Source organism: Cebus imitator, unplaced genomic scaffold, assembly GCF_001604975.1.
Source record: "Cebus imitator isolate Cc_AM_T3 unplaced genomic scaffold, Cebus_imitator-1.0 Scaffold273, whole genome shotgun sequence".
In the NCBI taxonomy this organism is placed as follows: domain Eukaryota; kingdom Metazoa; phylum Chordata; class Mammalia; order Primates; family Cebidae; genus Cebus; species Cebus imitator.
Window position 1 is genome coordinate 16,401 of NW_016107588.1, and position 70,696 is coordinate 87,096.

General features: G+C 45.4%; 3 protein-coding genes across 6 annotated transcripts; all 3 read left to right on the plus strand.

The window, feature by feature from the left end:
• Positions 1-4,841: 4,841 nt before the first annotated feature.
• Positions 4,842-38,182, plus strand: TMEM185A (transmembrane protein 185A). Of its 3 annotated transcripts, none has more exons than XM_017500866.2 (7): positions 4,842-5,166; positions 23,606-23,782; positions 26,392-26,599; positions 30,789-30,872; positions 34,269-34,445; positions 35,071-35,194; positions 36,489-38,182. In XM_017500866.2, exons 1-7 carry the CDS (start codon positions 5,129-5,131, stop codon positions 36,731-36,733), a joined length of 1,053 nt encoding a protein of 350 aa, XP_017356355.1. In that variant the 5' UTR covers positions 4,842-5,128; the 3' UTR covers positions 36,734-38,182. The 3 variants fall into 3 exon arrangements, with proteins under 3 accessions (XP_017356355.1, XP_017356357.1, XP_017356356.1); XM_017500867.2 differs by lacking the exon at positions 4,842-5,166 and adding an exon at positions 5,233-5,733; XM_017500868.2 differs by lacking the exon at positions 23,606-23,782 and having other exon boundaries at positions 4,959-5,166.
• A 390-nt stretch (positions 38,183-38,572) lies between these two features.
• LOC108284201 (heat shock transcription factor, X-linked-like) lies at positions 38,573-42,212 on the plus strand. Its single transcript, XM_017500865.2, has 2 exons — positions 38,573-40,587; positions 41,428-42,212. Exons 1-2 carry the CDS (start codon positions 40,024-40,026, stop codon positions 42,133-42,135), a joined length of 1,272 nt encoding a protein of 423 aa, XP_017356354.1. The 5' UTR covers positions 38,573-40,023; the 3' UTR covers positions 42,136-42,212.
• Positions 40,508-58,854, plus strand: MAGEA9 (MAGE family member A9). Of its 2 annotated transcripts, none has more exons than XM_037728615.1 (3): positions 40,508-40,587; positions 57,143-57,213; positions 57,289-58,854. In XM_037728615.1, the coding sequence occupies exon 3, from the start codon at positions 57,354-57,356 to the stop codon at positions 58,260-58,262; it is 909 nt and encodes a 302-aa protein (XP_037584543.1). In that variant the 5' UTR covers positions 40,508-40,587; positions 57,143-57,213; positions 57,289-57,353; the 3' UTR covers positions 58,263-58,854. The 2 variants fall into 2 exon arrangements, with proteins under 2 accessions (XP_037584543.1, XP_017356358.2); XM_017500869.2 differs by lacking the exon at positions 40,508-40,587 and adding an exon at positions 52,921-53,168.
• The last annotated feature ends 11,842 nt before the right edge of the window (positions 58,855-70,696 follow it).

The window sequence follows — 70,696 nt, forward strand, 5'->3', positions numbered from 1 at the left end:
ATTAGTCATATTGGATTAAGGGCCCACTACAATGACCTCATTTTAACTTTATTACACCTGCAAAGTCCCTATTACCAGTGAGGTCACCTTCACAGGTATTGGGGATTAGGACTTCAGCATACTGAAGGGTATATTTTAGATGGTACAATTCAACCCATAACAATGATTATAAGATGTTCCAAAGTAGGCCTTCTTATGATCAATAAGAAGGAGAAATTACTGCTGAATATCTAAGATGCACCTTCTCCTGTACATGGTAATATTTATGAAAGAGTATAGATCTTAAGATGCGTAAGTACATTGATTCATGCAGGGTTTTTCCCTTGAAAACATGTTATTAAATAGATGGTTCATCTCACATCCTAGAACTGTGCAAGCATGGTATAAGTTGTTTTATAATAAGACACAAAAAAACCTCAATATGTCAATGATTGGTAGGAAAATGGGAGTATGTGTACCCACAGAAAATGCTGGCAGCTATTAGAAACTTGGAAAGAAAGGATCATTGTTCCTGCAGACATGAGTTGCCTGGTTTGAGGCAAGGGAAGAAGAAGAACTGCTTGTTTGTTAGTACCCTGTGACTGTCCAGCATCAGCATTCATTTCATCATCTTTGCCTGAGCACCTACTGCATACCAGGATCCAAGGATGCAGGGACGTAGTGGGAAGCATGAGTCGTCAAAGTACAGAGAGCTGAGAAAGCACATGCACAGCTGCCTGTAGGTAGAGTGGGGTGGTGAAGTGGTTGCAGGCAACATTGTTCTCCAAAAGCTGCTGCTGCCTCTACTCACTGACTTCTGTGCTTTCACAACAGTTTACTCTGCCTGGAACCGCATTTCCTCTCTTCCTAGCCTGAAATGTTATTTTTCCTTTCAGATTCAGCTCAGCCATTCCCACATCCCCTATGCTTATTGTGCACTATGCTGTGTTTTCATTATTCATATATGTGTGTTCCCAGTGCCTTCCACAGTGCCCAGCACAAAGCAGACACTCTGGAAAACATATGTCAGATGAATGCGACTGAAGGAGTAAAGGTTACAGGCTACCCGCGCTGAAAGGATCCATTAGGGGAAGGCAAGGTGAGGAAGAGGGTATCTGATTAGTTAGGGCAGAGGGCCCAGGGGAATGTGTCGGAAATCCAATGTGAAAACACAAATGGAAAAAGACCAGCAGTGAGTGGAGACTCAGGAAGGAGAGCAGGTTGGGAACAGGGCGGAAAATGAATCATGTGGGCAGCTGATTGGTGACCTTTGGCAAGCATGGGCCTTTTTATCTGTCCCCTGTGCTTGGCTACATGCACTTGACCTGGGCTTTGCATACACAGCACACTGGAGGACAGTGTCACAGCTGGGAAGGCTTCCTGGAAACCCTGGCATCAGGAGAGGTCCAGAGGAGAAGCACAGGGATACCATGGTGGTTTGCAGGCCCAGGCACAGGCTCCCCATTCTGCCTTCCAACAGGAAATGGCCCCTGCTTCCCTTAGTAGGAAGCTTGCTCCATGAGGGATGGTAAACCACCTACTTCCAGGGCTTCCCTGGGTAACAGGAGGTCACTGGGGCCTTGGGACTGTCCTCCCTGCCTCTTCTCTCTCAGTAACTGTAGTTGTCTACCTGAGGGAAGCCTCCCTGAGGAAGTGGCTCCTTCGGGGCTCTGGAAGGCCATGGGGTCGCTGCAAGTGCAAGCAGAACTATAGTTACTGCCTCTGTGTTCCCTTTGGTCGCCTCCCCCAATCTCCTCCTCCAGTTCTCCAAGCCCCTAAATCTAGCTCTGCATTTAACCAATCTGGGCCTAGACTCCAGACCCACCCACCTCACAGGGAGATCTCAGATGTGTATTCAAGTCAAGCTAAAGTTGCCAGAAACAAAGGGTTCTCTCAGGAAGGAGGAGATTCCATTCTGCAAGTGGAGTAATTCCCAGCATTTTCAGCAATTCTCTAATTGGTGGCATTCAAAGTGTGGACTTTAGGTAACTTAAGGTGGAAAATTTCAGGCTGAGAAAGCCTTGCAGGCTGGCGCCTCCATGTTTCCTGGCTAAAGAAAGTGTCAATATGATTTCTCAGAAGCTCTTTATAGTCCCATAGGCCTTGTCCAGGACTGGATCCCGGCTGGCCCTCCCTCCACTGGAGCAAGGGTGAAGTTGGTGTTGAGATCAAATCTACTAATTCCACACACTCTCCATTTCACTGCTGCAGCCAGGGAAGGAGCCTTGGTTGTGTGGAGAGCTGGTCCACAGCCACTTCCTTCCCCTATGCCAGGTCTCCCCAATCCAAGTGTCTAAATGCACCATGATTCTCCTCACCAGGGCCTTGCTCTTCAGAGGCCTACCCTGTACACCATCACATTGGAGCCAATGTGAATATTGAATTGGACAAGCCACCAACTTATCAGAAGGGTGGTAAAAATACAAGTTAGCCTTTAAAACCATGGTCAGATATAAACTGATGCTTCTGGAATATTGTAACCTAAGCCCACCCCAAAGTCACAAGAATATGTTTTCTGGCTTATTTGGGGATCATGCTTTTACAATCCAGAGCCATTTCTGGCCTTTGAGTGAAGAACACTTGGAGCCCCTAGTAAGATAGCCCTGGAATTTTGTAGCAAGTCAAGGAAAAGATAAAGTCAGACTCTGCTAGTGGAGAAGATGGGGGTGTTATCTTCTCCACTAGTCATATTTAGCCTTGATGTATCTATCGCCTTTCTTCTGAGAATGTAAAAACATTTCATAAGTGGAAATTAAGCTTCCCAACACTCCTGATGCCTGCATATGGCCCAGGGTCTTTCTTTAATGTCAGGATTACTCGTGGGTCTGTCTACCCAGGTAATTGAGGCTTTGGACCTCCATGTAGGGTGAGACACTGAGTGAGGTCTCTGAGGTGAGCAGCAGGTTGTCAGTAGGGTCTTTTGCACTTGCTGAAGAGAGGACCAGGTGGACATCTGGTTTCTGGTTGTTTTCTTTTTCTTCCATGAAAGCACCAGTAGTGTACAGGGCTGGGCTTCCAGTGTAGTTGAGGCAGTCCAGGTAATCCACCTCTTGAAGACTGGGGATGTGAGGCCTTGGGATAGTCCAGTTCTTCCTGTTTTTCCTCACAGACAGGTTCATATGCTCCTGTTGGCAATTTACCTTGTCAGAACAAAAGAATACACTGACAAGTAATTTGTGTGTCGGTGCCCTGTTGCTTTTGCTAGATGGCTCCCAAGGCCTGGCCAACTCTGGGAGAACTGCTAAAATTGAACTTGTGGGCCTGCAGAGCAGTGGTTCAGCTCCAGGACTCCCTGGGAATCTCACTAAAGTAGCATCTTCCCTCAAGGCTCTGAACTCTGAGGAGCCTGCCTGGCCTCTAACTATGAAGCTCTTGAAAGGCCAATAGTGCCTGTTATTTAAGTGTCTGAACTGACAGGCCATCTCCTCATGCCTGCTTGGGGCACAGTCATGAGTAATGAAGATGGTGCTGTTCAATATGACTACTGGCAAGCACCTCTTTCTAATTGTGTGGGATGCAGGTTCAGCTAGATGCTGTGTTGCATCTGTACTCTTCCACCCTTACTTGTTGGGTGGCTCAGGGCTTATTACACAAGCTTCTCTGTGCCTTAGTTCCTCATCTGTATTTGAGTGCTCATGGAAAACCTCCTCTGGGCTACACATTGGACTTTACCCAAAGGATGGGAAAGGAAGCTGGGCCAAAAAGTCTGGGACAAGGTCCTGGTGCTTCAGCAGATGAAAAGTTGATTGGAATACTCATCCTTAAAATCGGCTTGTATAATAATATCCATTCCCCAGTGGGTGTTGGGAAGCTTAATTATCACTTATGAAATGTTTTCACATTCTAAGAAAGGTGATACATCAAGGCTAAGTATGACTATCGTAATTGTGATCCTCTCAAGCTGCCCTTGGGGCTAAACAGTATAAAATTGTCATTTGTGAAACTGCTATTGCAACAAAGGATGACTATTATCCATAATGATACTAGACTAATGTTTAAGGCATTGCTGTGCTCATGAAAACTTAAATCTGCCCTGAGTGAAGATGGTAAACTAGGTCATCTGCTGTAAGCTTGTCCTGCTCTTGGATTCCAAAAGCAAACAAAATCCTTGAGGAGGTAGGCACCTGAAAGAGTACCAGGCAGCAACAGCATTCTTTGAACACCTAGCACGTACCCGGCAGTGTGTTATGCACTCTGTCTCACTTAATCTTCCTAACATGCTTAGAAAATAGGTTTTTATCATCTCCATTCTGCAGAGAAAACTGAGACTCAAAGATGTTGACTTGCCCAAGGAAGATGAACTTGGCAGTAGGGCAGCCTGGAGTGGAGGCAGAGGCCAGGTGTGAAGTGACCACAAAGTTTAGACAGGATCCAAGGAGGCTCTGAACTGGGTTAGGAACGTCACGATGATTTCCACGTCTTCAGCTTGAATATCCCTTACGAATAGGCCTGCTGCTAAGGGAAAAAGGGAACCCAGGAGGGGAAGGCAGTCGGGAGTAAGTGATTTTGGTGCTAGGTAACTTGAGTTTGGAATAGCCGGCATATCTGGACATGCTGCCTTGGGAATTGGAAGGGAAGTTGGGACCCAAACTTTGGAGTCGCTGACAGATCTGACAGGTGAAGCCTGGGATAACATTGCCAAAATGTAACATCTCACTCGTTGTCACTACTCCCAGGGCTCAGTCATCACCAGGGAAAAGCTCCAGAAGGCAGCGCGGGCCAAGGTGACAGGTGTCTGCCAAGTCATGCCCGCCAGACTCCTGGGCGGCGCACTCCCTCCCTGCAGGCATTCAACCCGTCAGCATCATCTTCCTCGGGTCCCTGCTCACTCCCAGCCTCCATACCCTTTGGGGTCTCCTCCGCCAGCCGGGTGCTGACACAGGGCCAGTGGCCTCTCCGCCCGGGTAGCTCTGGGCGGGGCTCCGAGCGCATGCGCGGCCTCCGTACGGAAGCCCGGAAGGAGGGGCGGGGAACGGTGGTTCAGGTTTCTTGGGGCGGCGGCGGCGGCGGCTTCGGCGGCGACGGCTGCAACAGTAGCGGGAGCGGCAGTGGGGACGCGGCTGGCACTGGCGCCATGAACCCGCTGTAAGGCGCAAGCTGTGCAGCACGGGTTGCGGGGGAGAAGGACGCCGCGGTGAAGTTCTCCGCCATGAACCTGAGGGGCCTTTTCCAGGACTTCAACCCGAGGTGAGGCGGCGGCGTTGGCGACTCCAGGAGTCCGCGCTACGGGCTCAGGCGCGGGCTGGTGTTCGGCTCCAGGGAGGCACGGCGGGCGAGATGCTGCAGCCCGAAGACCCGGGCGCCTGCCTGAGCTTCCCTGCGAGTGCAAGCGACTCCCAGGCAAAACAGTCGGCCTCGGCGCCCGCCCTCTTCCTCCTCCAGTGCCAGGTGCCTTCAGCCCCTGCCCGGCCACAGCCGGAAGGGCCCCGCCGGGAGACTCGTCGTGCCCCAAGGGAACCCCATTTCTCTCCGCTTGCTCTCCCTCATTGCTGTCCCAACTTCTTATTCTCGGTTCCATCCTCTTCTGTCCCGCTGCGTGTCCTCCATTCTCCGCGTCTGGCCGTCTCACTTGACCCAATACCCCTACCCCCACCCCAGCTGTCTCTTCCAGTTCCTCGCAGCCCTTGGGGTTTTCCTTGGATTTATACCCGTCCTTTGCTTGTTGGCTTCTTTGTTGAACGGATACCTGAAACATTGTTGAATCCCTGGAGTCAGTGTCAGGGTATGGCAATACCTTATATAATGCATTTCAGGGTGAGCCTGATCATTTTCCATACGCATTTTCTCATCAGTCTTCACTACAAGTTTATTTGCAGGAAGTAGATATTGCTGTCCTTTTCCAGATGGGGAACACCCAGTGCACAGTGTGGAGAAAGCACTGGCAAAGGACTCAAGCGCCTGTCCTGCTCGACTGTTCTGTAACTGTTCTCTTTCCCCAGGCTGTGAGCTCCCTGAAGCTGAGACCATCTCCTGCACGTCTTAGTGTCCCCAGCGCCTCCCACCCACTGTATCTGGCAAATAGTAGGCACAAATAAAATGTCTGTGGAACTACACTGAGCCCAAAGACTTGGATTGGAGACCAGGCTATATGTAACTTGATGATTCTCTGCCCTTCTTTGGCCTTTCTGTAAAATAAGAAGTTGGCCTAACTGATCTCTTAAGTTTCCGTTCTTTGCTAGTTGGAAAGACATGTGCTCAGTAAACATTTGTATACTGTAACCTATGCTAGGTGCTTTAGATGCTGGTGGTCTCAGCCAAGGGGTGAAGAAGGACTTGTACACTTAAGATGTCTTACGGTACTGTGCTGTGCTGTACTATGGGGGCCGACTGTCTTGGCTGCTTGTTGAGGATGAAAGGAAGTCTTAGGGGAATGTTTGTATGTTAAGTATGCAGTCTCCCTAGGGAAGGTGACATTTTAACTTGTGAGTCATTGTGACTTTCTAGGTGCTTTTATTCCACTTTGAGTTCATGTTCTGGTCTGGAGTGCCAGTGTCCCAAACACAGTGCAGACATTATCACTGTTGGCCCTAACAGAACTAACTGCAGTACCTTCCTCTGCTGCGCCAGGGGGTTAGGATTGGTCTGCAGGGCAGTAGGGTTGTTGCTGTAGCTAGACAAGCCATGTGTGTCTTCTGTTTGGAGATGGTGATAAGAAAGATAAGTAAAAGCTGAATTGTTTTGTGCCCTTGGGCAACTCGTTTATCTATTGTTTTATCTGTAGAATGAGTATAATCTCAGAAGGATAGGGAGGCCAATTCATAATTGATTACAAACTGGTTTACAAACAGAAAGCAACGTAACTTGTTTGCAATGTGACATATAATTCAGAAGCCATAAGAAACTGCCTCAAGTGATCAAACAGGCTAACAGAGTTGCCAAAGCAAAATAGTGCTGCACTGATGCTATGTTTAACCATTTTTTCCTTTAGCCCTTTCCTCCAAAAAATTAATATATGAAATTACAATGAAATACCTGGTATCTAAACAGATTTGTAGTAATTATCAACATATTTATCAATATTTTAATTCTACCTGGATTAAAATGTATTTCTACCTGAAAAATTTAAAGGTCTTTTATACTGTGCCATTTTCCTGATTCTGTGTTGTCAGAGGTAGTGGGTTCCTTAATCTTAGATATTTCAAGAAGACATTGGCCAGGTATTGTTGGTAAATCAGATTTGGTTTTTTAGCTGGTAGTGTTTCATGTCTCCTGAGCACTCCTAGTTTTTGACATTGTGCTTTAGTCCCCTTCCATGCCGAGGAAGGCCTTCCCTATAACTAGAAAGAAAACTGAGGGGTGTACACAGGAAGATACCTTATGTGGGGATTTAAACCTTGATGCCACTGCTTTGCCCCCGCCTCTAATTTTAAACAAATTCAACATCTCCTTCCTACCCCAGGAGGTTGTCACACACTGTTCTCTTTGCCAGGAATGTTTCCTTCTCTTTTCCTCTCCTCCAGACCTAGTGAACTCCTGTTTATCCTCACTTGGTACTTGCTAAGGGAAGCTCTCCTGACTTCCCTCACAGATCTACTGCTCCCTGTTTCTGCAATTCCTGTAGTAGGCACTACTCCTCCATCATAGTGCATATTTGTACCCTTGTATTTGTGTGCTTATTTGATTAATACCCACCTCCCCTACTAAACTTAAAGCTCCATGGTGTCAAGGCCGTGACTGTGTCAGTATTATAGCCTGCATACCTGGATTAGTACCTGGCTCAATAAATATTTGTGGGATGAATAAGTGAATAACTCTCCAGATCCTATAAAAGAAATCTAGAGCTGCTGCTTTCAATCACTGCTTTCCTAGTAGTCTGTGGTCTCATTCTCTTTCTTCTTGCCCTCTTCCCACCTTCAGAGTGCAGCCATTCCATTGGAGAGATGAGAAAGAACATGGCACTAAGGTAGAATATGGCTGTCTTTACTTTGCAGATTATGTCTTTGTCACAGAAATAGTCACTCTTATGGTTTGGTGGATCCCAAAGCGTGGGCCATGGCTCCAGATCCCCTTTCCAGCCGTTTGGATCTTGGTAAATCTGAACCCACTGCTGCATTGACAAGGCTCTGGAAACTGCAGTGACAGAGAATGATTCACAAGTGTCAACAGTCAGATGTGCCGGGCTGCTAGATGACCCTCTGCCTGTTTCCATCTGGCACAGGACTGGTTGATCATGAACTTCTTTTCATAATTGCTTTTTAATTATGCAGGTTAAGACATGCTGAAACAGATGTACTGGACCCACAAAGAAGTCCTTCCTTGAACGCCTAAGGCTTCCTAACAGTGAAAGAGTCCTATTCTTAGAATAGGCAAACCGATTCCGAGGCATTCTGGGTAGTAGGGATCTGGGAGTAGGCAGCATTAGGTGGGCTCCCTGCACACACCATGGAGCCTTGAAATTTTCTGCTACTTTGATGGAGTTGCTGGTTCAGAGAAGGCCCTTCCACTCTGGCAGCCGTGTAGCACTGGAAGGCTGTGAGAAAACTCTGCTGGGCCTTCTTAGTCATCTGTGGTGAGCTCCTGATGGGAGTATGGTATATCCCTCAGGTGTGCTAGACTGGAACAAAGGCTGAGAAATGTTGTTCTGTGGGTTCCATCATGTGGCCACGGGGTACTGATGAGATCAGTAATGTTTGGAAACTTCTGTATGCTCCAGATTCAGAAGACATTCTGGAGTCTATGTAAGTTATCTTGTCTCTTGTTTGAAGTCAGGAAAAAAGGAATGTGATTGCTGGTAATATAGTTCACAAAAGGCAGTTACCTGTCTTCCAGCAGTTATTTACAAAGTATATTTAGAACATTGATTCATCAGACATCTCCTAGGTTCCTACCTCATGCCAAGTGAGGTACTAGGTGCTCTAAGTACACAAATCAATGGAATATAGTCCTCTTCTCAATGTGTAAGCCTAGTGGAAGAAGCAGAAATGAAAGGGAAATAAGAATTCAATAGAGTATGAGGCATTACAGAGACAGGAACCAAATGTCTTGGAAGTACAGTTGGCGGGGCCACTAATTCTGTCTCGAGCATGCAGGGAAGAGACTGTAGTGGAAATGACTTTTTTTTAATATATATATATTTTATTGTGTTTTAGGTTTTGGGGTACATGTGAAGAACATGCAAGATTGTTGCATAGGTACATACATGGCAGTGTGGTTTGCTGCCTTCCTCCCCATCCCCTGTATCTGGCATTTTTCCCCATGTTATCCCTCCCCAACTCCCCACCCCCTGCTGTCTCTCACCTAGTCCCCCGCTCCCCACAGACCCCAGTGTGTGATGCTCCCCTCCCTGTGTCCATGTGTTCTCATTGTTCAACACCCACCTATGAGTGAGAACATGTGGTGTTTTTCTTTTCTTGTGTCAGTTTGCTGAGAATGATGGTTTCCAGGTTTATCCATGTCCTGACAAAGGACACAAACTCATCGTTTTTTATGGCTGCATAGTATTCCGTGGTGTATATATGCCACATTTTCCCTGTCCAGTCTTCATCGATGGGCACTTGGGTTGGTTCCAAGTCTTTACTTTTGTGAACAGTGCTACAATGAACATTCGTGTGCATATGTCCTTATAATAGAACGATTTATAATCCTTTGGATATATACTCAGTAATGGAATTGCTGTGTCAAATGGAATTTCTTGAGCTAGATTTTGAATTGAGCTAGTCTTTTGAGCCAGACTTTGAGCTAGAATTGTAGGGTTGTTACCAGACCAGAGAGCAGGAAGGGTATCTCAGAAGGGACAAAGTATGCAAAGGCATGGGGTCATGATAGTACCTGGTATGTTCAAGTAGTGAAGAAGTCCATGTGGTGGGAACACTGCAGATGACATGTGTCATGTGAATTAAATATGTAATGTTAGTTACTACAAATATTCTTTACAGATTATTGTTTTTAAGAAAGCAGTATCCAATCCATAAGTGTACTGTCAGTACTGTCAGTGAACTACTCACCACTCAAGTGACTGTTTATCTGTTGTTCTGTACTCTCAAGCCACCTACAGTCAGGAAATGGTCTTGATTTTACTGATGTTAATAGCTGTGACTTCTTGAGTAACCTACCACATGCCAGGCCCAATATAGGGACTTTGCACCCATTATCCATAATCTTTACAACAACCCTGCAAAATTAGATATCAGCCTTATTTTAAAGTCTTGACAGCTTGTGACTTCCCTGAAGTCGCACAAGCAGGAAGAATCCCAAGTTAAGATTCTAATCCAGGTCAGTCCCATGAAGCTTGTACTCTTTCCTGCGTGCCATGCCATATTTCTAGTTAAGTGACAATCCCTTTCCCCCATGACATTTTAGATCCAGTATACTAAGGACCCTTCTATTTACAAATTGTAGGTGATTAAACAAAACAAACCTCTTACTGGAGCTTATATATCCAAATGAATGTTGTCATTCAAAGAAATTAATTGGGGGAAGGGAATGTATAAACCTATTCCATTTTCATACTCCTTGTTACTCATCTGGAATTCCCTTTAAAGTCAATTTACATATCACATAAGAGGATACATCTCATTGCTTTATGATCATTTAACATTTTCAACCAAAATAGTTCCATCTACTTTGATCACACATCTTATTCACTAAGCTTGGCTCTGAGTGACTATTCACCATTTCCAAAATTCGAAGCCACCCTCAATGAAAATTTAGCACCATTTGGGATAGTGAAAAGATCAGACTGCAGGTTCTCAAGGTGCTTCCAAGAAGAAAGCTTCAAAGATGGTTTGAATAATGAAGTACCATTGGAATTAGTGCATTGCCTCCCAAGGGGACTGGTTAAAGGAGAGAAATCTCATTTGCATGTGTAATTTCCAGTTTAAAAAATATCGTTCCTATGACTTGATATTTACACACACATTGTTCTTAGCTGTGTTCTCTGAGGGCTAGGATTCGGAGATGCTGAATTAGGTGCTGAATGAGTGGATGTTGAGTACAAATAGACATGTACCACTGGGTAGTCCTTGTTGCACAAGAGAGACAGTGGATTGAAGGAGTTTTAGATAGTTTCCTAGGACTCCAGAAGATAAGCTTTTTTTAAAAAAAAAACATAGAGCTTGGGGTTTCTAATTACTTTGCATGATATGTCATACTTGTACAAGGTGACTGGAATTTAAGACAAAAGCCTCCCAACTCCAGAGGTAGGTTCTTTTATAAATGGAGACACATACTTTGTCAGCTCTGACTTAATAGTGACAAAAATGATTGCTAAATGAGATCGTTACCTACAATTGGCAGAACTTTTGTCTTTCATAATACTGCTAAAGCTAGAATGGGTAAAATGTATTGTTTACACAGTGCTTTCACATACCCTTGTCTTAATGAATGAATATATGAGGAATCAGATGAGGAAACAGACTTAGGCGAAAACCACACCGCGGACGAATGGCAGTTGAGGAACTTAAATGTAGATCTTCCTACTGGCCTGGGCTCTGCTTTTATTTGGCTTTTGTGCTTTTTTATATCTACTGGTTAGATGCTCTTAAACATTTTTCGTCTAATAAAACCAGTTAAAATCTCCACTAAAAGACTTTAAATTTGGTTAATAAGGTTCTGCTGAGTGTAAGAGGGGCAGTTCCCTTGATAGTTTGTGAGTGTGTCAGGTTGTCATTTGGAGCCATTCTCTTAAGCTATAGACTGGGATATGCCATCCAGAGTTTGTGTGTGGGTGCACGTGTGTGTGTGCATGCTCCAGTGAAGCCAGCCGCTTCCAATGGAAAGAAACTGATAGGTCTAAAAAGAGTCCAGCTGCATTCTTATGAGATGCAGAAAACAGATACTAGAACGTTTACACTCAGAGTCATTATCCCTTTGCTATGTATATTCTCTCTCTTCCTCCCTTCTTCCTTTTCTCCTTACCTGTTCTCCTAACCCTGCAAAGTGGGGAGAGAGGGAATTTGAGCCTGAGCAGAAAGCTCCATATAATTCAGAGAGGACACTAGCTTTGGCTCAGATAACACTACTTACTGATTCATCATATACTAACACTACAGATTCAAATGAGAGTGGCATAAATCCATTCTAAAGGTGTAACTGGAAAAGTGAATTTTAAGTAGTGATTAATGTTAAACTGGAACCTCCCAATTCTCCCAGGTTTGTGGATAAGCAGTCTGTTTTTATACTTGGACTCTGGTCTGAATGTTTCTTGAAAAGTAACTCAAAGTAGTTCAGGCTACAACTGTGACTTATTTTTTAAGTACATTTTCTTATCACTGTATTTTTTGCCTAATATTGTATATTCTCTTGCAAATCAGGCTTGATATTTTCTTTTGGATATGCAGTCACCTTTTAGACTTTGCTTCCAAATATATTTATATAGTTAAGATACTATTCTTCCTTTCCCCAACTAGGAGTGTGTATGAATTACTTCTTTTGAACTTTCTGATTATATTAATTTGTTTTATTTGATCAACTTTGTAGTTTAATTTTTTATGAAAAAGCCAGCTGTTAGGATTACTGATAAGTTTCATTTTTTTAAATCTATATTTCTACTTTTAGTTTTACTATTTCTGTATTTTGGCTTTTTTCCCCAAATTTCTTAGAAACTCAGTTTACTAGTTTTCTTTTGCCTCTTTTTTTTTTTCTTTGTTTTCTACTTTCGTTTAAACTTTTGAAGTGAACACATTTTCTCTGAGTTTTGCTTGGCAGCTGCCTAGGTGTTTTTGTGTTTCAGTTATATTTTAGTATATATTAAATATTCTGTAATAGTGTTCTCTTTTATCCTTGACTTAATCATTATTTAAGGAAGGAAATTAACATTGATCTAGTTAACTGTTTGGTGCCAAGTCCTGCAATGAATGTTTTCTGATAGGTTATTAAATCCCTAGCACTATCTAATAGACGTATCTGCATTTTGCTCATGAGGCACATGAGACTTAAGTGCATGCAAAAAATCTCATCAACTCAACTAAACTGTTTAACAAATCAGTATTGAAAATGATCCATTTTTTGTCAGTCTCTTATAAATTGTATAGAATTTCTGCCTCTGGTCTCTACTGATTACAGTCCACCTTACACACTCATGTGTATCTTCTGTCACTCTTTTGTTGAGAAAATCTGCAGTGGCCCCATATTACCTGTTAATAAATTTCAAGGACTTTACCTTTATATTCAAATTCCCCTACCATCTTACCCCAGCCAACTTCTGGCTTATTCCCTACAATGCCCTTTCTCCTGTCTTTCCAGCATCCTACCCACTAAGATTTATAGAAAGTATTCTGTGTGTTCCAGTCTGCTGTAATTGGAGAGGGGAGGATAAAGAAGTGACGGGTAATGAATACAATAATACAGTTAGATAGAATAAATCTAGTGTTTGATAGCTCAAGAGGCAAATATAGTTAATAATGTATATTTGCAAATAACTAAATGAATGGAATTGAAATGTGCCCAACACAAATAAGTGATCAGTGCTTGAGGTGATGGATATTCCAGTTACTCTGATTTGATCATTACACATTGTATGCTTGCATCAAAATATCACATGTATCCCATAAATATATACAACTGTTTTGTATCCATAATAAATAAAAATAAAAATTTTTTAAAAGATTGGAAAACATCTTATTCCCTTTGTCTGGAATTCCTTGTTCCCAACTCATTGCCCAGACTCCACCTCTCTTCCCAGCTCTCCCAGAGAAATTAATCTTACAAGTCCCCTAGTTTACCATATGTAGTTACTTGTTGACACATCATCTCCCTCTATTCCTATTAGCCTGAGCATCTTGAGGGAAGAAATTGTTTCTCCTTTTTATATATCTCACACATTTCAGCCACTCAGATATTTTTAAAAATTGTAAATTAGATATGTGTTTATTGTGTATTGCTGCCCCAAGGTTCCTTTTTTTTCTCCCTGGAAAAGCTATATATATGTAAAGAAAGTGTGTTTTCTTGTTCTGCTACTTAATTCTCTTGATATAACCTTGCTGTTTTTTAAATCTACTCTTGTGTTCATTTCCATATTTTCCCTGGGAACTTTGTCTGTTTTATCTGTCATGATTTAATAGTAGCATGAGGAAGCCCACAATGAAAATATTTCTGTGTATTCTTAAAAAATAAAAATTGTAAAATTATTTCCATATTCCCTGGTCATGTTAGATTTTTGTTATTTAGGTTTTCCTTATTAGTCCTTTTAGCTCTTAATACTTTTTGTTTTAAAATCTAATTTATCTAATTTTAAAGATAGTAAATTGTTTCTCTTGTCTTCATCTAGGCGTGATAAACCTCTGTCCTCTGATTTCTTATAGTTGGTTCAGCTTTTAACATTGGTTCCCAGTGTGACTCTTGAATGTAACAGATTTACTTTTTTAATCTAGGAAGTAACCTTTCTTTTTATAGAGCTGTGGTAGGCAGAATAATGACCCCCCAAGTATGTCCACATCCTAATCTATGGAACCAGGGAATATGTTCTGTAGCATGGCAAAGTGGAATTAAGGTAGCAGATGGAATTAAGTTTGCTAATCAGCTGACCTTAAAATAGAGAGATTATTGTGGATTCTCTGGCTGGGCCCAATGTAATTATAGGGTCCTTAAATAATAGAAGAAGAAGACAGAAAAGGAGGTCAGAGTGATTGAGTATGAGGAGGACTGCATTCTCCATTGTTGCCTTTGAAGATGGAGGAAGGGGCCATGAGCTAAGGAATGTGGCAGCCTCTAGAGCTAGAAAATGCAAAGAAACATTCTCTCCCAGAGCATTCGGAAGCATAGTCCTGCTGACACCTTGGCTTTAGCCCAGTGAGACTCATATTGGACTCTGACCTCCAGAACTGTAAGGTAATAAGTTTGTGCTTTTTAAACCACTAGGTTTGTGGCAGTTTTGAATGGCAGCAATAGGAAATTAATAAAAGAACATTCAGCCCATGTGTATTTTTCTAACCCTAGAATTTGGATCATGAATTACATTTTTGTGATATTATTTGACCTTTTGTAAGTTTATCTTGTTTTCTGTTTTTCATGTCATAGACATAAAATTTTAAGTTTCCTTTAAATTATGTCAAAAACCACATAAAACAATCACTTTTCCAACATTTAAAACATTTTGGTACTTCTCTTTTCTTTAGTTCCACTACTCTTTCTCTCTTTTTTTTTTAATTAAATAAGGAAACTGTTTTACAGAAGATAATGAAGTTAGCTTATAGCATTTACCCTCCCCTCAATCTACTTTTTAATTGTAGTCTGAAAATCCTTTAGGATAAAAATTACCTGTCCATATTATCTAATTTACATATGAATCCTGTGTCTATCATTATCTCAGCATTTGTTAATGTTCTAATCAACTAATTTCTTTTAAATATTCTGTTTTCAAGGCCATTGTTTCTGGTAATTATATTTGTAGCCACAGGCTGTAGTTGACAAATTGGTTCTAATTTTTTTAGATTTTGGAATATTCCCCTCTGCTTTTAGAGAAAAAAATTCTGCCTCTACTAATTATGTACTGTGTTTGTGGTTATAACTCCATTTCTATTAACTTGTGAATCCTGCTCCACCCCACCTGGACACAGGCCCTTTTCTTGTCCAAAGTCTAAGTCATGGATGAAGTCATTTTTATCTTGGCTTCTTTAAATTTTAATTCTCTCTTTCTTTGTAGCAACTTGTAAAAGCCTGTTTTTGTTTTTGCGTATTAATAATATTAACTAATGTGTATTGAGTATGCTGGTTATCAAACTGTTTTCCACAGACCTTGGAGTTCCTTAAGACCCTTTCCAGGTATCTGCAAAGTCAAAATTATAATACTAAGACATTCTTTGCCTTGGTTGACATTGGCATTGGTGGAGCTAAAGTGATGGGTCAAACAGCAGGTGCCTGAGCACAAATTAGGACAGTGGCACCAACTGCACTAGTATTTTGTTGTTGGATTCTTCACCACATGCTGGACTTGCAGTTAAAAAAGAATGCCAGCTTCACTTATGAATGTCTTGATAAACCAGAAAAATATTACTGTCATTTAATCTTGACCCCTGCATGCTCATCTAGTTGAATATTCCATGTGATGAAATGTGAAGAGTGCATAAAGATCTGCCGTATGCTAAAGTGCAACAGTTGACTCAAGGAAAAACATGTGTGCCTGAGTTACAAGCTGCTGTTTTCATGGAACATCATTTTTATTTGGAAAGACAACTGACAATCAAGACTGTGGTTATTTGTGTTATGGTATTTGACAGACATTTTCTTGAAAATGCAAGAAGCAACCTTCAAGGAAAACAACTCATGGTATTTTTTGTAAATGGTAAAATTTTATCTTTCATGGGAAAATAAGAATTTTTGAAAAGTTGTATCTACCACCATGAGCTTGACAACCTCCCAGTACTTAAAATATTTCTGATGAAGTGGGTGGAGATAGTAAGTAAATAGAGTGATTTTTTTTTTTTTTTTTTTGCTATTGTATATGAAATGTGTCAACATTTGAAAGGTCTTTATAACTCAGTGAACCAATATTTTCCAGTTGACCTACATTGTATTATACAATCATGTGGGGTTAAAAGAGTCATTGAAAATTTAAGAGAGACCAGTGGATTTCAGTGTAGCAGAGTACAAAATGTTCATTGACAGGATTTCAGATTCCACATCACAGTTAACCTTTCAGAAACTACCACTTGTTGAGTTTTGGTGTCCTGTTGAAGAATATCTACCATTATCTGAAAGAGCTATTAAAATAGTTCTTTTCTAACTAATAGTTCTTTTCTAACATATCTCTGAGACCAGATTTTCTTTGTATACTTGAACGAAAACAATATATTGCAACAGAATGAATGTAAATGTAGATATTAGAATCTAGGTGTCTTCTATGAAATCATACATTTTAAATTTTGCAAAACTAGAGAAACAGTGCTGCCACTCACTAAATTTGTATTGGTTTTGGAATTTTTAAAAATAATGTTATTTATGTTTGTACTTAATGTGTTTATTGTTACCTTTAAAGAGTAGATTTTTAAAAATAACCACTGTATCAGAAATATTAAATACCAGTAGGGATAACCCATATCAACAAGAGCTCATTGGGATCCTCAGTAATTTTTAAGACTGAAAAGGATTCCTTTTTAAGAGCTAAAGAAGTGTCAAAATTTTTTATACTAAAAACTTTGAGAGCCGCTGATTAAGTGCTTTATACAAAGCACTTATCATACTCATTACCTTATATTCACTGCCAACTTATGAGGTACATATTATTGCCCTAACTTTACAGGTAAGAATACTATGACACAAAGATGCTATATGTATTTTTGTTAGCAACCCCTCTGAATCTCACGGTCTTCCCAGTGTAGTTTTCTATCTTGGGGGCTTGCTTCTGAGTTTAATTCTGTAGGTCCCATTTTCTTAGTACCCTCCTCCCTTTTTTCCAATTGAAGTTTCTTAAGTTATTTTTCATAGTACAAAAACAGTACATGTACCTTACAGAAAACTCAGATATCATAAGCAAAAGAGTAAAAAGACTATCCTTAATCTTCCCCATTGGAGACCTGTTAGCTGCTCAGCGGATATTTATTCAGATGCTTTTCTAAATATGTTCAATTATCAGTGTAAAGTCAGTATAGTATAACACTCAATTAAAAGGATTTTGGAGTCAAATGGTTTGACTCCCAACTCTGAGCTCTTAGACAAATTACTTAACATCTAAGCTTTTATTCCTTATCTGTAACTGCACTGATCTGTTTCCTGTGTCTAGAATTTTGCCCTTTCCAGAATATCAAATAAGTAGCATTGTACAGTATCTTGGGTTTTCAATCTGAATTATTTTACTTATAGTGCATTTTATATTTATCAGTGTTGTTGTTTTCATCCATAGTTTGTTCCTTTTTACTGTTGATTAGTATTCCATTGAATGGACATACCAAAATTGGGTTAACCATTCAACAGTTTATGGATATCTGGGTTGTCACCAATGGCAATTATGAATAGAGCTTCTTTGAATATTGAATACAAGTCTTTGTGTGGGCATATATTTTTCTTTTTCTTGAGTAAAACACTTAGATGTGGGATTGCTGGGCCATAGAGTAAGTATACACTTAACTGTATAAGAAACTTCTGAAAAATGTGTGCTATTTTCTAAGGTGGCTGTTCTATTTCACATTCCCACCAGCATATATAAGAGATCTAGTGTGTGTGTAATCTTATCTCATTGTGGTTTTAATTTTCATTGTCCTAACACCTGAAAATAGTATTTTTTGTGTGCTTATTTGCTTTTTGTATACCTTCCTTGATGCGATGTCTCTGAATTTTTTGGCCATTTTTAATCATGTTATTCACTTATTTTTTTAGCTGCAAAAGTCGTTTTTATATACTGGATACAGGTACTTTGTCAGAAACAAGGTTTCAGAGTATGGTCTCCCAGTTTGTGGTTTGGCTGTCATTTTCTTAATGATATGTATCTTTTAAAGAGTAAGAGTTTTTCATTTTGGTAAAGTCCAATTTCATATCCCATCTAAGAAATGTTTGCCTAACCCTAGGTTGCAAGTTATTTTTTTTCCTATGTGTTTTGGACATTTTATAGTTTTGTTTATGACATTTAGGTCTATGATCCATTTCACATAAATTTTTGTATATGTTGTGAGGTTAAGAGTCAAGGTGTACTTTCCTCATTTATCCAGTTGTTCTACCATTTATTGAAACATTTTTTCCCCATTGAATTGCCTTGGCACCTTTGTGGAAAATTAACTGACTCTATAAGCATGGGTCTGTTTTACAGAAGAACCTGCTGGCTCCCAATTTTCATTGGGATTGGATTGAGTCTTTAAAATAATTTGGTTAATTTGGCAAGTGTGATAGGCTAAATCATGGCCCTCAAAGATATGCACTTCCATGGAACCTGTTAAAGATCTTGAGATGATGGGGTTATCAAAGTGGGCAGTAAATGCAGTCAATCACAGGTCTTATAAGAGGGAGATAATATTAAGAGGAGAAGGCAGTGTGATGGAAGCAGAGAGAGATTGGAAGATTTTATGCTGCTGATTTTGATGATAGAGGAAGGGGCCATGAGCCAGGGGAATACAGCTCTAGAAACTGGACAAAAGAAGTAATAGATTCTCCCTTAAAATCTCCAGAAGGAGTAAGTACTGCTGATATCTTGATTTTAGTCCATTGAAACCCTTTTTGGACCTCTGGCCTCAGGATAATAAATGTGTGCTATTTTAAGTCACCAGTTTTGGGGTAGCTTGTTACAGCACCCATAGGAAACTAATACATGGAGGATGTAAATCTTAACAGTATTGAGTGTTCTAATCTATAAACACAGTATATTTCTCCATTTATTTAGATTTTTAATTTTTCTTGGTAGTTGTGAACTGAATGCCTCCCCTCAAAAATCACAAATTGATTATAATCCCCAATATGATGGTATTTGGAGGCGGGACATTGGGAGGTGATTAGGTTGTGAGGGTGGAGCCCTCATGATTGAAACTAGTGCCTTTATAAGAAGAGAACAGAGAGCTAGCTCACTCTCTTTTCACCATGTGAAGGGTATGAGAAGTCTGCCTTCTGCCACCCAGAAGACAACCCTTCCCAGAACCCAGCCGTGCTGGCATCCTGATCTCCAACTTCCAGCCTCTGGAACTGTGAGGAATAAATTTCTGTTGTTTATAACTTCCCCACAGTCCTACCAGTGTTTGGTAGGTTTCAGTATATAGGTTTTGCATGTATGTTGTTAGATTTATCCCTAAATGTTTTATATTTGTGATGTTATTTATAAGTGGTGGATTTTTCATAAACTTTTAATTTTTGAATAGTTTTAAATTTATAGGAAAGTTGCAGTAAATGATATATATTTTTAAATTTCTGTTTTCAGTTTGTCATACCTAATATATAGAAGAAATGCATTAATTTTTGTACTTTTATCTTGTATACTTCAATTTTATTAAATTCACGTATTAGGTCTACTAGTTCTTTTGTAAATTCCTTAGGATTCCCTACACAGAAAATCATGTTGTTTGTAGATAATGGCAGGTTTACTTCTTTCTTTCAAAACTGTATTCTTTTGATTTCTTTTTATTATGTTATTGTTGTGGCTAGGACCTTTAGTACAATGTTGAATAGATAAGTTGAAGTGGACATACTTGCTGTGTTTCCTGTCTTAAGGGGAAAGTATTGCTTCTCTCACCATTAAGCATTTTAACTATAGGTTTTTCATAGATGCTTCTCTATTCCTAATTTCTTTAGAACTTTTATCTTGAATAGGTAGCAAATTATGTCAAATGCTTTTTACACAGCTATTGAGATGATCATGTGATTTTTCTTTTTCAGCCTACTAATACCACGAAGGATGTTAACTGATTTTCAGATCTTAATCCAAGATTGTGATCTTGCAATCCTAGCTAAACCACATTTAGTCTTAATATAGTATCCCTATATATTGCTGAATTCAATTGGCTAAAGTCTTTTGAGGATTTTTACATCTCTGTTCATGAGAGATATTGGTCTGTAGTTTTCTTTCTTGGTCAGGTTTTGGTATCAGGGTAATGCTGGCTTCCTAAAATAAATTGGGAAATGTTCCCGCCTCATCTTTTTTGCAAGAGTTTGTGAAGAATTGGTGCTATTTCGTCCTTAAATGTTTGGTAGATTTTGCCAGGGCCTAACATTTTCTTTGTGAAAAGGGTTTTAACTAGAATTGCAGTTTCCTTGTCTTTGTTTCAAGAAATTTACTGGCATAAAGTTGTTTATAATATCCCCTACTTATCCCTTTAGTATTTTTAGAATTTGTAGTGATATCCATGCTGTCATTCTTGATATTAGTAATTTGAGCCTACTTTTTTTACTGATTACTCTGGCTCTAAATTTACCAATTTTCTTATTTTCTCAAAGAAATTGCTTTTAGTTGTATTGATTTTTTTTCTCTAATGCCTTTTTACTACATTTTATTGATTTATATGCTTATATTTATCATTTTCTTCCTTCTGTTTGCTTTTTAAAATTTTTCTTCCCTTTCTAGTTTCGTAAGATAGAATCTTAGAAACTTGAGATCTTTCCTAATGTAAGTATTTGATGCTATAATTTCCCTTAAGTACTGGTTTAGTGTATCTCACAAATTTTGGCATATTGTGTTTTTGCTTTTGATTAATTCAAAATATTTTTTAAATTTTCTTCGTGGTCTTTGACCTATGGATTATTTAGCAGTATGGCATTTAATTTTCAAATATTTTGAGAATTTTCTAGATATTTTTCTATTGTTGATTTCTAGTTTGACTCCATTGTGCTTATTTACTTTGTATGATTTCAGTCCTTTTAAATTTGTTAAGCCTTGTTTTATGGCCCAGAATTCAATCTGTCCTGGTAAATGTTCCACGTGTGTTTGAAAGGAATCTGTATTTTGCTTGTGTTGGGAGAAACTCATTAATATTAATTAGGTCAAGTTGGTTGATAGTGTTGCTACAATCATATATATCCTTAGTAATTTTCTGTGTATGTTCTATTACTGAGAAAGTAATGTTAATTTCCATTTATGACAGTTCGATTTTTTTATTTCTCCTTTTAGATTGATCAGTATTTTCTACATATATTGTGAAACTTTGTTATTAGGCATATAAACATTTATGAGTGTTAGATCTTCTTGACAAATTGACCCCTTTATCATTATGAACTAATTCTGTTTGTCCCTGGAAATAGCCCTTGATCAAAAACATACTGTGTCTTACGGTACGGTAGGCAGAATGCCCCACCCCCACAGATATCCAGGCCCTAAGCCCTGAAACCTGTGAATATCTTATTTTACATGGCAAAGGGGACTTTGAAGATATATTTATTAGCATGAGTTTCTGTTGTTACCATGACAAATTATTAAAACTACTGAAGCTTATTGTCTCTTAGTTCTTTAGGTCCGGGTACAGCATGACTCAAATGGGTGTTTTGCCTAATTTCACAAGATCAAAATCAAAGTGTTAGGACTGTTGTATTGCTTTCTGGAGGCTACAGGGATTAATCTGCTTTCAAGCTCATTTGGGCTCGTGTCAAAATTTAGTTCCTTGGGGTTGTAGGGCTGAGGTCTCCTTTTCCTTGCTGGCTGTCAGCTGTGAGTTATTCTCACATTCTAAAGCTTGCCTGCATTCCTTGGCTCATGGTTCCTTACCTCCATGTTCAAAGCCAGAAGTGACAGACTGAATCATTCTCAAGTCTGGAATCTCTCTGACTTCTGCTTCATCTCTTCCACCACATTTCTCCAACTTAACTCTTTTGTTTTCTTATTTTAAGGGCTCATGTGATTATACTGGGCCCACCTGGAGGGGCCTATTTGCAAGAGCCCAACAGAGGCCCCTAGTATCTAAGGTCAGCTGCCAGGTGACAGCAAGCAAAGAAATAGGTACTCTAGTCCTACAACCACAAGAAACTGGATCCTGCCAACAACATGAATGAGCTTAGAAGTGGATTTTGCCAGAGTCCCCTGATAAGCATTCTACCAACAGACACCTTGATTTCAGCCTTGTGAGATTCCAAATAGAGAAACCAACCAAACCCATCTGGCCTTCTGTTATATAGAACTGTGAGATAATAAATTTACATTGTTTTAAGCTGCTAAGCTTGTGGTAATTTGTTACAGCAGCAATGGAAGACTAAACAAATGTTAATATAGTCATTCCATCTTTCTTTTGGTTAGTGTTTATTTGGTCTAACTTTTTCTTTCTTTTTGATTTTAATCTGTCTGTGACTTTATAGATAGATAAAGTGGGATTCTTATAGATGGCATATAGTTGTCTTGCTTATTTATCCAATCTGATCATCTTTGTCTTTCAATTGGTATTTAGGCCATTATATTTAATATAGTTATTGATAGGGGTGAGTTTTAACTACTGTCTTGCTTCAGCCTGGAAACTGCCTCTAATCCACAAACTGGGGCAATAGTAGGTTTTACTTCCTTTGTTTCCTCCCTCTCACCTGTTCTCCACTGCGTGTTGTCAATGTATGAAAACTGTTCTTTTGTAGACTGTATCCAAGTTTCTTATTTAGGTGGGAAGGTAAATTATATTCCTATTATTATATCAAGGCTGGAAATAGAAGTCCTCAAGAGTGTAATTTCCAGTTAATATTTCAAGGACATCCTCTGTAGCAATTCCCTTTTATATGGGATGAGCATGTGTGTATGTGTAACTTATTCAGTTATGGAAAATATAATACATATACTAAAATGTTCATGCCATATGAATATGACAGATGGCTCCCTTTTTAGAAATATAATCAGCCAGTGACAGAACTTGACCATATTCTGAGCATGTCAGCCTTTTCCAGTCTCTGTGTCTTGGTATAGCTAGTTCCTTCTGCCTGAAATACTTCCTCATCTTACTTCCTTTCCCACTGGCAGCTTTCTACTTGCCCTCTGGAACCAGCTCCAGGGTCATCACCTCTCTGTTTCTGAGTGCCTCAGACACAATCTGTATTTCCTCTTCCAAGCTCTTATCACAAACATCATGCTGTATTATATGTTTCTGTGTGGACTTCCTTTTATGAGGAAGCCTTGGAAAGCAGGAGACTTATTTTAGTCTTCTTTATGTTTCTTTTATTCCTAACACATTATGTCTACCCCATAGACCTTTTCAATACATGGTCGTTGAGTTAGTGACTCCTTTTACATGCTGACAGATGTTGCTCTTATTACTCCCCATTTCAGTATCACATGTTTGTAAAAGTGAATCCTCTGATTCTCCTTTTCTCCTAGTAAATTCCTCATCTATGCCTGTCTGCTGCTGTTCTCTGTGCTGCTGGCCCTTCGTTTGGATGGCATCATACAGTGGAGTTACTGGGCTGTCTTTGCTCCAATATGGCTGTGGAAGTTAATGGTCATTGTTGGAGCCTCAGTTGGAACTGGAGTCTGGGCACGAAATCCTCAATATCGGTAATACTGCTTTATAAAACCCATTGGTCACTATCATGAGGGAGCAATATCTTGACTTTTCTCACTTTTGATGAAGTAAGGACCATTTTATTTTCTACCTATCTGGGGTGTTAGAACTATAGTTTAAGCTAACAAATCTCTTCTGTGTTTTTGAAATTTTGGTGTTGGGTATGTATTTTCTTACAAAAGCAGTACCATTTGGGGGTAATTAAGTTGCCAGCCAGCTTACAAATACCTGTATAATCCAAAATGCACCCCAAATACGGAACTGGTATGCCATACTAGACTAAGTAGCATGAAACCGCCGTCTTTAGGCGAAGACACTCATATTATGTTTGCTCATGAAAGATCTTTCTCCAGCTCAAATTTTGGAAATGGGACTCCCCTGTGCCACCCTCCTAGCCCCAGAGCTTGAGGACTGTTATCAGTGTGGGGAGGTGTCTTAGCCAGGAGACCATGAGTCCCTGAGACAGCAGCTGGGGAATGAGGAAAGTTGAGGGCTGGATGCTAAGAAGGAAAGCAGAGCCTTTGGGGGCAGTAGAGAGGGGTACCCTTTACCATTTCCAACTTTTGCTCTCCCTGCTCTTGGATGCCTCAGCTGACCCAAATTCCTGGGAGTTGGCTCACTCCAGCATGCAGCCTGGTGTTTCTGGGACCTGTGAGAGGCTTTCCCTTCTCTGCCACAGAGACTGTCACTACATAAAGGAAAAATGGGGGATTTAAGAGTGAGAGGCTATTATGAACCTTCACTAGGAAGATGAGGAGTAAAGGAATTCCCAATAGGCAGCTGCTCATGTGGGAAAAGTGTAAAGTTGAAACTACCTCAACTTTTTTTTTTTTTTGAGATGGAGTTTTGATCTTGTTGCCCAGGCTGGAGTGCAACGGCATGATCTTGGCTCACTGCAACCTCCACGTCCTGGGTTCAAGTGATTCTCCTGCCTCAGCCTCCTGAGTAGCTGGGATTACAGGCGCCTGCCACAACTCCTGGCTAATTTTTTGTATTTTTAGTAGAGATAGGGTTTCACCATGCCAGGCTGGTTTCAAACTCCTAACCTCAGGTGATCCACCTGCCTTGGCCTCCCAAAGTGCTGGGATTATAGGCATAAGCCACCATGCCCCGCCACTACCTCAACTCTTTAAATTCTTGTTTACTAACTCTAAGATTCAGATTGTGTAAGTTACATATCACATACATATCTAAGAGCTGTAAAACAGTTACACAGAGAGCTTTGGCAGGTGGGAGACATTCATGTATAGCTGTTTCAAAGTTCTTAGATTTTTTTTTTTTTGAAAGATTGATGACCTGTGTGGCTGTATATGCTTTCTTTTTTATGAGATATTTTCAGATATCTAATGTTTGCTTCTCAAAGAATGAAAAGTTAAACATTTAGGTTCTACTAATTGATATTTAGAATATACTCAAACTTCTCTTTGTTGGTTTTATTTAAGATGTTTTGAGCAAGGAAAGAATTATTTATTTGGTGTTGAATGTGAGGAATGTATGGGTGTGGTCATTCTTATGTTAACATTAACCCGTGGAACACGCTTGAGTCCTACAGGAATAAGCTTTGATAGCATTATCTCTATGATCTAACCTCTGGTGTATTTATCACCCTCAAGACATGTATATCATAAATGTTTCTCTATATTTAGAATAAACATTGTAGGCCTTTCAAATGCATTATAGAGCCTTTTCCTGATTGGTGGGCTTACCATTGCTCAATTATAGATCCATTTAGGTTATTACACATGATATTAGCTAATTAAACTGATTTTGTTTGAGAACAGTTTTAACTCTTCTTTTTCTTTCTCTTTGATCTGCAGGTATTAATTTATCTTAATGGAATAGAAAGAAAAATAAAAATCATTTATACTTTTTATTTACATTTAAGAATAGCACCTAACAATAGTTACTATATCTTGTTGAAATATAACTGACACTTGTTCATAGAACTAGTTATTTTTATAATATTGTGTGAAGTGTGGTTTACGTGGTGTTTAATTCATTGAAAAATAAAGATCATGAGACTTAAGGGGTATTTGTCTGGTTTTAGCAGTAGAAGCAATCAGCTTGAATAATCTTGGAAGTAACTCTTGTTGAATTTAAAGATGTGAATAGAAGTTTTTATGTACATTGTCAGGGAAATAATAACTGGTTATTTCTTTTGAGAATATCCTTGTACAGTTAAAACATTAACGCCTGGTTTTGTTGTAATGTTCATTTCTTTTCTTTAAGTTATTCATATTTTATTGTGTAGGATTTTTTTTTAATTGTACTTTAGGTTTTGGGGTACATGTGCAGATCATGCAGGATTGTTGCATAGGTACACATATGGCAATGTGGTTTGCTGCCTCCATCCCCCCATCACCTACATCTGGCATTTCTCCCCATGTTATCCTTCCCTGACCTCTGTAGTAGTTCTTCAGTGTTTCAGAGATTGCCTATCAAAGCTTACATTTAAGTTAGCCTTCTACCCGATTTCCCTTTGCTTTTGTCGAATTTACAAGCAAAATTCAAAGTATCAACATAAGTTGGTATTTGCCCTGAACTGCTTGCTTATAATGGAGGTTCTGAACTGAGGGTGTTTTCTTCTTCTCTCCCTTTTTAGAGCAGAAGGAGAAACATGTGTGGAGTTTAAAGCCATGTTGATTGCAGTAGGCATCCACTTGCTCTTGTTGATGTTTGAAGTTCTGGTCTGTGACAGAATCGAGAGGGGAAGCCATTTCTGGCTCCTGGTCTTCATGCCACTGTTCTTCGTTTCCCCGGTGTCTGTTGCAGCTTGTGTTTGGGGCTTTCGACATGACAGGTCACTAGAGGTGAGATTTCATATATTTAAGAATGTTTTCCATTTTGGGAGTCCAAGGTGGGTGGATCACTTGAGGTCAGGAGTTCAAGACCAGCCTGGCCAACATGGTGAAACCCCATCTCTGCTAATAATGCAAAAATTAGCTGGGTGTGGTGCCATATGCCTATAATCCCAGCTTCTCAGGAGGCTAAGGTGGGAGAATCACTTGAACGCAGGAGGTGGAGGTTGCAGTGAACCTAGATTGTACCATTGTACTCCAGCCTGGGTGACAGAGCAAAACTGTCTCCAAAAAAAAAAAGAGAATGTTTTCAAAAGTAAAATCTTTTGCTCAGTTATTCAGATGTTAATTTCTTACTCTTTGTTAGGAAGAGCTTGAACATTAACAGCTCTAAATCATGAGACAGTAAGCCAACAAAAGACAATGGAAATAATCATTTTTCTTTCTTCACTTAGAACATTGGCTTTTCACCCAAGACATCAGCCTTCTCCCAGCTTCACATCCTGTATCAATCAGACAGAAACAGAACTAATAGGTTAGTTACAGATATACATATAAAGAGAGTTAAGGAACTGGCTCACATTATTGTGGGGCTGACAAGTCTGAAATCTGCCGGGCAGGTGGACAGGCCGGAGACCCAGGAGGAGTTGATGCTGCAATCCTGGCACAGAATTTCTTCATCTCCAGGAAACCACAGTTTTTGCTTTTAAGGCCATCACCTGATTTCATGAGCCCTCCCCCCATGCTATGGAGGGTAGTCTTCTTTATTCAAAGTCAGTAACTTCACTGCAACACCAAACTTAGTGTTTGATTAAATAACTGGGTACTATAGCCCAGCCATTTGACACTCAAAACTGACCATCTTCCAACCCCAGACCCCATGATTTAGCACCTCCCCTGCTCTCTGGTTATATCCTGATGTTTGTTTATTTATTCAATAAACATTTATCAAGTATTTACTATATGCCAAGCCCTTTTCCTCTAATCATAGGGGATATGCAGATGAATAGCATACCAAGACTAGTAATACTAGTAATGAAAATAATTGCAGATAACGTTTATTGAGCACTTACTGTGTGCCAGGCATTGGGTGAGGCACCTCACATGCAATATTCACAACCCGTGAGGTAATACAGAGAAGGTAAGTCATTTGTTCATGGCTGCATGGGAAGGGGCAGGATGAGGATTTCATTTCAGTCAGCCCAAGTCTAAAGCCCAGGCACATAACTACATAACTGCACAAAAGCTGAGGACCCAAAGCTGACTCCTGATGCGTGGAGGGGAGAACTATGGACAAAGAGTGAAGGAAGAAGACTGCAGTTGGCTTAGGAAGTAAACATAGCAGCTATGGGTCAGGCATACAAACTCGGACCCCAGGTCTGGGCATGGGGGAAAGGTATCTAGACAGAGGGACAATGATGGAACAAGGCCCCGTGGGACTCAGAGGGACAATGGGACCCAGAGCACCAGGAAGGGTTTGGCCTTGAACAGAGGGAGCTATTCCCTGATTCTCATGCTGGTGGAAAGGCCACAGCATGGGTGTGACTGGTAGGTAGGAGTGGGCTATGGAGGGAGAGTGTCTGATGGTCCACTTTCACCTTCCCTGCAATTCCCATTTTATATCAGGGACTTGAGTATCTGTGGATTTTGGTATCTATGGGCAGTCCTGGAACCAGTCCCCCACAGATACTGAGGGAAAACTATACAAGGGCTAGGACTGCATTGGGCCTGAATTATAGAAAGTAAGTCTTTCACATATTCACACTTGGCATTCCTACCCTTGGAAGAAACCACATACCAGAAGTGAGCTCTCTCTTCCTGTTAACACAAGAACAAGTACCTATGTTGGTGAGGGGGTGGTTGGGAGTAGGCTCATACAGAGATGGGAAGGTGATCTTCCAAGGAGCCCTGTGTTGGGAGGGAAGGGATGGCATTTTGAGGACATGCGGAAGCCTAGAGGCCAGAGACACTCCATCAGCTTAGTGGACTGTGGCAGTTCAGATATGACAGGAGCATAAGGTGGAAAGGAAGGAACTGTGGGAGTTGAGAAGAAAGGGCGCCTCTACAGAGGGATTGGGTCGAATAGGGGCCACATCCTCAGCCCACAGAGCCTGCGCTGAAGTGCCCCAGGCACCCCACTGCACTCACAGGGCACCAAGGGATAGTGGATATTTTGAGGAAAACAGTTAATACCTGACATTTGTTGAGACATCATACAAACTACTAGCTTGAAATGGTTTACAGGTTTATTTTTAGGCCACATTACATTCCTTTCAGTGACATCATATCTTTAAGAAGCTGGGTTTTTGGCAGTTGTTGTGAAAAAGAAAAAGGCCAGTGCTGTGTGAAAATTCAGGTGAAAAACAGGCAACAAGAGTGGGAGTGCCTTGTCTGATTCTAAGGTGTGAGAAATGGTGAGCCACCTGACAGGCACACGCATCCAACTGGGAATTAGTTTTGGTTATTTAAAATAAACATTTTTCTTTAGTTTTACATGAATTATTTTTTCAAATGGCTACTTAGGACAGAAATACTAAGTTAGACGTAATTACTTAAATCAGTGCAACTGTTGACATTTCCAGCCATATTAGGGATTTCTTTTGGCCTACAGGTTTACGGAGGAATTATGAAGTTCCCTATGTACCTGTGTACTGAAAACTTTTGGGAAGCTCTGGGCCCAGTCTTAGATTTTGATTCTGTGGACAGAATGTGTTTTACCAGAGTGAGGAGCAGCCTGCAGAGCATTTGGGCTGGAGGTGAGAGGTTAATAAGGGAGTTGCCAAAGTGATAGGGGGATGATGAGGAAGAACACCTCACTTGGCAGTCATCAGATAGAAAGTGGGCACGGGATTCAAGAGAGTCTGGATGGTACAGTGGACAGGGTGTGGTGACAGAACTCGAGAGCATGGGAAAAAGAATAGAGAGTGATTCCCAGGCCCATGGCTTGAGAAATGAGACCACTGTTGGGCCTCAAAATGACGTGGGAGGCTACAGAAAGAGGAGAGACAAGGTTCTAAGGTGCAGGGGATAATGATCTCTATTTGGGACTGGCTTCATTTGAGGTGCCTCTAGGAGAGCCAAGTGGCCTATGTACAGCTGTGTCTGCTACACAGCGGGAAGGCTAAATTGGAGACAGATGTGAGAACTAACCACTAAGGAAGTAATACAAGCCAACGGTCTGGTTGAAATTTCTTTTCCCTCAGTCCAGGGTACAATGGGTGAGTGAAAGTATGTGTGTTTGTGTGTCTGTCTCCCTGAGGGGGGAGAGAAGACTGAGTTCGTGGCTCTGGGGAACATCACCATTTAAAGAGGGGGAAAAGGAGACAGAAGGAATTACCAGAGCACTCCAGAGGGCTCTAAGACTGCATGGTGGGATTCTAGAAGGCCAGGAGGAGGGGTAGCGAACATGAAAGAGTCATCCACAATATCAGTAGGATGCCGGTTGAAGTGTTTTTGCTGCCTCCAGGTTATTGGTGACTTTGATGAGAGCTGTTTTCTGGTGGTCATGGGGGTGGAGGGCAGATCACAATGGAGGAAGCTGGGAATGGTAGATGAGATAGTAGGGGCTTATATATTCATTACTGTCTCACGTAAAGAAACCTGAGGCTAAGAAAGGTCTTGGATCAAAGGAAGGGGTGGGTTTATTTGGTTTGGGGGTTTTTGTTTTTAATGAGAAGGAGTTAACTTGTTTCTGTGCTGCTAAAAGGTATCAATGGAATGGGTGGGGTTAAACATACAGTAAAGAATCTATAATTGATGGCTGGATGTAACAGGGTCCTCAAGGAGCCTGAAAGGAAGAGGTGCAATTCAAGGGCAAATCTGAGGTATGAGAAGAAGGACATACAAGATGGTTTTGAGTAGACAATATTGTTGAAAGGGGCATGAAGGAAGCTTAGTGGTCTACTGCACTTAGCCTGTGTTTCCAGTGAACCTGGAAACAAGGTTCTCGTCTGTGCTTAGGCCTCGGGCCAGAAAAGGCAAGACAGCAGAGGGACAAGGCAGCAGGCCGAGCCATAGTTCCCCTTGCCTTAGTATTGCTGTGCCCATCTGGTACCAAAAATTAGGAGTTTCCAGTGCAACATCATATTATACAAGTTACACTGTATTATAATGTGTATTGTCTTTTAGTGTGTTAACCAAATTATTGCAGTATTAAATGCAAATTATATTTTGTTTAACTGATTCTTCTCTTCATTTTTAGTTAGAAATCCTGTGTTCTGTCAACATTCTCCAGTTTATATTCATTGCCTTAAGACTGGACAAGATCATCCACTGGCCCTGGCTTGTATGTAACTTTTAAAATCCTTAAACTTCTTTTTCATTATAAGAGTAATTCATACTCACTTTAGAAAGCTTGGAAAAGACAGACAAGCAGGAGTAATAGCTTAATAATCACCCATAATCCCACCATCTGGAGATAACATGATTAGTGTTTTTTATGTCCATGTTTTATACAAACAGTTGGAATATAACTATGTGTATCATTTTGTATCCTGACTTTTTTTGTTTTAATGTTGTATCATAAACATTTAATGTTAATAAAAGTTCTTTATAAACATAACTTCTAAAGTTTAATTGATGCAAAATATTCTTCAGGTGCATGTATCAAACCATCCTCTTATTTCTAAAATACCATATTTCCATTGTTGCCAGTGTTGAATGATTTTAAATCATGCTGCAGTGTACATGTTTATGCATTAAAAATCTTTGCCTTTTTTTTTTTTTTTTTTTTTTTTTTTGGTTGTTTTCTTAGGAAATAGTCCAGAAAAAGTGTTACTGGGCTAGAGGTTGGGAACTGTTTGAGATTCCTATATACATATACTGCAGTGCCAGCTTGCTTTTCCAAAAGTTATACTTTGGGAGGCCAAGGTGAGCGGATCACTTGAGCTTAGGAGTTTGAGACCAGCCTGTGCAATGTAGCGAGACCCTGTCTCAGAAAAGAAACAGCAGCAAAACAAAACACAAAACGCCATACCCATTTACTATCTTACTGGTGGTGGCATCTATGTCATATTTCTAAACTGTGACTTCAGTTACTGGGCATTTGGTTGAAATTAACTATGAATAAATGGGCAGATGGATGGAGAGATAGAAAGATAAGTGGCAAGGTAGAAATTAGAGAACACAGTATAGTTTCCACTATTAAACGCATGGAAAAAAGATTGAGACCAAAGGCAGAAGAGTTCCATTGCCACTGGGACGTGAAGTCATGCTAGTGTTTTTTATTTCTGTTTTAATTTCTTTTTTGTTTGATGTATACTTTTACATACAAGATATTTTATGTATTAAATATAGTTACCTTTAAAAAGTAAAAAGTATAGTAAAAAATTGGGAAAAGAGAAGAAATGAAGGGAAGCTAAATACACTCCATACTTAAAGATGAGATTAATCTCTTCTGCCCAAAGTCTTTGATAAAACATTCATAATCAAAAATGTCATTAGGTTCAAAACTGTTTCTGTTGTTATATGGAGGAAACATATCCAAAAAAGACCAAATTTTTAGTATAAGAAAATGTCAAATGATAGGTAATTTTGAATGCTTTCCACAAATGAGAAGAAAGATTTTTTTTCTACCCTTAATCCTGTGTAGGTTGCAGTGAATGAAGCAGTCTGAATACATGTTTCCCATAGTGAGCAAGAGAGAACAAGTAAGGCTATTGAGATCTAACATTTCACCCATGAAGGGAACTTCAGTAAAAAGGAGAATCTCATCACAGAAGGGGGAAGGGGGAAGAAAGGCTGTGCATAGGCTCTGCAGCAAAGCCTAAAATCAACAACTCCAAGCTGGTCAGGAGGAGTAAAATTCCTATGTCAACTCAAATCTAGAACTAAAAGAAAATGTAAAACTGTTAGAAAAAAAATAGGACAGAATCTTTGGGGTTTGCAATTAGGCAAAGAGTCTTAGAAATGGCACTGATAATATGGTCCATATGAGAAAGAAATCATAAATTTGGACTTCCTCAAAACTGAAATGAAGACAGACCACAGACTGGAAGAAAATATTTGCAAAGCACACATCAAAACATTGACTTGCACCCAGAACATACAGAGAACTCTTAAAAACTCAAAAATGCAAAAAGAAACACCTAATTTAAAAATTGGCAAAAGACTTGACAATTTGCAAAGGGGATATGTGCATGGTGAGAAAACACAGGAAAAGATGCGCAACATCATTACCGGTTGGGGAAGGCAAACTACAACCGGGATGAGAGCCCAAAACACATGGCTTCCGAATGGTGAAACTCAACAGCACCTACAAAGCCACGTGCCCGGGAGGATGCAGAGGAACTGGGACACTCCGACGTTACCGGCGGGAAGGGAGAACGGTACAGGCACTGTGGAAAACGGTTTGGCAGTTTCTGATGCGTTAAAAGTGCACTTGCCATGGGAGCCGGCTGCCCCATTCCTAGGTATTTACCCTAGAGAAGTGAAAGGGCACAGCCAGGTAGAAACCCACACTCTAGTGTTTGCAGTGGCCTTGTTTGTGATAGCCAAGGGCTGGAAACCACCCTCAGCAGAGGGTCGCATAAGCAAACTGTAGGCATGCATACAGTGGAATACCACTCAGCAGCGAGAGGGTCCACCTGTGGATGCGGGGAACAATTTGGATGAATCTCAGACACATTAGGTTGATGGCGGGGAGCCAGTCTCAACGGGCTACTTGCCTTGTGATGCCATCTACATAAAGTTCCAGCAGAGAAAAAAGGACAGTGACGGAGAACAGATCAGTGGTTGCCGGGGCTAAGGGTGGGATGGTGTGACAGCGAAGGGACAGCCCGAGAGAGTTTTACAGGGTGACAGACGTCTTCTGCGTCCTGCCTGTGGCTGTGCGAATCTACACTTGCGTGAAGACTCGGGGATCACCACACCAAAGGAAGACAGTCACTTTTCCTACTGTATGTTAGATAATTAATAAAAAGGGAGAAGGGAGAAGTGTCGTCCCAGGGGACCGGACAGGAGGGCGAAGACATGTCTGTCACAGGGGAGCCTGGCCAAGTGACGCTCCCAGAACTCATCTTCTGGGCCTGCGTGTGGATGACACAAGCTCTACCGCCTGGTACGATAGCAACATATTCGGAATGTGACCTTGCCGTGGAGGCGGGGACCCGGCAGCGTTACGTATCCAGCGTCAACCTGCCAAGTTCACTAACTTGGTAGGGGTGAGAGTACGGGTCCTTAGGAGCCCAGGCAGCCACACTTTCTGGGGAGCCCATTCCCATTTGTGTTGCCAAAGTACCCCCAGCAGGGTGTGGGAAGGTTGCCGGTGAAGAGAGTCTGTTGGGGTGAGATCTTGTGTGTGTGCACAGGGTGACAGCTGTGTCCCATTCCCTGGGAAGCTGTGATGCCAGCGGGGCCTGGGGGAGCCTGAGTGAGTGTGGGAGGGCAAGCCTCTGGAAGAGCAAAGGCTGCGGAGCCAGATGCCGGACTGTCTGTCACTCAAAGGAAGAGGGACTGATGTCACCACTGAGCGTTTGTGTCCCCTGGTGGCGGCAAGCCCTACAGTGGGCACACACCATAACTTTTCTGTCCCGTGCGGTCCTGGCAGCAGGCCTGGGAGGTGGAACTGCCCTTACTCAGCCTGCGGGTGGGACCGTCTTAACTGGAGAGGTGCCAAAGATGCCTTCCATCAGAGGCCGGGGCGGATGTGCTAAAGAGACGATTTCTCTCGCCCTCCCCGCAGGTTGTGTGTGTCCCGCTGTGGATTCTCATGTCCTTTCTGTGCCTGGTGGTCCTCTACTACATCGTGTGGTCCGTCTTGTTCTTGCGCTCTATGGATGTGATTGCCGAGCAGCGCAGGACACACATAACCATGGCCCTGAGCTGGATGACCATTGTGGTGCCTCTTCTTACGTTTGAGGTAAGCATTCCGCGGGAAGCCTCTTCGGCCCGTGGAGCTCGTGCTTCCCCTGACAGGATCCTGCACCCCTAGAAAGGCAGCCTCTGTCCCTCGAGCTCACAGTGTCACAGTGAGCCGACTCCAGGAGAGGGGAGAGAACAGGGCCGTCTCTGGGAGGGAGCTTTAGTGAAAGGAGAACATCCTTCCTTTCTCTTGGGGAGAGCGCACCTTTTTAGCCATGCTGCCTCTGTAAGGCTCCAGTTTCCACTTTTGGAAAAGGAAAGGTGGATGTCGGATTTGTGTATTGGAGTCGTGTGGAGAATTCTAGAATGGGAGCTGTTGACTCCTTAGAACAAACACCGGGAGGAGTTTGCCATAAAACTGCTGGTATTGGGAGCTTTTCAAGTGGATGCGCTTTTGCTGAGCTCTGAAGAGGGGCGTAAAAGCTCACTTAGAGCATTCCCCAAGGATAGGTGGTTTTCTGCCTTTTCCTGTGGTGCTGACATTCCCTCTTCTGACAGCTCACTGTGGCGGGGCCCTGCGAGGCGGGTTGGGGGAGGGGAGCTGCCTAATGAGGTCTGGCTTCCTCCTCTGTCTGTTCTTGGTGCTGGCGTCCACAGGGCCTTGACTGCGTCTCTTTCTTTAGATTCTGCTGGTTCACAAACTGGATGGCCACAACGCCTTCTCCTGCATCCCGATTTTCGTCCCCCTTTGGCTCTCATTGATCACGCTGATGGCAACCACATTTGGACAGAAGGGAGGAAACCACTGTATGTACTCAGCACTTCTGAAAGTCCTTGGAGTGTGTCTGGGGTGGGACCGCGGGTAGGTGGGAGATAGCGGTCTCTAGGAAGGGATGAGTCCCCCAGGGTCCCAATTTAGAAGCTTGTGTGGGAAGCGAGGGCTGAGGAAGTTCTGGGACCTTCCAAGGGCAGGGCATGCCATCACCATGGTGTTCTACTGGCCTGCACTGGGACTTTTCTCGCAGTGCACGCTGCCAGTAGGTAGGACCAGACAAGGCAGGCAACCTCTCAGAGAGCCTATTCTCTCCTCTGCAAACTAGGGATCAAGATAGATTCTTCCCAGGCCCGTGAGGGTTTGATGGGAAATCCGTATCTCCCACCCGAACCCTGGGATTCATCCTAGCTCTGCGTTGGCCCCTCTGCCTCCCCAGTGTCCTTGCTGCCATCACCCGAGTCTTGTCTCTCGTGCCTTGCTAGCTCCCTCTTCCCCTCCACCTGCTTGCTGAGGCAGACACTTCCAAAATGATCTCTGCAGAGGGTACCTTCCTGGTGAGGCTGTGAGCTCCATGGCATGGAAGCCCAGAGCACCGGCCTTCCAAAAGCCAGTGGGGTTGGAGGCAGGGCCTCACTGCAGTCCAGCAGCCCAGGCTATGCTTGCTGCTTGTGCCTCTGCCCTCCCGGGAGTAGGGAGGGCCTGCACCGAGCTGACACTCCAGTGGTGTACAGAGAGGAAGAGTGGGACTGGGCAAGTGGCTTTAAGGTGGCTCCATGAGTTCGGGCCCCCTCCTGGCCAGGATCCACGCATGACTGCCACCCTGGCGGATTCTAGAGGGTGACGGAAACCCTTTGCTTGGATGGCACTGTCATCCATGAGTTTTTCCTGAGTGGACAAGATTAGTGGAAGACACCATGGCCTACGCACCACAGGTGTTTCGAGACTCACTGGAGCAGTGGTTCTCAAACTTGGGTGCCCAGCAGAATCCCAAAAGGGTCAGGAAAAGGGGACCTCTGGAGCCCACCCTAGCCCGACTCACAGTTTCCAGAGAGAGGTCTGGGCTGAGGCCCGAGAATGGCATCCCTAACAAGGCCCCAGGGATGCTGTCCCTGCTGGTTGGGGAGCCCCACTCAGAGAACCACGGCACTAGGGTTTGTTCTTCTCCTTCATTTTGAGTACTCAAGCCCTGTTCGGGCTTCGTGACTCAGGCGCCTGGATAAAGTGTGTGACGACGTTGTAGGAGTGAAACTTCTTGTTATGGAAAAGAAAGTTAACAGGAAGGTCAGTTGAGCCTAGTGTGTGAAATAAAACATTCTTATTTTTCAGGGTGGTTTGGTATTCGCAAAGATTTCTGTCAGTTTCTGCTTGAAATCTTCCCATTTCTACGAGAATACGGAAACATTTCGTACGATCTCCACCACGAAGATAATGAAGAAACTGAAGAGACCCCAGTTCCGGAGCCTCCTAAAATCGCTCCCATGTTTCGAAAGAAGGCCAGGGTGGTCATTACCCAGAGCCCTGGGAAGTACGTGCTCCCACCTCCCAAATTAAATATCGAAATGCCGGATTAGATGCCACTTCCGGGGACAGAGCTTAAGTGGACTGAGATGTGCTCTCTCCACCCTCCTCTGCCCCCTCGTTCACCCCGCAAAGCAGAACCAGAACTGGAGCCGGGTCTCCAGGTACGTCCATCTCATGCCTTGTTTGCATCCAGCGCCTGTCAGCCACTCACCACGACGGGATGCGGAAGTGGCAGGCGACAGGGGCGTGTGCCAGCAGATGTGGATGCCGGGAAGAGTGTGAGAACAGGCGCGGGATTTCCATCCGTCTGGGAGGGGCTCCAGGTGCTCCTCTTCCCTGTGGCACCCACCGGGGAATGGCTGCTCCCCAGGCCCTCAGAAGGAACGTCTGTTTACACGGTGCTGAAATCCCAATGAAAAGCATTGTTTAGAAATGCCTTTCTCCACAGGGCTGATCTCCTCCCACAGCTCACTCAGCACTCCCCGGTCGGTCGGGGCTGGCGTAGTCAGTAGGAACTGGAACCATGTCTCTGACGCACCACGTGTTTAGACACAGCACAGTCCTTTCTTCTGTTCCTACTGTGGAAGTACGGTAGTTTCTCTTTGGGCATGCTGACAGCAGTTTTTCATAGCCTCACCGATGAGCGCTTTCTACGGGAGTGACTCCATGCCTGTATGCAGAGTATTTATACAAATATGTTAGCATCGTGATATGCGGTGTTAACCCCTAGTTCTGTACAGCATATTCTGTCAAAGTATTTTTTTACAAGCTTGTGCTGCAGGCAGACGCCTTCTGCTGCAAAAGTGGATGCCCGTGGCACACCCGTCCCGCCCCAGCAGGGTGCCACACCCCCGCAGTACATTGCCACTTCTGCCCTGGAACTCATGCAGGTACGCAGTGGCTGCTACTGCCAGAACAGCAACGCCAAGCCGGAGATGCTCCATGCTGCTTCTGACCTTCTCGGAGCAGTGGCTAGCCGAAAACCCAACAAGCGCGACTTGAAGCCGGAGCACCGGAGAATGTTGCCGAGGGCAGAAACGGCCACGCGGGTCACGTCTGTGCGTGGGGAAGTGTCAAGCTTCGCTCCTGCCGGCAAGAAGAAGGCTTTGTGGTAGGCACGGTGGTTTCACGTGTGCGTGCAGTTTCTTCAAGCGCTGCAGGTTCCTCCATGCGTCAGAGGTTGCAAGTTTATCGTCCTCCTGCCTGAAAACAAATAGGTTCTTCGCTGAGAAGAGGTTTAAAAAGAGCATTAATCTTCTCACCCAGGAGAAGAGTGTGGCGTTTCAGTGCAGGCGACTGCTCATCAGCCTACATGGGGCTGAATTCAAGTCCGCTGTGAACACAACTCCGCCCCTGGCACTGGCCTCCAGCAAGCCTGTTCTCTTTGGGGTACGGGGGAACAGGATGGTTTAGACCTTCCAGCTCAGTGTGTAAAAAATGTAGCTAAAGCCAGTATTTTTGCTCTCTTAAGCTGTCCAATAAACCGGCTCCTCGTTTTACACGTGCACGATCTGTATCTTATTTGCTGGATGGCCCAGGAAACTGGGATGGTTCTCTCAGCCAGTCTCAGAGGAAGCAAATCTCTATCTGGCACAGGCAGCAGAGCGAGGCTGGCAACTGCAGGGGCACAGCCTTTAGAACGAGTCCTTCTTCAGTGCGCAGCTCTCAAGGGAATATGGGATGGAGGGAGGATGGAGGGGACACCACGGAGATGCCACTGTTGGCTGGGCTACGCAGTGCCACAATTGTTACCACTTAGGAGGCTTTCTGGAGTGTTCCTCGGGTGCTAAGAGACAGTCTGCAGCAGATACTGTCCTTATACTGCTCCCAGTCCTCGTTTGCTGCCCGGTCATGTCAACAGCTGAGGACTGCTCACGCTGCAACAAAAGGCCCTGCGATTTCTGACCCTAGGCTTCTGCCTGAACTGAAACTCAAGTGGAGTTCAGCTCATGACTTGCGGCAGTTGACAAGGAAATCCACCTGTTGCTGTGGCCGGAAGGGTTTTCAGTCCTGTAGGCAGCCAGAGGCCACAGGTGGATTCTGTTTTAGGCTCATGAGATTTGGGACTTGCTATTCAAGAAAATGCCTATTGAAGCGACAACAGTAGCTATGACCCAACTGCCGGGTGCCTTGCTAGCTCCTATACGTCCCACAGGATCCTCACAGCCCCTGGAAGAGGTGCTACTACTCTTATCCCCGGGAGGAAACGGAGGCTGAGCGAGGTTAAGTGATGACATGCCCAAATCACACAGCTCGGCAGTGGCCAGGCCGAGACACCAGCATTGGCAGTCTGCTTGCAGGACCCTCACTGTCATCCCCTGAGCCAGAGCGTCTTGGGCCCTGGGGTCAGGATGTCTCGAGTGTGGAGGCATCACCGGTTGGTGACAGTCTCTCGAAGATCACTGAGCTCTGTGCCCACAATCGAGTGAAGGGAGTCTGTGGAGGGGTGGCCCTGTGTGTGTGGACAGTGTGTTACACAGACACTGCTTCGGATGGACGCCTCTCCCGTGACCTCCTAGCGTCACATCCCAAAGGAACCACTGTTGCGGAGGTGGACCGCTGGGTACAAACCCGTGTGCATTTCTCTGGAGACACTGGCCAAGGAAAATGACACATGCTCGAAGGCCAACAGCCACATGCCCTGCCACGATGTGACTGCAAAGACCCGGGGTGTAGAAGGGTGTCTCTGCTTGGTGGGGGTACATGTGCAGGCCAAGGAAAAGCAGGAAGAAGTCCGCCTCCGACTGCCCACCGGACTGCGCGGCAGCAGTGGGTGGTGGGACAGTCAGCTAAGCCATTTGCCTAAGTGGCCATTGGCCATCTGCGTCCTGGGGACCGACAGCGTGGGTGTGTTCGGAGGACCTTTATGGAGCACATTGCTGCCTCTGGCTAGGACAGGGTGGAAAGGGTGGCGTGCCTACAGCCTGGCCCAAGGGCACCGTCCTACCCTTGGTTCTGTGCTTCAACGGGTCAGTCATGTGCTGGGGTCTGTGGTCCCATGACTCACATGGTGAGCTCTGACCTTCCTGAGTCAGGGCTTTGCTGTGGTTCTGCCTGGCCCCAGGAGTTCTAGGACAAGGGGACCGCTCCAGGTCTGCACCTAAGGTGTGGCAGGGCCCCTCGACACTCCTGTGCGCTGGTGTCCTCCTTCCCTTTGAGGACCAGAATCTGCACACGCAGATGGGCAGCTACTTGTCTGCCTTGGCCCTTTATTAGATAACTTGCTGGGCGTGTGGTGATGTCACCCCCAGGCAGTCTGAGCCCCTTTGTGATGTCCTGGGGCTGGCTGCCTGACTCCCAAGGGGTGCCGCTGGCCACACTGCACTAGCATGTTTGCCAGATGGAGAACAAGCCTTCGTTGAGTATGGCTCGCTCTAAAGAAAGGAATCCGAGAGGACAGGGACACAGCTCGGAAAGGGAGCCTTTTCCTCCCCGATCGGACTCAGAGATCTGCCATCACCCAGCAGATCCTTCCAGTGCCTGGGACTACCCGGTGTCTCCCGGGAGCCCTGACTTGAGGATGCTGATGGAAGAAATAGCTTTCCAGTCTCTGGCCGAGGAGGCTTCCTTGAGAAGGCCACGCCCCGGCGGTGACGTCTCGCCCCAGGGAGAAGATAATCTCCTCTCCCTCCCCTTTCCGAAGAAACTGTGGAGACTGGTCAACAGCAATCAGTTTTCTTCCATCTGGTGGGATGACGGTGGGACTTGTCTAGGGATCAATCAAAAACTCTTTCAAAAGGAGATTCTCGAAAGGGACATCCGGGACAAAGTTTTTGCCACGGACTCGCTAAGGAGCTTCCTTCGCCAGCTGAACTTGTATGGCTTCCGAAAACTGCGTCAACGCACTTTCAGGACCCTCACCGACATTTTCCCCGCACAGCGGCCAGTCTCCATCTTGAACAAGGTAACGAACGACAAGCCTCCGCGGGGGCTGAGTCAGTGGGCTCTGGGGCCTGTGTGGGTGGAAGCCCCAGGACTGCCTCCTGGGAAGTGGGCGACCTCGAGCGGGGTGCGTGGGGCCATCAATGTGGTCCTGTGTCCCCCGCTGGGTGGTGGTGACATGAACCAAGAGTGAATGTGAGCAGAGGGCTGAGGATGGTGCCGGCCCCTCTGGAGTGGATAAAATATCACAGGTGCTAAGTAGCCGTATCTGCATGTCCCCCTACCCGGGGCCAGTCGTGTCATCTGGTGGTTGCTGTACTCCCCTGACTCCATAGCACTTTACCCTGTGAAGTGAGCAGGCGGCGGGGAGTCTGGTATTTGTACCACTATCCCCCTGGCTGGTGTCCGGAGAAGTGCCCAAGCTGAAGCGCTGAAGGGTGCCCGTTGCAGAGGGTGCACAGGCTCCTGCTGCCCTTGGTAGGTGGGCCCCTGGTGTGGAAGAGTCAGTATCCGGGTACTCCAGCCCAGCTGGGGTGCATTCTGTTACCAGCTGACATTGCGTGCGGGAGGCCCAGAATCATCTTCCCTCCGGGTCTGCAACTTCGAAGACCCTTTCCGCTGGCCGTGGACACCCTAATTTGTCATTTTGAGGCTTCTTCCAAGACGGAAATGCCCGTCACAAATTGGTAAACCTTGACGACGTGAACACGAGTCCCCCAGCTTCTTTTGGGGACCGGGACGTTTTCCAGAAGGGCTCCCGGGCCAGTAGAGTTCTCTTGCACGGGGCCGTAGATGCTTGGTGGTTGCCGTCCATCCTTGTGACTTGCAGTTTCCTTTTCTTTATTTAAACTTTGACTTGCAGTTACAGTTCTACTGCCATCCCTACTTTCAAAGAGACTCCCCTCACCTCCTCGTGAGGATGAAGAGAAGAGTGGGCGTCAAGTCTGCACCAAGACAGGGGGAGGAGGGCCAGCCAGGAGCTGCGGAATCCCGTCTGGCACCAGCAGGCACCGAGCAACAAGATCACACATCTCCGAGTGAGGATGAGCAGGTCACACCACAGCACCAGGACCCGGCCGGTCCCAGCAGCCAAATCAGGAGTGGCTCTGCTCCACCAGCAACTGCTGTGACGGCACCCCATCCCGCCGTGGCGGGTGACAACGCTCCGCTGGCCCAGCCAGCCGGCGAGTGGTCGGAGGGCAGCCGGGCTGACGTGGCTCCGGTGGCAGCTGTCCCTGGGCCTGCGGCGCTGCCCTTCCTCTGTTTCCCCGGATCTCCCACCCAGGTGAATTCCGACGGGCCTGTGGCGGCCCTTCCCCCAGCGCCCCCCGGGACCCTTGCCTTGGAGACCACAAGACACCCTGCGCCTGGCATGCCGCCCTTTTGCCGTCTCTGGGTGCCGTTGCCCCTAGTGGCTGCTGTGGCTGCACAGTCTGCTGCCTTCATGGCCATGTTCCCCCATCCCCCAGCTCTGCCCCACCATTGCCCCGACTGCCACCACATGTCACAGTGCACGCCAGCTAGCCATGTGCTCCAGGCGTACCCAGACGACGCAGACCACCACACATAGAGGCGAGCATTTGGGCAGAACATGTGCTGGTCAATAAACGTGTCAGGAAATGGGTAATTTTCTGACTGCACAAAAAAGCCTTCACGGTCTCCGTCCTTTTTCTTTCTTTGCAGTCGAGTACTCCCCTCCGACATCTTTTGCCTGCATGGTAGAGACCGATGTAATACCCCTTCCTGGGAAAACGCCCCGGAGATATGCAGCAGGTGCTGGGTTTTAGGAAGCCCCTCAGACGCCCTGCCTCCGCTCATTAAAAATTACCTGGAGCCGCCCGCTGAGTGCCATTGTGGTGCTGGCATTGCCCGCCGAGGGTTCACAAATGACACTGTGTCGCTGGCCGTTCCTTGTCGTAGCGGTGCCTTTATGTGACAGGGCCTTCACCTACCTACAGATGAGAAGAGATCACGTCTGGCTTTGTCACTGGGTTAAACAGTGCCCTTGTTAGTTGTGGAGCTGACAGTTACTACCAAGGAGTCCTAAGGGTTTGCACTTTAGAGGCTGCTCATTAGCGTCTCGTTGACAGGATTTACGTTTGGCTTTTATATCTGTACTGGATCCGGTGGGTTTTTTTACTTCCTTCCTTGATATCCCCACCACGCCCCCACCTTTTCGTTCTTTCTCTTTCTCTTTGTCTCTTTCCCTCCCTCCTCCCTCCCTCCCTTCCATCCTTCTCTTTCTTTCTTTTGGAGCCCAAAATGTAAAATACATCATGTTTTAACTTAGGAAGCAGCCTTTTCTGATCACTTGAGGTGTTGAACTTAGAACACACGCCGTCACTGGCAAGCCTCTTTGACTGTATGATCAGAGAAAATAGGTTCAAGTTCTTACCGTAGACACAACTGGGCACAGACGTCAAAAGATCTCCGAAATCAGGGCGTGCAGAGAGCCCCAACACCCACAGGCCAGAACCCAGAGGTATCCCTGTCCGTGATTTTTAATTGGATAGTAGTAGGTGGCAGAGTCCTGCGAGAAGTGGGAGGAGGCTATAAGGGAATGCAGACATGGGAATGGATTAATCCAGAGTCCAGGCATGGTCCGCAGGTGGATCTCCCTGTCTTGGCCTGCTCACTTACAAATGGGTGCTCGTTTACAAACGGGTGCGAATCACATTTCATCACTTGTGAGCTCCTTAGCTTCCAAGTAGCACAGTTTTCTCATGTGTTTCTTGGACATGCCTCCTTTATACACATGAATCATGCAAAGATGCTGCTACTTAAAAACCTCTCCTACAAACTTACGCCCCTGCGATCCTGGCTTCCCTGTAAATCTATATAGAGAGAGATGCAGATTTGCAAAATGTGGTATCGACTTATTTGCTTTAGAAGAAAAGCCTGGAGATGTTGTTGGTTGTCACGACTAGGGATGGTGCTCCTGGCATCAAATAGGTAGAAAGAATCCAAGGATGCCGCTAACCCAGACCAAACTATGCCCAGACCAAACCCCCACACGCCTCCCCCCACCGCCATGCAAAGAATGGGCCAGCCGCAAAGGTCAACACTGCCATCCATGGGAGAGAGACCCTGCCTGTGCATGCAAGAACATAACCTGCATCCTTCCTCTCTCAGCCTTTCTCCCCGGCCTCCCACGAGGACTCGATTTCCAAGGCAGGGCTGAGAGAAAACAATTCCTTCTCTTCCCTCCCAAATAGCAACAGCACTCTAGACGTTCAGGTAAATATGATGATGAAACAAGGTAAACCTGATGGTTCAGGTAATCGTGATGATAGAATCAGGGCCACTCATAGGAACTTTGCCCCAGAGAGGCAATTGGCTCTTGAGGATACCTGATGACAGTATCTGAACGTTTGGAAGACTCAACAGCTCTCACCAAGCAGTGAAATTGCAGGTGGCAAAGAATCCTTGCAGTTACTTTGTTCTTGGCTACATTCCTTGTATTTAAATCCTAAGTTTCTTCCTTTAAGTTCTCCGTTCTCTGGGTAAGTTTTAAAAACCCGGTTAACAGTAAAGCGGTGCCAAGCATTTGGACCAAACCTGGCTTGGCGTGGTGTCGTGACTGACCCTCCTGGCTACTTCAGTGAGTGAGCTCTCCTTCCTTGGAAGAAAACAACGCTGGGCTTGCTGTGAACCGTCGTGGGGATAGGAATCAAAGATCTGCCAACTGCCAGGCTGGCCTGGTTGTGGCTCATAGCCTGAGTCTTTTTCAGACGCCCCATTCCCCAAAATACAACCAGGTTCTTTGGCATGCGGACAAGGTGCAGAGCCTGGGCCCAGGTTCCCAGCATTCAGCAGGCGGGAAAACCTCCAAAACTGAGCTTGGGAGGAAAGGAAGGTCCCGTACTGCCAGTGAGACACCCCACCATACAGACCAGGCCCTGGAATCGGGAGCAGCGAGCCGTGCCCCCTGGGGCCCTGGAAATGCCCTCACCCGTGAGTCCCTTCCCTGCGGGAACCATCCCGGCCTGAGCTGCTCTCGGGGACGCAACTTCTCCGCCACCTCTGTCCTCCGTGTTGGTGCTGGGATTTGGCAAAGGGAGCTGGGGGCCGGCCATTGCAGGGAGGAGCTCTCACAGGTGGAGCTGGAACCTGGGTGAGTCACACTGAGTCACATTCCTAGCCTCACAGGAACCTCTAAGGGCAGGCACAGGGCAGCCATGGACCCACCTCCTACCTCCCCTCCTCCAGGTGAACAGCCAGAACAAATGGGGACTTGGAACCGAACTAGCCACATGTTCTTTAATCCCCATGAGAAAACCTCAGGGATTTTGCACAAAAGATGCCCTTCAGGACACTCGGGAGGAAATCACTGGGGGCAGTGGGGGAACTCTCTCCTTTTCCTAACTGTAGTTTGACCCAGAGATCAACCAGAGTGTTCAAGGCAGTGTCCACTGTGTGCCTGTTGACTCTTGCAAACCTAAAAGCCCCACACACCCACCCTCATTCCGACGACCTTTCTCAACATTAGAGACTCCACCTTCTTGCTTTACTGAGTGTAAGGCGCACAAGTGAGGCATCAGCTCACCAGGGTGACAAGAAGGTGAAGTACTTAACCGGAGGACAAAGGCAGCAGACTAAGCAGGAGTGCCGACTTCTGGATAAATGTGAGAAGGTGGCTGATGTGGCTTGTTGGGTTTGTGGGGCACTCAGGCTTGTGGGGCAGTCGGGCTTTGGGGACACTCAGTTGTGTGGGGCAGTTGGGTTTCAGGATCGCGAGGGCTTCTGGGGTAGTCGGGCTTAAGGGGCACTTGGGCTTGGGGGGCACTTACGCTTGGGTGGCAGTCAGAGACCTGTGGGGCAGTCAGTCTTGCGGGGACGTGGGGTTTCTGGAGCACTGGGGCTGGTGGGGAAGTCAGTCTTCTGGGGCACTTGGTCTTGTGGAGCAGTGGGGCTTATGAGGCCTACAGGCTTGTGGGACATTAGGGCTATGGAGGACTCGGGCTTAGTGGGGAAGCTGGCTTCCGGAGCACTCGTGCTTGTAGGGCATTGGGCTTCTGGGGCACTCTGGCTTCTAGAGCATTAGATCTTGTGGGGAAGTGGGGCTTCTGGAGGACTAGGGCTTGTGGGGCAGTCAGGCTTGTGGGGCACTCGGGCTTGTGGGGCAGTGGGGCTTGTGGGGAAGTTGAGGTTCTGGAGCACTACGGCTTGAGGTATAGACAGGCTTGTGGGGATGTCGGGCTTTGGGGACAGTCAGGATTTGGGGGCATTCGGGCTTCTGGAGCACTAGGGCTTGTGGGGTCATCAGGATTGTGGGGAACTCAGGCGTGTGGGGCACTGGAGTTTGTTGGTCACTTGGGCTTGGGGGGCAGTCGGGATTGGGGGGCCGCTGTCCTTCTGTGGCACTGGGGCTTGTGGGGTTGCTGGGTTCGTGGGGCAGTCAGGCTTTGGGGGCACTCAGGCTTTTAGGCCATTTGGGCTTCTGGTCTGGGGCACTAGGGCTTGTGGGGAAGTCAGGCTTCTGAAGTAGTAGGGATTGTGGGGCATTCGGCCTTTTGGGGCAATTGGGCTTGTGAGAAAATCGGGGTTTGTGGGGTAGTCGAGCTTGGGGAGCACTTGAGCTTTTTGGGCAGTTGGGATTGTGGAACACTAGGGCCGGTGGGGCATTCAGGCTGGTGCGGCACATGGGCTTGCAGGGCAGCCTGGCTTGTGGAGAACGTGGGCTTGTGGGGCAGGCGAGCTTCTGGACCACTAGGGATTTGGGGGCACCCTGACTTGTGGGGCAGTCATGCTTCTGGTAGGATTTGTGAGGTAGTCGGGCTTGGAGGGAAGTCGGACTTGTGGGGCAACTATTGCTATTGTGCTATCTTAAAACCCACCAGAAGGGCAGAATAAAAGCTTAATTCTGTCTTTGGAGTGCCAGTACTGAGAGTAAGGAGCGCTTGCCCTAGTACTTCTAATGGGATCCAAGAGTCATTTTTTAAAATGAAAAGCCTTCCAGATTTTAAAAATTTTAGATTTACAGAATTAGTACAGATGTAATACAGAGAATTTCCACACACTTCACACCCAGTTTTCTCATTATTAGCATTTTACATTACCCTGCACATTTGTCCCCAGTAATGAGTCAATATTGATGCAATGTTATTAGCTAATGGACATACTTTTTTCAGTTGTCCTTAGTTATACTGAATTTTCTTTTCCTGTTTCAAGATCCCACCCAGGATACTTCATTACCTTTGGTAGTCATGTCTCCTTAGTCTTGTCTTTGTTGTGACAATTCCTGAGACTTTTCTTATTTTTGATGATCTTAACATTTTGAAGAGTATCCGTCAGCTATTTTGCATAAAGCCCATGTCCCGGGACTTGTCTTTTCTTTTTCTCATGATCGGAATGGCAATGTGAGCTTTCAGAGGAAGATTTCATAGGTAAAATGCCATCCTCGTTACATCACATGAAAGGAACATACTAAATACATGACTTCTCATGGTTGATATTAGCTTTGATGTACTTGCTCTGGATAGCTACAGTAATCAAGTAGGCACAGTATTTGCAAATGAATAGACACACATCAATGAAACAAAATAGACCCCAGAAAAAGACCCACACAAGTGTAGTCTACTGATTTTTGACAAAGGCGCAAATGCAATTCTATGGAGAAATGGTAGTCTTTTCATCAGATGGCACCTGAACAAATGCATGTCCGTATGCAAATAAATGAAACTAGGAAAGGCCTTACAGCTTTCTCAAAGAATTGACTCAAAGTAGAAGTGGACTCCAATTTAAAATGCAAAATTAGGAAATGTGTGAAAGAAAACTTAGGGGGAATATCCACATGACCTTGATTTTGGTGATGCGTTTTTGGATACAACATCACAAGCATGGACCGTGAAAGACAAATGAAAAGGTACACTGCCTACAAATGAATAGAACGAATGCTCTGTGAAAGAAACTGTTATATAAAAAAAGAGAGAGGCCACAGACTGACAAAATAGTCCCAAAACATATATCTGATAGAGCACTTGTGTCCAAAATCTACAAAGAATGCTTGAAACTAAACAATAGGAAACAATCTTATGAAAACTAAATTAATAAATGGGCAAAATCTCTGAACAGACGTATTACCAGAAAACATATAAAGATGAAAAATAGGCATACGATGGTCAACATTATTCTCCATTGGATCATTGTGAACGAAATGACGAGATTCAAATGCAGCAGAATGTCTAAAACCTAACCAAGTGACAACTGCTGGCGACAAGGAGGAGCAACAGGCACTCTCATTCATTGCTGCTGGGAATGTAAAGCGGTACAGCCACTTTCAAAGATGGGTTGTCAGTTGTTTTTTGCACAGCTGATCACTGTGTTGCCACTCCTAGGTATACATACAACTAATCTGAAAACATGTCCACACAAAAGTCTTGCATATGAATATGTATGACAGCTTCTTGCATAATTTCCCAAAACTGGAAACAACCAAGATATTCTTCAGTAAGTGAATGGATAAACAAACTGTGGCCTTAAAACAATAGAACACTAGTCGTTAATTTAAAAATGACCCATTAAGCCACACAAAAACATCGGTGAATTCAATGCTTTGCCTTAAGTAAAGCCAGTCTGAAAAGGTGATCCAATTTATTTGACATTCCAGAAAAGGCAAAACCCCAGAGATAGTAGAAATATCTGTTGCTGCCAGAGTTCCAGGGTAGGGAGAAGGAATGACTTGGATAAGCAGACGGGATTTATCGGACTGTTGAAACTATTCTGTGGGTTACTATAACGGTGGATTACGTTACATCGTGGTGGATTACATATTGTCAAAATGGTGAATTACATTATGCATTTCTCAAAGAGCATGGAGCCTTAAACCACAAAGAATGAATTTCAATATATGCAAATTTTAAGACTAGGAGATCAGGAAATGCCAAGGTGGCATACAGAATATGTACAAACAATAGAACTGTGTTACCAACGTATGAAAGATTGACGAGTGTCAGTGGATGTGGTGCTGTCCTAAGTAATGCTGGAAGTGGGTGTCTAAGACTGAAGTCGAAAGAAACTGTGCTTTAGCACTATCATCCACGTGATACAGCTGCTTCCCACAGGGATAGTGGTTAGCGATTCTACACATCACACACACACACACACCCCATGGACCTACTAATTATATTGATGAGGGATGCTGGGAGTTAGCTTTCTCACGGCTGAAGTGGATGCTTATGGATAAACCAAGGAAGAATATGAGACTCTTCCTTGTGGTAATGGAGTAGTGTTGGAAACATCAGTGAGAACTCGTGTTCAGCTTCATATACATGAAGATGGTTGTACAAATAAACACAGATATGTATGCATATACACATAGGTTAATATACACATATACATTTCCTTACTCTGACATCTGAGACAGCTGGATGTAAAAAGTCCACAGGATCGATGAGCACGCCTGGAACCCACATCTAGGATTCTAATATACTTTTCCAATAAAAAGAAGTAGAAAGCCATGGAAAGTGAATTCTTCTATAACTGGAACAGGAACTATACATATGAGCCTGCAGCATTTTGTCATAGCAGAGCTAAAAAACATATATAATGTGAACCTATGTGAAAGGGACACCAGAGCGAACTGAAGCAGCTCCCAATGGACAGAGATGGAACAATTTGAGCAACAAAATAAAGTGGTGTTGGGTTATAGCCCAAAACATGTGATAACTAACTATGAGTTAATCTGAAATAAATTCATGGGTGAATAAATGCATAAAGTGGGGAAAATAAACAAATCTCCCATAGAGAAGAATCCCAAATCATTCATGTCTATACTACCCCTTCCCAAGAAGGTGGAACATACTTCACTCCTCCCTAATGGGCTACCCCTGGTGACTTTCTTACAGAAAGTACAGTATGAAAAGAGGGAATGTAATCACCTTACAGAGGGCCAACCTGACAAGCGCTACCTCAGCCAGGTGATCAAAGTCAACATCATCCGTGATAAGCCATGGTGGTAGTATATTGTGTGGTGAGAATAGCAATTCACCTCTCCGGTCTCCTGCCCCAAAACCATTACCTTAGTCTACACGTGAGTAAAACCACAGACAAATCCCAAATGAGGGCAGTGCCACAAATTGCCTCATGAATACTTCCCAAAACTGTCAAAGCAGTCAACAACAATAAAAGTCTGAGAAATTCTCAAAGTCAAGAGGATTCTAAGGAGACAAGATGACTAAAATAACGTGTTATCCTAGATGGGATCCAGGAATCGTCAAAGGATGTTGCAGAAGAATATTGGCTTGTTAGTTGTGAGGAATATATCATATCAACGTATGACGTTAATCATAGTAGAAATTGGTTATGATGTAAAGGAAGACTCTCCTAACTGTCTTTAAAATGTTCTGTAAACTAAGAAAAGGCTAAAATTAGAAGTTTACTTAAGAATGATACTGTTAAAATAATGGGATAAAAATATATAGATGGAGAGAAGATATGAGTAATCTGATGTCTGATAAAGAACTCATATGCTGAATGAATACCAACCTTTTAACATTCAACCGTTTGAAAATAAAGAATCCAATTAAAAACGGAAATGATTTGAAGACATTCACCAAGGAAGATACACAGAAACACACATACACTGACCAATGAAGATACACATATGAAAAGATGATCACCATAATTATTCACTAAAAACGCAAATGTCAACAGCACTAAGATTCCCCTACCCACCTATTACAATGGATAGAATTCAAATACCTGAAAATACCAAATTCTGGGGAGGATGTGGAATTCTCATTCATTGCCGGCAGCCAAGAAAAATGTTGCATTCACTCTAGAAGGCCTTTTGGCCCTTTCTTATGTAGTAAAACATAGACTTACCATTAGACCCATCAGTCGTACTCCTAGGTGTTAGTTAAGTGAATTGGAAACTTTGGCTCCCACATGGAAAATCGTGTACACAAATGTATATAGTAGTTTATTCATAATCACCAACCAAGATGTCCTTGAAGAGGTCAATGGATGAAACCAATGGTACGTCCACAAACTGAAGGTGTATTCAAAGTTCAATCTTCCCTCAAATGTTCCGGGACAGGAAGTTTTGGAGGCTGGTTCAGCCAAGTGGCGAGGGAAAATGAATCACCATCTTAGCGCAACTCTTCCGATGCATCAAAAAAAAAAAAAAAGGGCAATTGTTCAACTCATTCTCCCAGGCTCGCTCTCCTGGATTCAAAAACAGATGAAGGCGCCCTAGTACTCATGAGAAGAATTTGTGAGCCAAGTGTTACCGCAGCAAATGTCGTAAACAGATAATCACATATCCAACACAACAGTGGATTAAATGAACAAGCCACCTGTATGCATGGAATAAAAATTCTATTTAATGATAGAAAAAAATTCAGTTGTAATTCGCTGCATACAAGACAGACTAGTAAAAACATTCGGTCATGACAATGGGTACGGAAAAGGCGCTGAAAGCAATTCTATGTGAGTACAAATCAACAACTTTTAGCAAACTAAGATCAACAGGAACTTCCACTTCCTAAAATTGGCAGCAAGCATACATAAATGTGAAATGTCAGAAGCGTTGCCTTTCACACGGCAGTGACAAGTCATTGGCATAGGCTGTCACCACTACCACGCACATCTGTAGTGAATGTCAAAATGAAAAAGAGCCAGAACTGCGGATGTCAAAATGAAAATGAGATGTGAAGACTGCAAAGAAATAGATAGTATTAGTTACCTATATGATTATCTACACAGCAAATCCAAAGGAATAGGCACATTGAATATTCAAATGAATAAAAGACTTCAGAAAACATCATATAGAAGATCATTACGGCAGAATCCAGAGCCTTGCCACACAAAAGCAACTTAGTGCATAAAATTGAAAATAGAAAAGATACCATTCACAACAGCATTAAAATCCAAAATGTAAATGAGAAGAGCCTAACAAGACCTTTATGGTAGCGACTGTGCGAAGGGAAATATCTCAAGGGAAATAGACTCAGGGAAAAATCTCAAGTAAATGGATCTGTATACCATATTTCTTGATGGGGAACAGAATATGGCAGAGATGTAAACGCTACTTAAATTAAATACAGAGTGAGTGCCTTAACTGTTCTTGCCGAAGTGACAGCCAAGCTCAGGTTGCTGTGCTCTGCTCCCCAAATCAACCCTGGAAAAAGACAAAAAGCAGTATCAACAACGACACAGAGAAAGTCCTGGGGATGACTGAAGACTGTGCTGAACTAGTACTTGTGTTTTGGGTCCAGGGGGTCTTTACCCTGCATAGATGGCAGATGACAGGATGGGTAGGAGAAAGTGTTTCACATTCCACCCCACATCACTGCACAGTCTCAGGCAGCACCACAAAATATGGTGCCAGTAGCCCTGGGGCAATATCAGGACATCGGGAAACGTGAGTCGTTTGGGACACTACGGATCCGGAGTTCTGCTAACAACCACCTGAAACAAACTAGGAGAAGAAGACTGCCCTTCCAAAAAAAATATGATTTTGATGGAATATAAAGAATAAACTAGGAATAGAATGGTAAGTACGTGTGAAGCCCACACACTATGAATCGATAGTATTTAAAATATGTGTGCATGTGTATAGAATAAAGTCTACAAATAAAAACGAGTACGGATCTAAAGCTATATACATATTGGTACCTATAATCACACATATATGATACAAAGATATGTACATATGCATATATACCTATAAACATAAATTTATATAACGTCTAAAACAGGTACGCATATAAAGGCAAATATACGTAAAATGTACATATGCCATATGTAATGTACGCATACAATGTAAAATTTATTTCTTACCATATGAATGAGGATTAAAATATGAACATCACTAAACTGGACTACGATATGTTAGAGACCTTCAAACCACCTGGCTTCTCCAAATCTCTTGCTGCTGCTCAGCCTCTTCAGTAAAAAGATCAGTCTTTGAGGACAAAGTTTGCAAAGTCTAGCTTTGGCTGCGGAAGAGCCCCATGGGAAGGTGTGCGTCTTCTCCCAGAGGTCCTACAATCACAGGTGCTGCAGCACCCCCCCCCCCCACGCAGGGAGCATTTAGCCTTGGACCGGCAGCCATTCCCTGCAACGGGTGCCGTTGGACAGATGCTCAAAGGTGACGTAAACAGATCATCTCCCACCCGTCATTTCATCAAAGAGCCGGGAGCCAGGAGAACCCTCCTGGGTGGAGACAGAGGGTCCACACTCCCCACATAGAGAGGCCACAGAATCCAGCTCAGCCCCTCCTGTCAGTCCTGAAAGACCCTGGCAATGTTGTCACCCCGACCACACCCCTCCTCTCACTGCCACCTCAGGGGACTGGGAGGCAGAGACCCGGTCCGAGAGGAGCAGACCCAACGGGCAGAGGATGGGGACCCAGGCTCTGCCAGGCATCAAGGTCAGGACCCTGGGGATGACTGAGGGCCCCATCCCCAACCCCACCCTTACTTCGTCAGAACGCGGTTCAGCCCCTGCTGTCAAGCCAGGGAAGCCCCAGACCTGGAGGCCGGATGTGACGCCACTGACGTGCGCCCTGCGTGGTCTGAGAGAAGGGAGAGGCTTCCTTCTGAGGGGCGGCTTGATATCGGTGGAGGGAAGTGGGCTCAGGCTCTGTGAGGAATCCAGGTGAGGTGCTGAGGGAAGTCTGAGGACGCCCCCACCCCAGATAGAGGACCCTAAAGGACCAAGTGCCGTCTCTGCTCCCAGCCCTGGACCACCCGGGGCCGACTTGTGAGGCTGGGCCGCCCCCCTCCTTCCGCCGCTCAAGCTGCTGGGCACTGTGGAATGAGAGCTTGGTGTGACCAGGGCAGAGCTGGTTAGGAGACGGCAGGGCCCAGGCTCTGCCAGGTATCAAGGTCAGGACCCTGAGGGAGGGCTGAGCTCCCGACCCACCTCACCGTGACCTACAGCCCCAGGTTCCCCACCCCCATCCTCAGCCCCACTCTCCACCCCACCGCACCCCACCCCCAACCCTCCGGCAGCAGAATCTGTTTCTGCCCCTGCTGTCACCCGAGGGAAGACCCAGGTGACTGGATACAAGGCCAACGACTTGCACACGGGAGGGGTCAGAGAGTAGTGAGGGCCTCGCTCGGAGGGGAGGGTTGATATCGGCAGAGGGCAGCGCGCCCAGGCTCTGTGAGGAGGCAAGGTGAGAGGCTGAGGGAGGACTCAGGACCCTCGCACCGCAGATAGAAGACCCCAAGTAATCCAGCACTGCATCTGCGGCCAGCCCTGGACCACCCCGTGGGGGCGGACTCCTCAGGCTGGGCCAACCCTCACCACCCCTGCGCTTAAGCCCCCGGGGACTCTGGAGTGAGCGCTTGGTGAGACCAGGGCAGGGCTGGTTAGGAGAGGGCAGGGTCCAGGCTCTGCCAGGCATGAAGTCAGGACCCTGAGGGAGGGCTGAGCACCTCCCCACCCCAACACGACCACCACCACCATGACCTACAGCCCCAGCTTCCCCACCCTCATCCTCACCCCCACTCTCCACCCCCAACTCCATCCCACCCCCAGGTCTCCCACGGCAGCATCCATTTCCGGATGTAAGGCCACTGGCTTGTACGTTGGGGATCAGAGAGTAGCAAGGGCCTGGTTCTGAGTGGCGGCTTAAGATCGGCAGAGGGAAGCGGGCCCAGGCTCTGTGAGGAGGCAAGGTGAGTCGCCGAGGAAGGAGTGGGGACGCCCCACCCCAGATAGAGGGACCCAAATAATCTAGCACCACTCCTGCTGCCAGCCCAGGCCCACCCGGGGGCAGACTTCTCAGGCTGGGCCACCCTTTGCCACCCTGCCGCTTAAGCCCCAGGGGACTCTGGAGTCAGAGCTTGGTGTGACCAGAGGAGGGCTGGTTGGGAGAGGGTAGGGGCCAGGCTCTGCCAGGCATCAAGGTCAGGATTCTGAGGAAGGGCTGAGGTCCCGTAGAGGGAGGCCCTGCCCTTGCTGTCAACCCTGGGAAGTTCCGGGCAGGGCGGTAAGGCAAGCAGATCCTGATGTCTGCAACCTGGGCTGACCGAGGGAAGGGGCTTGGTATCGTTAGCATGGCCACGGGAGAACAGAGGGAGAGCCCAGGTCCTGCTGGGAGACAAGGGAGGCCTGAGGGGACCCAGCACCCCAGGACAGTGGGCCCACCCACCTCCATCTGAGACTGAGGCGCCTTCTCATTCAGTTTCGGGAATCCGATGGATAGAGACTCAGGTCTACAGAGCGGTGGGGCCCAGCCCTCTAGGAGACCAGGGAAAGAAGAAGAGGGAGGACAGAGGGACCATGGAGTCCAGATCCATGGGGATCTTGGCCTGGGCGATCCTGGGCACGGTGGCCACATATGGTGCATTCTGGCTTGTGGGGTTGAGTGTCAGTGGGGACAGGGCTGTGGTATGAGGAGTGGGGCCTCAGGTGAGCAGAGGGAGGAGTCTCAGAGCCGTGAGGAAGGATTCACCAGACCTCTCATCCCAGAACTAGGAAACCTGCCCCTGCCATCAGTCTCGGGAGGCCGCAGGCAAGGCTGTGAGGAAGGGAAGTGCCCCCCCGCCCCACCCCACACTTTCTCAATGAGAGTTTCAGGGAGAAGTTGGCCTTGATCTGCAAGACTCACCTCTGGTTCAGCAAAATGGAAGGGGCCAGACCCTGTCAGAAGTAAAGATGACTATCTAGAGGACACCCAGATCGAGGAGGCCCCCTGAAACCCGCTCCTTTGGTCAGTCTTGGGTATCTCATGCATGAGTGACCATGTGGTGCCCCCTCATTTCTGACGCCCAGGTCTCAGGGAGGTGGGGGCCTTGTTCTGAGGGGTGTCCTCAGCTCTGCAGAGGGAGCCACACCTGGTCAGCACAGGGTGGAATCCAGGGTCTTCCAGGAGTGACAGAGAGGAAGTTTGGTGAGGACTGAAGGTAAGAACGTACCTGGACGCTCCCAAAGCAGAAAGGACCTCACAGACACTGGCATCGCCTATTCTCAGCCCCAGGTGGCCCCAGGCAGGAATGGCATGTGGCATGCTCTCATTTCTCTCATGCGGTTGGGGGTGAGAGGTCTCAGGGAGGCGAGTACCTTGCTCCCAGGGGCACTGAGAGATTAAACAGAGGGATCCACACCTGGTCAGCAGAAGGAGGACTCCCAGGATCAGCAGGACCCAAGGTGTGCCCCCTTCATGAGGAATGGAGGTACCCCCAGTGCAGAAAGAAGCCGCCCCACAGAGTCTACGTGACCTCTGTTCTTAGCTCTGAGGATGGGGCTAAGTGGCAGGCTCACTTGTACCACCGGCAGGAAGTTGAGTAACCCTCAGGGCGATGAGGTGTTGGTGTAAAGGGAGATTGTCCGCTCATCTCAAGGGTTTGGGGGTCGAGGAAGGACAGGCTCCAGCAGGAGTAAAGATGACTAACCCACAGGAAGACTTTGGAATACCCACCTCATACCCACAGGAGGGGGTGAGCCGGTGGGGTTAGCCCTGGACACCCCACGCAAGTGTGACGAATGTGGGGACTCCTCACCTCTGTTTCTGAATCTCAGGGAGGTGAGGAACTTGTTCTCAGAGGGTGAGAGGACAAAACAGGGAGCCCCTGTGTTCGACAGACACAGTGGTCCCAGGATTGGCCAGCAGTCCAAGTGAGGAATCTAAGGGAGGATTGAGGGTGCCTCCAGACCAGAGAAATTCTCAGATCAAGAGAGTGCCCTGCCCCTACTGTCACCCCAGAGGGCCCGTGCAGGGCTGACTGCTGAGGTCCCTCCTTCATCCTGGGATCACTGGTGTCAGGGAGGAGTGGCCCTGGTCTGAGGGGGCTGCAGTCACATCAGCAGAGGGAGGGTCCCAGGCCCTGCCGGGAGTCCAAATGCAGACTGAGGGGACCCTGCTCACCAACCACAGAGGTCCTAGCCCCGCCCTGCCCCTTGTGTCAGCCAAGGGAAGCCACTGGGTGGATGGACTCCCCTCACTTCCTCTCCAGGTGTCTCCTGGAGAGGAAGGCCTCAGGTCAACAGAGGGAGGGTTCCAGACCCTGCAGGCATCAAGATGAAGACCAGGCAGGATCCTCACCCCAGGACACATGGACCCCATTGAATTTGTACCCCTCTTGTTGTACTTCTGGGAAAACCCTGGGCAGGTGTGGCCAGATGTTGGTTAGGGCATGTCCTTGTGTTCCATATCAGGAATATGAGCTCTTGATCTGAGAGACTCTCAGACAAGTAGAGGAGTGGAGTCCAGTCCCTGCCAGGAGAAATGTGAGGGCCCTGAGTGAGCACCGAGGGGAACATCCACCCCAAAAGTGTGTAGAACTCACAGTGTCCAGCCCGCCGTCTTGGCAGCACTGAAGGACCGGGGCTGTGCTTGCAGTCTGCAGCCTAAGGGCCCCTCGATTCCTCTTCCAGGAGCTCCAGGAAGCAGGCAGGCCTTGGTCTGAGGCAGTGTCCTCAGGTCACAGAGCAGAGGCGGCCCAGGCAGTGTCAGCAGTGAAGGTGAAGTGTTCGCCCCGCATGTGCACCAAGGGCCCCGCCTGCCCCAGCACACATGGGAGTCCAGAGCGCCCAGCCCCATCCACCCTACTGTCACCCAGAGAGCCTTGGTCTCTGCAGGTCAGCTGCATGCTGAGTAGCCCTCTCACTTCCTCCTTCAGGGTCCCAGAGGACAGGCTGACCAGGAGGACAGGAGCCCCAAGAAGCCCCAGGGCAGCACTGAAGAAGACCTGTAAGTCAGCATTTGTTAGAGCCACCGAGGTTCGCTTCTCAGCTGCAGTCTCTCACACACGCCCTCTCTCCCCAGGCCTGTGGGTCTCAGTCGCCCAGCTCCTGCCCACAGTCCCAACTGCTGCCCTGACCAGAGTCATCATGGCTCTTGAGCAGAAGAGTCTGCACAGCAAGCCTGATGAAGACCTTGAAGCCCAACGGGAGGACCTGGGCCTGGTGGGGACACAGGATCCCACAGACAAGGAGGAGGAGGAGGTGTCTACTGCTGGGCCATCAAGTCCTTCCCAGAGTCCTCAGGGAGGCTCCACAGACTCCCTGAGGAGTCTCTGGAGCCAATTCAATGAGGGCTCCAGCAGTCAACAAGAGGAAGGGCCAAGCACCTGGGTCGACCTAGCTCACCTGGAGTCCTTATTCCAAGAAGCAGTGAAATCTAAGGTGGCCGAGTTGGTTCATCTCCTGCTCCACAAATATGAAGTCAAGGAGCCGGTCACAGAGGCAGAAATGCTGGAGAGTGTCATCCAGAATTACGAGCACTACTTTCCTGTGATCTTCGGCAAAGCCTCCGAGTTCATGCAGCTGATCTTTGGAGTTGAAGTGAAGGAGGTGGACCCCGTCAGCCACTCCTACATCCTTGTCCCTGCTCTTGGCCTCTCATGTGATAGCATGCTGGGTGATGGTCATAGCATGCCCAAGGTCGCCCTCCTGATCGTTGTCCTGGGTGTGATCTTAGCCAAAGACAACTGCGCCCCTGAAGAGGTTATCTGGGAAGCATTGAGTGCGATGGGGGTGCATGTTGGGATGGAGCACACTTTCTATGGGGAGCCCAGGAAGCTGCTCACCCAAGACTGGGTGCAGGAAAACTTTCTGGAGTACCGCCAGGTGCCCGGCAGTGATCCTGAGCGCTACGAGTTCCTGTGGGGTTCAAAGGCCTACGCTGAAACCAGCTATGAGGAAGTCATAGATTATTTGGTCATGATCAATGCAAGAGATCCCATCTGCTACCCATCCCTGTATGAAGAGGTTTTGGGAGAGGAGCAAGAGGGAGTCTGAGTACCAGTCGCAGCCAGGGCCAATGTCTGTGGGGCCAGGGCCACACCCAGCAGTTGTCCTGCCCCATGTGACATGAGACCCATTCTTCACTCTCTGTTGGAAGATTGCAGTCGCTGTTGTCAGTGGCAGTGGGTGGAAGTGAACACACTGTATACCATCTCTGGGTTCCTTGCCTATTGGGTGATTTGGAAATTTATCTTTGCTCCCTTTTGGAATTCTTCAAATGTTGTTTTAATGGTCAGTTTAATGAACCTCAGCCATCGAAGTTAATGGATGACAGTTGTCACACATACTGCTGTTCAGGTTATTTAGGAGTAAGATTCTTGCTTTTGATTCCCATGGGGAAATCCACGTTATTTTGTGAATTTGGACAAGATAACTAGCAGATGAATTAATAATTTGTTTTTAGGAACTTGAACTTAGCAGCAAAATAGAGCTCATAAAGAAGTGAGGAAATGAAAGTATAGTTAATTCTTGCCTTATACCTCTTTCCCTCCCCTGTAAAATTAAAATAGACACATGTACACCTGGATTCCCTTGGCTTCTTTGAGAACGTAAGAGAAAAAAAACTGAATAAATAATTTTTCCTGTTCACTGGCTCATTTTTTTCTGCAAACATGCACTGAGCATCTGTTATTTGGAACATTCTGGCTTAGTAGTAGAGATGCAAAGGTAAGCCAGTCCCACCCCTTCACCACAGGAAGGTGAAGTCTGGGAGCTACAGTCATAAAATTAAGGTGGTGAGGTGTCCTCTAAGGACTAGAGGAAAATAAAACATGGGTGAGGGTTTGGGGCTCTAGATCACAGCAGTGGAGTGTGTATGCCCTGAGCCAGGGCCTTTGGGGCTTTGGGAAACTGCAGTTTCTTCTAGGGGAGCTAACTGTAATGAAGCTGGACGGTGCCAGAGCCAGATTCTCAGAAGAAGAGAGAAAGGCCTGGAATGGAGAACTGCTCAGCAGTTTCTTTTGGATGGTGGATGAACAGAGAAGAGCTTCCACCTGGGGCAGGAATAGAAGGAAATTGTCCTGCGCCCTTGTCTCGGTGCGGCTGAACACGGTGCAGGGGCTAGGCGATGGGTACCTGTCATCTGCCAAGGGTTTCCTGCGGGATAAGCGTGAATCTCCCAGGAAGGGAAGCCCAGAAGTCATTGGTGGTTTTCTGCCTGTCTTGGAGACCCAGAGTTGATCCTATTTAAACGGCATTCTAATCAAGTTATCTCAAGTGGGATTTGACCAATTGTAAGGAAAGGCCAGATTTTGAGCATTAAAAAAATGAGTGAAAACAGTGTCTTGGATCAAAAAGCAGCTGGGAGAGAGGCAAGGAGTTGATCCTTGATTCAAATTCTAGGAGCTCTGAGCTGCATCCGGCTGCACAAGACTCCGGCACACCCAAATTTTGAAGTACATTCTCTAAGAGGAAGTACTTACTTTTATTGAGGAAACTTCCTGTTTGGGCTAATTATCCCATGTCCTGTGGAGCTGCCTATTCTCTGATAAGTCTTGGAGAACAACAACATTAACGAAATCCCAGAGTGCTAGGGTCTGGGGTCAAACAATATTAGATATAACAGCCCTCTGCCATTCCTTAAACTTCTAATTCAACGCCAGGCCCCGAGTCAGGGGTTTCACATACATTGAACACACTCCAGCAGTCCTAGTGGAAGGGCCTCATCACACCTGCTTCACAGATGAAGAACCCGACGCTCACGGCCCTTCTGTACTTCCCAGCATCGCGTGGCTGGTAAGGAACAGAGCTGCAACTAGATCCCTGATCTGAATTTCTCTGGAGCCCATGCTGTTCCCACTCCCCTGAGCCTGAGGCTGACCTCCTCACTGGTACTTTATCTCTCTTCTCAGCAATGCATCATGTCTCTCAAGTGACAGAAAGAAGGACCCTGAGGCCAAGGTACTAAATGCAGGCCTAAAGAAGGTGACAATGAGCATCAAATACCATTTGGGGATGGCATGTGGCAGGTCCCCTGGGAACTGTCTGCTGGGTGCTGCCCATTGAGCACCTACTATGGAACAGGTTGTAGGGGCGCCTACAAATGCCCAGCCACATCTTTTTTCTTCTCTTTCTTGGGCCTAAGGGACAAATACATAATCAGCATTTCTGTCTGGCACCAGCACATTCCCGTGTCACGCTGCCCTTCCTCCGGTCACTATCATGTTTCTTCCCTTCTGACTCTGAGACCTGACCTACCGCTTGCTCTTCACTGTTGCCTTCCCTGGAAGCTGGGCAGACCCAGCTGCCCTCCATGCAACACGGAACATCCCTAGTCCTTGAAGTAGTCCCCTGGTTCTGGCATGGCTCACCCTGGGTCCACTCCCACAGCCACAGCCATTCTGGATGGTGACTTTAGACACTTGGTCCTCCCTCCCTTGGGGACTTCTACTCTGTGTATTCCCAGTGGGCTATGAGAAGAGTCCAATTTGGCCTGTAATCTCCTGGTTGGGTTACAGCTCTGAAGGTGGAGAGAGTGTTTTTGCAGCCAGTTGCATATTTGCAGTAGTATTTTATTAAGTTTCTTACCTGAAGCTGGGAACTGAGCACGCTCACGGATGGTGCTCAGAAATTCCCCTCCTAAGAGGTACAAGAGGAGCAGCCATTTCACGAAGCTGAATTCTTACAAACCCTGGGCTCCTCCCAGGAGATGAAAAATGGTTCCGTGGTGAACATGCCAGCTGGAGTTTCCAACGAATAATTAACCAGCCTCCCACCGCCTCCTGTCTGGCATCTGTCCCGAGGAACATACCGGCTTTCAGCCGGACTAGCGGCACCTATACAGGTGTTCAGGTAAGAACGGTCATGTGGAGGGTAGCAGAGATGATGGGTAAAAGTCTGCCCCGGCATCAGATGGAAGGAGGAAATCCTCAGCTTCCTGAGAGGATAGAAGGTGTTGCAAAGGGAAGTGCAGAAAATGCTGTGGAGTGAAGAAGGTGAACTCTCCCTGCTGACCTTACAGGATCCTCTTCAAGTTAGATGGGTTAATACAGCGGCCCCCATCCTTCTTGGCACCAGGGACCAGTTTTGTGACAGACAATTTTTCCAGGAGCACGGCAGGGGTGGAGGGGGGGCATTGTTCCAGATGATTCAAGCACATTACATTTATTGCGCACTTTACTTCTATTATTGTTATTACATTAGCAGCATAATGTAGAATCAGTGGGAGCCCTGAGCTTGTTTTCCTGCAAACAGATGGTCCCATCTCGGGGTGGTGGGAGACAGTAACAGATCATCAAGCATTAGATTCTCATAAGGAGCCCGCAACCTAGATCCCTCACGGGCGAAGTTCACAGTAGGATTCCTGCCCCTCTGAGGAGCTAATGTCTCCTCTGATCTGACGGGAGGTGGAGTTCAGCTTCACTTGCTTGCCCAACCACTCACCTCCTGCTGTGCAGCCTAGTTCCCATCCATGGCCCCGGGGGTGGGGGGGGCGGGGTGTTGGGGACCCCTGAGCTAATACATTTGAAAGGATATGTAACATAGTAGACACGCTGAGCATTTCAAGGCAAATCTGGTCTCCTCAGAAACTTCTCTGAGAAATGAACATTGTTGTTGTCATAACAGTTTATAGTTTCCGCAAAATTTGCTCTACTTCTAGCTGTGTTCAAAGCTGTTGCTTCTCCAAAACCATGTTTTCTGGGGTTTGGTTTTGTTTCGTGGGACAGAGTCTCGCTCTGTTGCCCAGGCTGGAGTGCAGTAGCGGCAAGCTCACAGCTCACTGCAGTCCCCGCCCCCCAAGCTGGAGCGATTTTCATGCCTCAGCTTCCCGAGTAGCTGGTATCACAGGCATGCACTGTATGCCTGGCTGATTTTTGTATTTTGAGTAGAGACAGGGTTTCACCATCTTGGCCAGGCTGCTCTTGAACTCCTGGCCTCAATTGATCTGCCTCTCTCTGCCTCACAAAGTACTGGGATTACAGGCTTGAGCCACCACACCTGGCCCAAAGCCATGTGTTTTAAATTTCTCAGATTGACATCGGGGCTTTCAGTTTGTCTGATCTACTTAAATATCTAACATTTGATTCCATCAATGTTATTTATTGTTTTTCTGAAATTTCCAAAATTTCAATTTCATTATTTTTTCTCCTCTTGTCTATATTATCCCCATCCTTCTGCTCACCTGAGGTGTAATTTCCTTTTTCTTTTCCAGTTATTTAAGATCAGAATATACATATTTGAGTCTTTTATTACTTTCTAATATAAGCAGCTCAGTACATCAAACTTCCCCTAGGCACATTTTAGCTGAATGGCAGATATTTTAAAACATCACATTTCTATTTTTATTTATTTGAAAATATTTTTTAGCTTTGAGAATTTTTTCAACGTGGATTACCTTTAATTTGTTCCCTTCTTTTCTGGTTAGTTAAGGTAGAAGCTCAGATTATTTATGTGAGATCTCTGTTTTACTTTAATCTAAGTACTAAATGTTATAATTTTCTCTCTAAACACTGTTTTAGTTGCATCCCACAAATTGTGTTATATTGCTTTTCCAATTTAATTCAGTTCTATGAATTTCCTTGAGGCTACCTTTTTGATTCTTGAATTGTTGAAGATGGTGTTATTTAATTCCACAGGGTATGATAATTTCCTATTGCACTTATGTTGTTGTTCGATCTCTATTATGGGGCCAGAGAGGCCGAAGAACATACTCTTGATGATTTGGATTTTAGAAATCTGTTGTTTCAAAAAGAAAAAAAAGGGAGGGCACAGTGGCTCACACCTGTATTCCCAGCACTTTGGGAGGCCAAGGCAGAGAGGGCACTTGAGGTCAGGAGTTCCAGAGCAGCCTGACCAACATGGTGAAACCCGGACTCTACTAAAATTAAAAAAAAAAAAAAATTAGCCAGCCGGGCACAGTGGCTCCCCACTGTAATCCCAGCATTTTGGGAGGCCCAAGTGGGCGGATCACGGGGTCAGGAGATTGAGACCATCCTGGACAACATGGTGAAATCCTGTCTCTACTAACACACACACACACACACACACACACACTAGCTGGGCGTGGTGGGGCATGACTGTAGTCCCAGCTACTCAGGAGGCTGAGGCAGGAGAATCGCTTGAACCCAGGAGGCAGAGGTTGCAGTGAGCCGAGATCCCGCCACTGCACTCCAGCCTGGCAACAGAGCGAGACTCCATCTAAAAAAAAAAAAAAAAAAAAAAAAGTTAGCCAAGGATGGGGCACGCACCTGTAGTCCCAGCTACTCAGGAGGCTGAGGCAGGAGAATCGCTTGAACCCAGGAGGCAGAGGTTGCAGTGAGCCGAGATCCCGCCACTGCACTCCAGCCTGGGCAACAGAACGAGACTCCGCCTTAAGGAAAAACAGTGTTTATTTTATGGCCCAGGAGATAATCTAGCTTGGTGAGTTTTCCATGTGTGCTTGAAACAGGCATATTCAGATGTTGGAAATTAAAAACATCCATAGAACTGAATTAACTGGGAAAATCAATATATCAAAATTTGTGGATTGCAGCTAAACAGTGATAGGAGAGAAAATTATAACATTATGATCTACCCCTACCAGTTCAGTTCTCCAGTCCTTGGTAACTATGAAGATTTCTGCATGGGCACTTTAGGTTGAACCCAGGAATTTCTGCTCAATATAATGTGTTCTCTTGCTTACATTTGCTACTGTCAGTGGCTTTTCCCAAGCTCACAGGGTCCCTGTGGACTTCCTCTGATCCTCTAGCTAGAAGGTAGGTCTTTTGTTTCCTCACATTGCTGTGCATTTCCCTTTAAGGGGTCTGGCTAGGTGGCCAAGTGGTGAGAGCATAGACAGTAAAACGTAGTATGGATTTCTCTCACACTTGTTTTTCCTCCAGATTCTTTCAAGGTTTTTGTTCTCGTGGATTTTCTGCAATTTGAATATGATATGCACAGACATATACTTTTTAGTGTTTATCCTGTTTCCTGTTCTTTGAGCTTCCTGAATTTGCAGTTTCATGTCTGTCACTAATTGGGGGAATTCTCAGCCATTACCACTTCCAATATTTTCTTTGTTTCTTTCTCACCTTTTGATTATGGAATTTCAGTTATGCACAGTGAAGCCTTTTGTAACTGTCTCACACTTCTTGAATATTCTGTTCTGTCTTTTTCCTTCCCCTTTTCTCTCTTTGCATTTCAGTTTTGGATTTTCGATTGACATTTCTTCATGCTCACTGCTCGTTACCTCAGCCATGTCCTGCCAAAGGTATTCTTCATTTCTGTTACAGTGGGGGTTGTTTTATTTTTCCTAATAACACATTTTTACCATGATAAAACACATATCACATAAACCCTCTTAACCACGGTAAATGCACAGTTCAGGGGCATGAAATACATTCATACTCTTATTCAACCATCACCATGGCTCACCTGAAGAACTCTTTTCCTGTGACAAAAATGAAACACTATACCCATTAAACAATAACTCCCCATTTTCCCTCCTCTCATCTGGTAACTAGCTTTCTATTTCCCGTCTCTATGAACTGGACCACTCTACGTACCTTGCGTAAATGGTATCCTACAGCATTTGTCTTTCCACGCCTGACTTATTCACTTAGCATAATGTCCTCAGGTTCAGCCACACTGTACCTTATGCCAGAATTTCCTTCCTTTTGAATGCTGACTAATTTCCCATCGTATCTATATTGCGTTTTCCTAATCCAATTCTGTGTCAAGGGACACGTAGGCTGCTTTCACAGTTTAACTATCGTGAATATTGCTGCTGTAAATATGTGGGTCTGCAGATATCTCTTTGAGACTCTGCTTTCAATGATTCCAGTATATACTCAGAAGGGGAATTGCTGGGTAATATGGTAACTCTGTTTTGAATTTTGTGAGGAATCACAAACCGTTACCCGCAGCAATTTTGTAACATTTTCTATTCCAACCAACACAAAGATTCCAATAACACCACATCCTTGCCAACTTGCTATTTCCTGGTTCATTGTTGTTTTACTAACAGTAGCCATCCTAGTGAGTGGGAGGACTTGGCTCATTATGCCTTTAATTAGTATTTCCCTAATGATTAGCGATGCTGAGTATCTTTTCTCACGCCCACCAGTCACTAGGAGAAATGTCTATTCGAATATTTTCCCTAGTTTTGAATTTTTGTTTGTTTTTGTCATGTTTCAGGGGTTCTCTATATGGCCTGGATATACATCTCTTATCAGATGTGTGGTTTACAAATATTTTCTCCCAGTCCTTGGGTTGCATTTTGACTCTGTTCATAGTGTTTTTTGGATGCATAAAAGTTCTTAATTTTCATGAAGTCTAATTTGTCTGTTTCCTTTCATTGCCTGTTTACAGTGTTTTAGATTTTTAGTGTTTTCTTGTGATTCTTCTTTAAAAGTTTCCGTCTCCCTGCTTATATTACCCACCTGTTCTTGCATGTTGTTCACTTTTTCCATTAGAGCCCTTAGCCTATTCATCACAGTTGTATTAATTCTCAATCTGGTATTTCCAACATCTCTGCCGTACGTGAGTCTGTACCTGATACTTACTCTGTCTCCTCAAACTGTGATTTTTTTTCCCCTTCAGTATAGCCTAGTAACAATTTTGGTTGAAGCCCGCAGTAACGTACTGGGTAAATGGAATGGAGGAGAATGGGCCTTTGAGATGAGAGTTTATTTTCACCTGACTATGCGGTAGACCGCGTTTACTGTTTGCTGCAGCTATAGGTGTCAGAGGTTAAACTTTACTCAGGTGTCCTTGTTTTGTTCTTCGCTCCTGTCTTGGATTTCCCTAGAGACTTTCTCTTCTTCTATTTTGTTTGTTTCTTTTAGACACGGTGTCACTCTATGTTGCCTAGGCTGGTCTAAAAACCCCTGGCCTCAAGTCACCCTCCCGCCTTGTCAACGGAAAATGCTGTGATTACAGGTGGGAGCCATTGTGCCTGGCATGAGACTCTTCTTAAATGAAGTTAGAGATGTGCAGTTGTTTCAGCGCTGTTCCCCTGCTGTTACACAGGAGCCTACTAACATCGTGGTAAGGTGTGGGGGAGAGGAAGTGTTCTACACTCCTATGAGTAGGCCTCCGTCTTTTTCTTGGCCTCTGCCACTGTGCTATGAGCTGCACACGTGCTTTTCATTTGTTACTCGCCCAACTCTCCCCATACTTTTTGGTCGAAATTTCTTGTCAGAGAGCAGAAATCACCTATTTGAGGTTCTTAGGTGCCTGCCCAGCTGTGGTTGATGCTGAAACCACAGGTTACATATTCAGGACTGGGGCTGGTGTGGAGGCAGGTCCAGCAGGATTGAAAGATTTTTTTCCCTCATTACCCATGTCCTCTACGGGCCTGGACCATAAAGAGAGACCTTCATACATTACGCTTTTCCTATCCCCATGTGCAATTCTCAAATTTAGGCTGCCTTTGAGTCCACGCTTGGAGATCCAAGAGGGAAAAATAGCACAGGAATTTCACCACCATATTGACCTTACTTCACCTCCTGGCTTCTTTGCCCAATGCTCCTTTTCTGAACCATGCACCCTTTTGGACAAGGTGTCTGTACAGGAAGTTAGCAGTAGGAACTGACACAGCAGGGCGAACCTGAGCTGCATGTAGATGTCACTTATGCGGTTAGGGGTCCTGGACTGAACCAGTTAACACAAACCCCATTCCTCATAGAGGTGTACCTTAGACAGCCACATGGTTTCCCTCTTAAATTTCACTATTAACTTTTTCTTTACACTTGGCCAATTCAATCAGTTGGAGCATCAATTCAGGCAGAGCGCAGCTCTCGACAGGAAGTTGGAGCTGACCTGAAAGCCATCCAAGGCTGAGGCAGTGTCATGATAGGCAGGACACACATGGGACTTACAACCCCAAGGGCACATGTGGTCCCCCTGCAAACGCAGTCTGTACCATAATTTGGGCACCCCAAGATGGCAGAATTGAGACAGGAAGCACAGAAAATCAAGGCCTCACCGGCACCTCCTGCCAGCCTACGGGGTTGTCCAGTACAGGACACAGAATCCAGTTCAGTCTGTGGTTTCCCGTGCAGACAATTTGGCCTTTCCGTGCCTGGTAGGGAGGACATCTGAGGGTGTTCCGTGGGGAACATGGAGGAGCTGGGGCCTCTCCTTCTGTCCCCTAGTCAGCGAGGTCTGATGTTGTCGTGGACGCAGCCATCAGTTTGGAGTCACAGAAATTGCAGCGGCTTGCAAAAGCAGCATGGGGCAGTTTTCCCTTAGCAAGAGGAGAAAGCTTCCAGGAACAGTTCTGCAACACCAAGATCACAATGCCCTGCTCACACCTCCCCAGATGTTGTGTTTTTCCTCCATCCTTACACAATCAGCATGGCCCACTCAACGATAAAAGCTTTACATTGCTTCAATCATCCCCTACCCTCACCCAGGTCTTCTCACCTGGCAGGGCTGTAGGTCACAGGGACAAAAAACATTTTCACAGAAAAGCACTGTCATAAAACAAGGTGTGAAGAGAAAGACCCATCATGCTTAGGAAGCAGTCAGGAAAAAATCCTGTGTATCCAAAAGATTCCAAAATGAGTTTGCATACCCCTTTTCATCCTGCTCATTTATGCAGTGAACCGTGTAGAACAACAACAATCATAAAAAGAATCCATCCCTTCCTGGGCTCAGCTGCATTTGATCATCCCACTGCCTGGCGTGTGGAGCAAGAGGAAGGAGAGGAAGTAGAGTCAGGCTGTCTGTCCACTATCAAAAACTGCAACTGTTGTGGGTCCTGGGACACAAGTCACTGGCAGTGGACATGCTAGAGAGAAGATCTGAGACTCATCTGTCACGAGTGGGTGGAGAGATCACAGTCTGTGTGGGGTGCCATCCCACAACATGCAGCTTTCGGCAGACATCTCACCAGTTAGAAGTGCAACCCGTCTGCATCAGAAATACAGTGCCCATCTGTTCACAATAGCAAAGACTTGGAACCAACCCAAATGCCCATCAATGATAGGCTGGATAAAGAAAATCTGGTACATATACACCATGGAACACTATGCAGCCATGAAAAAGGATGAGTTCACGTCCTTTGCAGGGACGTGGATGAATCTGGAAAGCATCATCCTCAGCAAACTGACGCAAGAACAGAAAACCAAACACTGCATGTTCTCACTCATAAGTGGGTGTTGAACAATGAGAACACATGGACACAGGGAGGGGAAGATCACACACCAGGGCTTGGGGGGGTGGGGGGCCAGGGGAGGAATAGCAGGGGGTGGGGGGATTGGGGAGTGATAGCACTAGGAGAAATACCTAATGTAGATGACGGGGTGATGGATGCAGCAAACCACTACCATGGCACGTGTATACCTATGTAACAAACCTGCATGATCTGCACATGTACCCCAGGACTTAAAGTAAAATAAATAAATGTTAAAAACAACAACAACAACAACAACAACAACAACAAAACAAAAGAGAAATGCAGTGCCCGTGAGCAGCTTCACTCCCATTGGCCCCACCGGAGAACAAGCCGTTCATCATGGGTATCTGCGAGAGATATGGAAGGTCCAGGGCTGCATCCGAGCTGTGTGGTGACAGTTTCGAGCCCCACTATCAGGTGCTTAAACCCACCAGGGTCCCAGGGTCAAAGATGCCTTTGTTGCCTTGAGCTACGCCTGCTTTCTGCTTGGCACAGCTTGTGGTGAGTCTGAAACAGCCCAGAGCAGATACTTTTGGGTTTTAGCTTAGAGTCAAGGCCAGCCTATTGAGATTTGTGAATTTGCAATTCCAGGACAGTGAGTGGGGGAACGAGGCTGTTCTGTAGCAGCAGGACAGCCAGCATGCTGCAAGGCCAGACAACAGTGAGGCAGAGAGATGCCTGCCTTGTATGCTTTCCTATGGTCTTTAGGCCTTGTCAATCTTACAGTCCAAACATGCACCTCAAATCATGCATCTTAGCTCCGACAGTCATCAGCCTTTAAGTGTCAGACATCCCAGTTCAGAAGAGCTCATTTCACACTGTATGGGACCGGGGGGCTGAACAAGGAAAGTGATAGGACCACCAGAGGCAATACCATACAAGCAGCTTTATTGCGTGGTGCTTGGACAGAGAATGCAGGGAGGGGACAGATTGTCCAGAGTCTATGTTTCTGGGGGTCACCATCAGAAGGAGAGGAAGGCAGGAGAACTGACGGGGCAGATGGGAATTGGGGAAGAACCTTACGAGTATAGGTGATGTTGCTCAGCAGCTAGGCAAAGTGGCTTGGGAGTCTCGTAACCATAAGGTTCTATCTTATCTATGACTAGCAGATGTTAGGTGAGGACTAGCAGGATATGGAAGCCAGGAACGCTCTGCATGCCTAACAATCTGCTTGGCAGTGCCATGTTTCAAACAATCAAATATGTGAAAACTTCAGTTCTGTGCTGATGGGCTTCTGAGCCAACAGGTCTCAGTCTTGTGAAGAAAAACAGTAGAGAAACATCAGCAGTGCTGCACGACAGCTGAGATGCAGCTGCAAGGCCCTTTGCCAGCAACATCCCATGTCTAAACGACAAACAAGGCCCTCCTCCAGCCTAGGGGCTACACACACAGGTCGTCTTGGTTCATTTACAGAACACAAGCTGAAAACTGTTTCTGAAATCTCAGAAGATGTATCTCCACCTGGAGACTGTCTCTCTTTTTCTATGTGGACTTCCTTTTTCCAGGGATCCCAAGGGGCAAGAATTTTCACCTTCAGAAACACTTTCTGTTTCCCATCCTTGAAAAACATAACCCAAACACACATGCGGAGTTAGACAGAAAGAGGGTGAAAGCAAATGCAAGCACTAGATGTAGATTGACTGAGAATCATTTTAACACTATAGTTCCCCAGAGTCAAGGTTTCCTACAAAAGGCTTTTAAGATTCCATGGAAAAGAAAACCAGTGGAAGTCACGAGCAGCCAGCTATCCCTGTCTCCAGCAAGGGAGGAAAGCTGCCTGTTAAGCACAACTAGCACAGCCTCCTTTAGAAAGGCTCATTCACTCAGGGGCCTGTGTGAAACCCCATTCATGGGAGGCCACTGCTGTGGACTAGCCTCCTGCCCTAAGCCCCAGGTGACCGCACCTGGCCAAAATGGGGTCACTTGTGCTGAGTGCCGTATATTCGTCCTGAACTTTCCAATGGTCTAATTTAAAAAATAAAAAATAAAAAAACTGAATCTTCCGGTTAACCTGATTCAGAGTATTTATTAAGGAAGGCCCCTCTGCTCTAATCTTGGAAAGGAATTTCCAAATGCTGAATCTGTTTTCTTCTCCTTTTTTTTTTTTTTTTTTTTTTTTTTTTTTTTTTTTTTTTTTTTTTTTTTTTTTTTTTTTTTCTTTAGCACTGTTCTGCCTACAAAGTGAACCTCCTCTGCTTGGTTCATTGCAACACTTGTTTTATTTTATAGAGTGTAGTGTTGCTCAAGTCTAGCATCGCAAATAAAAGCCAGTTGGATCTTTAAATCGTGTTTGCTGTCATTAATCTTTCTGGCAGTTTCTAGTGGTTTG

Excerpts from the sequence above, each read along its gene's own strand:
- TMEM185A (XM_017500866.2), top strand. The coding sequence starts at position 5,129 with ATGAACCTGAGGGGCCTTTTCCAGGACTTCAACCCGAG. Across the intron at positions 26,600-30,788 it reads GACATGACAGGTCACTAGAG|TTAGAAATCCTGTGTTCTGT; the intron begins GTGAGATTTCAT and ends CTTCATTTTTAG. Across the intron at positions 30,873-34,268 it reads TCATCCACTGGCCCTGGCTT|GTTGTGTGTGTCCCGCTGTG; the intron begins GTATGTAACTTT and ends CCCTCCCCGCAG.
- LOC108284201 (XM_017500865.2), top strand. The coding sequence starts at position 40,024 with ATGGAGAACAAGCCTTCGTTGAGTATGGCTCGCTCTAAAGAAAGGAAT. Across the intron at positions 40,588-41,427 it reads CAGTCTCCATCTTGAACAAG|TTACAGTTCTACTGCCATCC; the intron begins GTAACGAACGAC and ends TTTGACTTGCAG.
- MAGEA9 (XM_017500869.2), top strand. The coding sequence starts at position 52,957 with ATGACTGAGGGCCCCATCCCCAACCCCACCCTTACTTCGTCAGAACGC. Across the intron at positions 53,169-57,142 it reads AGGCTCTGTGAGGAATCCAG|GGTCCCAGAGGACAGGCTGA; the intron begins GTGAGGTGCTGA and ends TTCCTCCTTCAG. Across the intron at positions 57,214-57,288 it reads GGCAGCACTGAAGAAGACCT|GCCTGTGGGTCTCAGTCGCC; the intron begins GTAAGTCAGCAT and ends CTCTCTCCCCAG.